Source organism: Vicia villosa, unplaced genomic scaffold (assembly GCF_029867415.1).
Source record: "Vicia villosa cultivar HV-30 ecotype Madison, WI unplaced genomic scaffold, Vvil1.0 ctg.000133F_1_1, whole genome shotgun sequence".
Taxonomy (NCBI): domain Eukaryota; kingdom Viridiplantae; phylum Streptophyta; class Magnoliopsida; order Fabales; family Fabaceae; genus Vicia; species Vicia villosa.
This window is the reverse complement of record NW_026705027.1, coordinates 125,652-197,241: the sequence shown is the minus strand read 5'-3', so window position 1 is coordinate 197,241 and position 71,590 is coordinate 125,652. Positions and strand designations below refer to the sequence as shown.

The 71,590-nt window shown below is 36.7% G+C and overlaps 7 protein-coding genes across 7 annotated transcripts; 4 read left to right on the top strand and 3 right to left on the bottom strand.

Annotated features, from left to right (window-relative positions):
- The first annotated feature begins 15,890 nt into the window (after window positions 1–15,890).
- LOC131624524 (uncharacterized) lies at window positions 15,891–16,792 on the top strand. The gene is made up of 2 exons (XM_058895481.1): window positions 15,891–16,225; window positions 16,384–16,792. Exons 1-2 carry the CDS (start codon window positions 15,891–15,893, stop codon window positions 16,790–16,792), a joined length of 744 nt encoding a protein of 247 aa, XP_058751464.1.
- Window positions 16,793–22,324: 5,532 nt separating this feature from the next.
- Window positions 22,325–22,861, top strand: LOC131624523 (uncharacterized mitochondrial protein AtMg01250-like). The gene has a single exon (XM_058895479.1). It carries the CDS (start codon window positions 22,325–22,327, stop codon window positions 22,859–22,861), a length of 537 nt encoding a protein of 178 aa, XP_058751462.1.
- A 2,279-nt stretch (window positions 22,862–25,140) lies between these two features.
- LOC131624522 (probable WRKY transcription factor 31) lies at window positions 25,141–27,382 on the bottom strand. The gene is made up of 5 exons (XM_058895478.1): window positions 27,143–27,382; window positions 26,898–27,002; window positions 26,122–26,688; window positions 25,916–26,029; window positions 25,141–25,422 (listed from the first exon to the last, which is right to left on the bottom strand). The coding sequence occupies exons 1-5, from the start codon at window positions 27,380–27,382 to the stop codon at window positions 25,141–25,143; spliced, it is 1,308 nt and encodes a 435-aa protein (XP_058751461.1).
- Window positions 27,383–32,120: 4,738 nt separating this feature from the next.
- LOC131624520 (uncharacterized) lies at window positions 32,121–33,185 on the bottom strand. The gene is made up of 2 exons (XM_058895477.1): window positions 33,087–33,185; window positions 32,121–33,008 (listed from the first exon to the last, which is right to left on the bottom strand). Exons 1-2 carry the CDS (start codon window positions 33,183–33,185, stop codon window positions 32,121–32,123), a joined length of 987 nt encoding a protein of 328 aa, XP_058751460.1.
- Window positions 33,186–35,886: 2,701 nt separating this feature from the next.
- Window positions 35,887–38,434, bottom strand: LOC131624519 (probable WRKY transcription factor 31). The gene is made up of 5 exons (XM_058895476.1): window positions 38,201–38,434; window positions 37,964–38,080; window positions 37,117–37,683; window positions 36,917–37,033; window positions 35,887–36,192 (listed from the first exon to the last, which is right to left on the bottom strand). The coding sequence occupies exons 1-5, from the start codon at window positions 38,432–38,434 to the stop codon at window positions 35,887–35,889; spliced, it is 1,341 nt and encodes a 446-aa protein (XP_058751459.1).
- Window positions 38,435–55,183: 16,749 nt separating this feature from the next.
- Window positions 55,184–56,214, top strand: LOC131624518 (uncharacterized). The gene is made up of 2 exons (XM_058895475.1): window positions 55,184–55,443; window positions 55,542–56,214. Exons 1-2 carry the CDS (start codon window positions 55,184–55,186, stop codon window positions 56,212–56,214), a joined length of 933 nt encoding a protein of 310 aa, XP_058751458.1.
- A 4,437-nt stretch (window positions 56,215–60,651) lies between these two features.
- Window positions 60,652–62,661, top strand: LOC131624517 (uncharacterized). Its single transcript, XM_058895474.1, has one exon. It carries the CDS (start codon window positions 60,652–60,654, stop codon window positions 62,659–62,661), a length of 2,010 nt encoding a protein of 669 aa, XP_058751457.1.
- The last annotated feature ends 8,929 nt before the right edge of the window (window positions 62,662–71,590 follow it).

Sequence of the window (71,590 nt, the reverse complement as noted above, 5' to 3'; positions counted from 1 at the left end):
TTGAAAGGAACAACTGAATTGGGAATTTTCTATAAGAAGGGAGAAGAAAATGTGAAGCTTTTGGTATTCACGGATACTGAACATGCAAGCGATCTTGATGATAGGAGGAGCACTTCTAATTATATGCTCAAAATACGACATGGAGTTGTATCATGATCTTCAAAAAAGCAACCGGTGGTGACTTTGTCTACTACGAAGGCTGAATATATTGCAGCAGCTCTTTGTGCGTGTCAATGTATATGGCTGCAGAAAATTCTGAAAAACAATTGGAGTGGAGGAGATTGAAGGTACTGAAATCCAATGTGACAGTGATTTAGCCATTAAATTTTCTAAAAATTCTATCTTTCATTGAGAGCAAACATATAGATGTGAGGTTCTATTTTTTTGAGATTTGGTGAATGATGGAGTGATGAATTTAAGGTACTGGAGCTCACAAGATCAAATTGAAGATATAATGACAAAATTGTTGAAGCTTGAGCAATTTGAAAATTTTTGTAACTTACTTAGAATGGTGAATGCAACTGAAATAAGCTAATTGTAGATGTTTATCTTAAGGAAGATAAATGTTAGCTAAAGTTTAGCTTCATTTGATGTATCCTTTCAGTTTGTTATAATAAGACCTATTCTTTAGGGAGTTATATATTATGTTTCACCCACTATGTTTTAGTCTTAGAACATGTAGTTTCAGTTATTTCCTATATTCATGCATTGCTTACTTTTTGTTGAATTCAATAAAGGATTTTCCTCTCTCAATCAGTTCTTATCTAAGTTCGGTTCTGACAATACACATCTCTATCATGAGCCAACAAGCTCAACTAAACTCCTACACCATAAAATATTATTACATTAGCTTTCATACGTCTTATACTCTTTATCAACACTTATCAATAGCCACGACTTCTCAACAAAACTATTACAATCAATACCTTAACAATTATTCCAATTTGGCTTTCTATAGGGAGAGAAGAAGTTTTTTTTAATAAGAAACTCTTGATTAAAAGAGGAGTACTAGGGGTACTCCAATCCTTACAAGAAAACTAGGACCAGCAAAGAAAACAAGGTAGCAAACACCAGCTCAAAACTGCTACACAAGGTTATCACCAAAAACTGCAACACAAACAAAGAAAACACTTACTACAACGTCTAAGAAGTATGTTTAATAGATATTTATATTTTTATGATATATTATTTCATATTTTAACACGTCTAAAATTTTATTTTTTTATGGAAAATTATATTTGAAATTATTTGTTAATTTTTTAGTAATTGTTTTTTTTGTATCAAGAAATATATTAAAAAGGAGAACCAAGGGTTCTCCAACCCGAATACAAATTAATATAATAAAACTCCACAAAGGACAATGAATAGATATTTAGATAGTATAAGATGTGATAACATAAACATCAAGAAAGAAAAACTAAAACAAAAAGATCTAACAAAACACAAAATAATAAAAAAGTACGGCACAAAAAAGCAACATATATATAGACCTAAGAAGCTAAAAACCCCATTTCATAACCTGAACATGTTAGATCTCATGCAACTAGAACCACCATCATCAAAACACAAACTTCTAAGGGAAGATCCAAAACTACAGATCAATCTTAAAAGAAGATAAAATTCTCGATCCGCTATAGGCTAAAACAAGAGATGGGAATTTGGATTCAATTTGGGAAACTACTAGAGTTCACCACAAATATATCTAGAAATCCTTTTCAATCTAAAAAAAATACTCTTCTTTTGAACTCCTTTCACAGTTATTGAAGGATCGGAAAAATATCTTCATTTCCAATGATCCAAAAATACCAAACAACATACCAAATCTTAGCAAACTCAACCTTAATGCTCACCCTACCAACTAAAGAGATAAAAAAACTCAAGAAGAAGCTTAAGATCACAAGGGAGAACCATCAATCATCTCAACCACTTAAAAATCTTATATGACACGTATGAAGTTATCTCACAAGTGACAAAAAATGAGAAAGAAAATCAACCAACCTCCACACATATGCAAAGAGATCCCATGTGGATTAAAATTCACCCTCTTCTTACACAAGTTTTCTTTAGAATGGAGTTTATCTTATAAAATCTGGCAAGAAAATACCATCACCCTAGAATAGGCCCAACTATCCAAAATGAGGGGAAAGTTTAAGTACTCGGCTAAATGAAAGGCATAAAAAGAATTATCAAGATCTATTTGAACTTAATAATTAAAGGTAAAATAAAAGGTCATCTCGTGCATAATTCCAATATAATTTATCACAATCACTACATCTATTTTCCTCTTTGGCAACATCTGTAAAGTGTTCTTAGAATTGAGATAAACATTGTCTAAAAGTGTTTATTCTCTGAATTATGTGATTGGCATTTATGTTTGGATATGTAGTAGCAGCAATATGTAATAGGATGTATAGAACTTGCAAATATAAATAGGTACAAAACAAATACAACAGCAAGATGTTCTATGGAATGTTCAGACATGTTCTGTGACAACATGTCTTATAAGATGTCATATGTAGAAACTCATGAAATTGCGCCTGCTGAACTGGAATATGAAGACTTAGTATGTACTAAACAGATGCAGAATATTCTATGGAATATTATGCAATCCTATGTGGCACAGGTTTAAAGGTCAAGAGAATCAAGTCAAAATATTGAAGATTATGCAATATTTAATTATGGAAATAATTTAGGAAACTTATGATTAAAGACCTTTCTTTTAGCAAAAGCTTTTTGCAAATTTGTTACAACAAATAAGACTATGATTGAAGGCCCAAGTCCAGTTGGGAATAGGTTATAAATAGCAAGCTTTGTCACCTAGTTTAGTGAGCTATCCAGTTTTAGAAAGATGTAGTCTTTAGGGTTAGCCATGTAAGTGAACCACCCGGATTGTGGGATGGTCATTGATTTGTGCCTCGAAGTTTGTAGGCAAGATGTATATTTTGCTCACTCAGAAGTTGTGAAGCAATGAGTGCTGTTTTGTTCTTGGAGAAAGCTTGTAAGCAACTTCATTATAGGTATTTAGAGTTGTGGTTGAGTTGTGATTTCAACCTATGTGCTAAGTTTGTGGGTACAAATCCTTGGGTAGGAAGACTGTACAATATCATTGAGGTGATAGGGAGTGAAATGGAGATATTCCATATCTAGGATGAACCTAGGTAGAGATTGACTTGGGTAGGGTTTAAGTGAGAAATTGTGAATGGAGAAGTTCAACTTCAAATTAAGACTATTGATAGTGAATCTCATTCTTGGCTTGGTATCCCCTAGAGTAGGTATTGTTGTATGCCGAACTGGGTAAACAATTCTGTGTGTTATTTATTTCCTGCACTAGTTTATTAATCTTGTATAAGATGTTGTAACTGTCGCGGGGAAAAATCGTATCTTTTTCGGGATGAGACACCTGATGCCTTCTTTGGGCTCGAGTGTTCAAAAAAATGATTTTTCTTTGTTTCGACCAAACTTTTTATTGTTTCCAAAGTAGGAAAAGGAAAAAAGCTGCAATAACCTTAAAAGTGGGGGAGAGATTCCGGGTAAGAGGGTTGGTTATACGAAGGGAAGGTATTAGCACCCAACGTATTTATAGTACTCTATAGGCTTCTTTGTTATGTTTTTCATTCTATGTTATTGAGAGGTTCTGTTGTGAGATAGGTGGGACCTAAGGTGTTTGTTTGATTATGCTCGCAAAGATCATCGCGATCCTCTGCATACATATCCCTTAGAGGGAATCAGAGCATCTGTAGCTCGGGGTCTACGGGTGCTAAGGTTTGAGTGGTTTGAGGGAGAAGTTTTGCTCGCCAAGGATATGACCTTGTGCCTACGTATTCTCAAAGGGATGTTGAGAAAGTCAGAGCAATCGTAGTTCCCACTTATGCTAGTGGAAGCAAAGGATAAGAGACAAATGTCATCTCAATGTCCGATGTATCTAATCTATATCATCACATACATCTGTTTGATTTTGTTTGAAAAATCTTTTCATTATAAGCCCTGGGCCATGCCACTTATGGTTAGAATGATAAAGATGTTTTTTAGCCAGCCTTGTGGCAAAAACTTTCAATGAAGTCAGCCTTGTGACAAAAAGTTTTGATTAATCAGCCAGCCTTGTGGCAAAAGTTTCAATGAAGTCAGCCTTGTGACAAAAACTTTGATTAATCAGCCAGTATGGTGGAAAAAAGGTTTGATTGATTAGCCAGCCTTGTGGCAAAAAGAGTTATTTGATTAATTGATTGTTTGTGATGATATAGAAGAGATACTCCTATCATAGAGATGATAAATTTCTAATCTCCTAGGGTATTTGATTTGGATATTGGGGATGCTTATAAGAAGCCCGTGGGTCCTTGTACGAAGCCCAAGAGGAGGCTGTCCGAGGGTCCTTGCATTGTAAGCCCAAGAGGAGGCTATGGGAGGGACAATCGAGGGTCCTTGCATTGTAAGCCCAAGAGGAGGCTATGGGAGGGACAAGTCGTTTGTACAAAGCCCAAGAGGAGGCATGGTATAGTTGGTTTGAGCTCTTAGAGCGATTTCACCAGGAAACCATACTCTATGTCCTAACCTAAACTAGGGAGATTCTTTGCACGAAGCCCAATAGGAGGCTATGGGGAACCTAGTGTTGTACTAAGTTGAACAAGTATATATAACATGAACAAACACATGAACAAGTATGAACAAACATGGACAAACATGAACAAGTATGAACAATTACATATATATATGTCAAAGTGTGTGTATATAATGGAGTTTATGAAGGAAATATACCTGTAAGCATGATCCATTTGTATACACGGGGCTCAGGACTTATACTCGGGGGGAGGCCCACTTGAGTTTATTCAAAGCTATGTAAACAAGTATTTACAAAAGGGCTCGGGACTTATACCTACATGGAGGCCCATGGTATTTTTGGGAAGATTTAAAGAAAACCTTCATTTTTGATTAGTTATTCAAAGTTAAAAATCAAACTGACCGAGGTATGTACAAAAAGGTGAACAATGAAATACCTAATTTCATGTACGGGAATGAGGCTTGTACCTATGTCGAGGCGCGAATTGACTTTTGAAGAAAAACCCTAATTTTGATCTTGTTATTCGAGGGTTTAAATCAATTTGGTCGAAGTATAAAAGATAGGCGTATATACAATGAAAAACCTAAATTTATACAAAGGAATGGGGCTTATACCATAATGGATGCCCATGGTTTTGAAAATGACTTGATCAATCAAAAGATTTAATCAAGAGTTTTTTTGAAAAGAAAACCAAAAAGAAATGGTTTATCGTTTTGAAAAACTTTGTTCGTTTGTTTTAAAATAGTTTGAATTTTGACAAAAGTCAACTTAATTAAGAAAAAAACAAATTTCATGCTTAATTAAGACCTAATAGATTAGGGTTTGATCACAAAATATTTACAAGTGATTAGGTTTTTGAAAATTAAGTGAAAAAAAAACAATTTTTAAAGTATTAAAACATTTAAAAACAAGTCACTTTAAACTTAATAAAAACACATTAAATAAATATTTTTTTTGTGATTTTTTTGGATATTCATAAAATATATATATTAAATAAAGAGTGTGCAAAAAATGAAGTGGAAATGATGAATTTTGATTGGTTAAATTAATGGATGAAGTTGTAAAGAAAATGATGAAAATAAGTGTCAAAAAATTGGGTTTTGGTCCTGCCAGGGTTTGAACCCACGCCCTGAGGTTCACTACTCAAAACAACAACCAACTGAGCTGCGCGCGCAGCTTGTTAGTGACACACGTTCCATTCAATATATTGAAAAATAAACATTTGAAATTTATGAACAAAAAATGGCGCCAAGAACACATCCCTATTCTGATTTTGAATTTTTCTGAAACTGAACCAATTTGATCAAGTGAATAGCCTATCTTGCTCGATTTTTCACAAGGAACATGATGGTATCCTCATAATTCATTTATTTCCTCTCTAAGATCATCAATTTTCTAGAAATCGTGAAGAACCCTAATTCTATGATTCAATCTGGAATCGTGTATGTGCAAGTTATGATGCAATTGATTGAGGGTTAATGATGCATATGTATGCAGAAACATGATGGTAAACCAGTTTTTCATTTATGATGCATGAATGATAGAATTTGAAGTTCAAAGCACATACCTCAAAAACTTGCAAAACTGGAAATTGAAATCGTACCTGGAGGTGTTACAGATGTTGCTTCTCGATATGGACAACTTCAATGGACCTTATGGAAGGTGTTTGAATGCCTGGAATGAACTGGAAACCTCTTGATCAATCTATGGTACCCGATCTACAGTATGGCTCAAGTGAGGATCAAGCTTGATGATTTTGATGTTTCTGATCATGGATGATGGTTGGAACAGTTTATATGAAGTATATGGATGATGTTTAGAAGGTTAGTTTGGACAGAATTGGCTTGGTATGGATTTTGGCATGATAAGGCTCTCTTTATGCATACATGGAAGTGAGGTAGTGATTTTGGAATTTAGGTGTTTTTGAGGTGTATGAGGGGATCAAGCACATCCCATATGATGTTTATGAGTTGTTGGAAACATTACTTTGGCCAGAACTTCAAGGGTTTAGAGGTTGAGATTTCTACCTCTTTGAAACTTAAGAAACTTGCAATTCAAGAAAGAAGGAGAAAACATATCTTTTATAAGGTTTTGGTGTGTTTTTGAATGGAGTTTAGACCTCTATTTATAGGCCAAGAGTTCTGAACTCAGACCTTTGCAAGTTGATCAAGGAGTGATGATTTGGCTTAAGAGATAAAATGGAATCTTTTACATTTAATGCAAAATGGTTAAAGTCACTTAACCATGGTTATTCTTCCATGCTTCTTATCCTCTTCCATTCTGATCTTCAAATAAGAAAATATCTTTCAATTATTGCTTTGATGTGTCATTACTTGCATTAGAGGCCATATAGCATTGAAACTTAGTGAAAAATGGTGAGAATTCAAGCATAATGGTCACTAATGTCAAAATTCAAAACCATAGCTATGCTCCATATTTTTTCATGCTCTTGGACATTTTGGAAAGCTCATGTTACACACTTCAAAACCCTAGTTGAAAGTTTCTTCAAGACCTTTAAGGAAATGGGTGAAAAAGATCCATGAACTTTGAAGAAAGTGAGATTTTAAGTGAAATTTTCAAAAGATACCAACTTTGAAGCTCCATATCTCTTAAATGGTTGATCTTTTGGAAAATCATTATTTGTGACAAAGTTGTTCATTGGATCAAAATCTATAACTTTCATGTTGGAAGTTTTTTTCAGTTTGTAGGTGAAATTTTGAGTTATTCCATTCCAAAGTTTGGAAAAAATCATTGAAAAACACTTAGAAATTTTTCTAAGTATGAAAGTCAAACTTTTGACTTTTTGATTCTTGATTGATTTTCGTGATTTTTCTTGATCAAATGACTTCATATATCATATATTGATGATTCAAAACTTCAAAAGTCATGGTTGACCAAAATTTCCCAAAAGTCAATGGTGATCTTGTACAGTTGACTTTTTCAGACGAATCGCGTTTCTGGAGATTTCAAACGAACCAGGCCATCCTCACCAATTGAGTGGTATGAATGGATCACATTGAGTTAATGGAGGACCTTGAGCCATGTTTTAAGTTGTGGCACCATGTTCTGATTAAAAAGTCAGTTGTTCAAGTGAATTAGGTCAAAAACCCTAATTGTCGACCCGATGAAATTGATGACTGTGGATCTTAAATTGAAATGTAATTTCCATTGGATATTGTCATAGGGATAATTTGAAGATGATTGAAACCTTTGAGTGATCCCCTGGAGCCTTTTAGGGTTTCCCAAATGTGATTCCTGATTTCAGTCCCTGATAGTTCAAAACCCTAATCTAATGATTTGAAATTTCACGGTTGATCAATCTTAGTGTAGGAGATGTCCAGAGCCAATGGATTAGGTCAAAATGATGTACTTGGGGTCTTGAAGTCATGTCCCAAGTCATTAGGTCAAATCCTGAGCAAAAATTAGGAGTATGCTATCTTCAGTCAAAACCCTAATCTAGTTGATTCAGAGCCTTTGAGCTTGTTGAAATGGATTTTTTGAGGACCAAATGTTGATTGTTGATGAAGATAGTTCCTTTGAGATGAAGGGAGAAAAAAACCCTAATTGATTGTTACTTGTATTGATGAGTGATTTCTTGTTTAATCCCTGCTGAGCACAAGTAGCAAACACAAGCTATGCAATTTGTTAGAGATGCAAATGATGCATATGCAATGATATGAGGTGGTATCTTAGGTCAAAAATTGGGGTATGACAGTAACATCTAGTACGACATCGGGGAATACTTCCATAGCTTGTGCTTTTACAAGACCACCCTAGATCAAAATCTGTTTGTGATAATTGAGTTATTATTATGCATAAATGGTTCCAATATTCTTATGATCATATAGCATACTAGTGTTGAACCCAAATTGAATATCACCCTATCCTACCATTGCAACTTTAACAACAGACCAGATGTCTCGACATCTTATACGACATCCAAGTTCTGTCTTACCAGAATTTCAATTGGTATAAGAACTGGTCCTCAGTGACAAGAACTGGTTTTTGTGCTGAGGGACTTCTCTCCTATGTTTTTCCTCATATACACCATAATGTGTGTATTTCACAGAGGAAGTTGATGTAGATGTCCAACTGGATGTTATGGAATCGTTATTCTCTTTGTCATATTGTGGCTAAAAAGGGGGGAGAGACCGCTACTTTCAAAAGGAACAAAGGAATATTTGAAGGCAGAGTGGATTGAAGATATTGTGAAGACTTAAAGGATAGAGTAGATTGAAGGATCTCCGAAGTCTGCCAAAGATGTGAAAGACCTATTCTTCTTAAGTTTTTAGTTTATGTTTTGTTGCAAATTATAACTATATGTGTAGTTTTAGCCAAAATAAGCCAAAGGGAGAGATTGTTGATTCTCTGAATTATGTGATTGGAATTTATGTTTGGCTAAAATGTAGTAGCATCAATATGTAATAGGATGTATAGAACTTGCAAATATAAATAGGTACAAAACAGGTACAACAACAAGATATTCTATGGAATGTTAATACATGTTTGTGACAACATGTCTTATGAGATATCATATGCAGAAACTCATGACATCGCGCCTGCTGAGCTGGAATATGAAGATTCACTATGTACTTAACAGATGCAGAATATTCTATGGAATATTATGCAATCCTATGTGGTACAGGTTTAAAGGTAGAGAATCAAGTCAGAATATTGAAGATTATGCAGTTTTTAATTATGGAGATAATTTAGGAAACTTATGATTAAAGACCTTTCTTTTAGCATAAGTTTTCTGCTGATTTGTAACAGCAAATAAGGCTGTGATTGAAGGCCCAAGTCCAGTTGGGAATAGGTTATAAATAGGAAGCTTTGTAACCTATTTTAGTGAGCTAGCCGATTTTAGAAAGATGTAGTCTTTAGGGTTAGCCATGTAAGTGAACCACCCGGATTGTGGGATGGTCATTGATTTGTGCCTCGAAGTCTGTAGGCAAGATGTTTATTTTGCTCACTCAGAAGTTGTGAAGCAATGAGTGCTGTTTTGTTCTTGGAGAAAGCTTGAAAGGAACTCTATTATAGGTATTTAGAATTGTGGTTGATTTATGATTTCAACCTAAGTGCTAAGTTTGTGGGTATAGATCCTTGAGGTGATAGGGAGTGGAATGGAGATATTCCATATATAGGACGAACCTAGGTAGAGATTGAATTGGGTAGGGTTTAAGTGAGAAGTTGTGAATGGAGAAGTTCAACTACAAATTAAGACTACTGATAGTGAATCTCATTCCTGGTTTGGTAGCCCCCAGAGTATGTATTGTTGTATGTCGAACTGGGTAAACAATTATATGTGTTATTTATTTTCTGGACTACTTTATTAATCTTGTATAAGATGTCGTAACATCTAGTACGACATCAGGGAATACTTCCGTAACTTGTGCTTTTACAGAACCACCCCAGATCAAAATATGTTTGTGATAACTGAGCTATCATTATGTATAAATGGTTACAGTATTCTTATGATCTTTTAGCATACTAGTGTTGAACCAAAATTGAAGATCACGCTATCCTACCATTGCAGCTTTTACAATTGACTAGATGTGTCGACATCTTATACGACATCCAGGTTCTATCATACTAGAATTTCAAAAAGAATAGGAGACATTTTTCGGCGGTCCTCTATGTGCGCGTTTCCAATTAATTCAAGGATTTTTTTCGCGTTTTAGGCACAATCTAAAATGTCCCCTAAATTATAGGAAAAGGGGACATTTTTAAAGATATGTTATGCGGCGTTTTTAAGATGTTGCTAAAAATCACAATGATTGAAATTTTTTCCTAAAAATGATAGAGTGAGACGATTATTATCATATTTGGTGTCCTTCGTTTTTGTCTTCTTTGACTATGGAGTGGAATGTGGTACAGACAAAAGGTTTCAGGAACTTGCGTCCAAGCTGGGACATTTTTCCTCGCAATTGGAGAGGTTTGAAGGAGGAAGTCCTAACGGTGTTCTGCTCGGATTTCCCAGACAGAATTCATGTTGAAGATCTCTTTGGACTTTTCGGGTGTGTAGGGAAGTGTGTGGAGGTTCTTATTTCACCAAGGAAAAACAAATGGGGGAAACGCTTTGGTTTTGCAAGATTCAGGGAACATGAAGATGCTAGAATGCTAGCTGTGAGATTAGATTCACGCTAATCTTCCTAGGTTCAAGAGAAAGGTGGGTTTCAAGCGGAAGGTGGTTGTAGGCAAGACTGCTGTAAACAAGGGAGTGCACCAAGGTTTTGTTCAGAATTCTATGGAGGTTCCGTGGGGGGGGGGGGGTAGGGAGAGTTTTTTTTAGAAGGGCACTGCTTCTTACGCAGGGGTGGTGAAGAATCAAACGATGGTGGGAGATAAACCTTTCACATGTTTAGTGTTTTCCTCAGTTCCTAAGGATAAGGCTAGAATGGAAAAGGCTTATGTGGGCATCGTTTCTAATCCAGGTTCATCCTACAAAATCCAAGAGTATTTCTTCTCTGAAGGATATTTTGCAATCAAGGCTACGCCGCTTGGTGCTAACTTATGTTTATTGGAAGAGTCTAGAGAGGGTGAGATTGAAGACATGATATGTGATGCTAAAACATGGTGGAGACAGTAGTTCAAAGCCATTAGACCATGGAAGAAAGAAGATGTCGATATGGAGCGAGTTACCTGGTTCCGAATCTTTGGTGTACCGTGTCATGCTTGGAACACCAGGTTCTTCGAAGACCTTGTGAATTCTTTTGGTGTCTATATCTGCTCAGATAAAGATGTGTTGAAAAGGAAAAGATTCGACATGGCAAGGATTATGGTTCGTGTTATATGGAACGCTGATTTACGCGAAGACAAGGAGGTGAAGATTGATGGTATTCTTTACAATCTGAGATTGAGGGAGGAATTTTTCAGTAGCGTGGGCATGAACTCTTGCAACGTTGATACTGTTACGTCTGAATCCGAGGATTCAGTTTCCGACGGTAGACCCATGGAAGCTTTCGCGGAGGAAGAGTTGGAAGATGGAGAATTGCCGGTTGGTGTTGTTTGGCCGGAATCGGGTTTAGGGAACAAAGGGGATGGGGATAATCCTTTGGATATTAACCTAGAAACACAAAAAGGAGATAGTGGATATTCTAAAGCAGAGGAGGCGGAAACCAGTGCCTTTTCGTACTTTAACCAGGCCATAGTCGCTGCAAAATATGGGAAAGGTCAGAATACTTTTGCGGAGATGAGAAAGGAGGAAATTTTGGAGAAAGAAAATGTGGAAGGCGTTGTGTCTTCTTTCGAGGACTGTACTTGTGTACCGCTCACGCCAACCCCTAGGGTGACGTGCTCTGAGGAACTATTGATTTCTTCAGTGGGTCTCTTAAAAGTTGGAAAGAGTAGGAACTTTAAAAAAAGTCAAATTTAAAAAATTAATCCAGCATAATGGGCCTTATTCTTTGGGAAAGAGCAGGCCCAATCTTACGAGCAGAAGAATAAGAAAAAAAGAAGTGCTCTAAAGGGTGTTCAAGTCATTTCGGACTCCATCTCCACTTCATCTTTTTCTGCAGCGGCTGGAAACTCCCATAAGCACCGTGAACGAACGTTTGTTCTCTATGGAAAGCAACCAGAAGAGTCTGATATCGTGAGGAGCAACAGGAGGATTCGTGAGCATTTAAACTCTAATGTTGGAAAGAAGCTGTGGCAGATTATTAGCAATTTAGGGGTGAATGTGGTGGATCTAAAGAAGGATTATGTTATTAGAATTGATAATATGGAAAAGGAAGTAAAAGAAAGACAACAGAGGATGTTGGGGAAAACAATAGAGTTGTAATGATCATCAGATCCCTTAATATTAGAGGTGGTGGCAGCATTGTCAAGAAGAGGAGGATCAGTTAGTTGATTAAAAGAGGTAATGATGATTTATTCTTTTTGCAAGAAACGAAATTAAGAGACATTTCTGTTCATTTAGCTAGCATTTTCTGGTCTATTTCTTCTGTGGATTTTTCTTTCTCGCCTTCCATTGGAGCCTCGGGAGGTTTACTGATTCTTTGGAATTCTAGCAGCATTCAGGTGGTTTGTAGTTTCAGTGGTAGGGGTTATTTAGGTGTAAAACTGTTGTGGAAGGAGGAAATTTTTTATGTTGTTAATGTTTACTCTCCATGTTCTATTGCGGAGAAAAGAATTTTATGGGAGAATTTACATGTGCTGAAATCGAATCATTCTGATGGGGAATGGGTTTTTAGTGGTGATTTTAATGCGGTTAAAGAGCGACGAGAAAGAAAGGGTTGTTCGATGCATAATAGTAGTACCGAATGGAGTGGTTTTGCGGATTTTATTGATAATAGTAATTTGGTGGATGTTCCTTCGAAGGGGAAAAAGTATACCTTGTATGGGGGGGTGATCGGTCACCATTTCTACCTAATTTCTATCATGGATTTGGTCTAAATTTGTTGATTCGGTAACACTTTGATCAATGTTTTATTGTTTTTGTTTAAGTATTTCATGTTTGATTGTTTTTATGTTTACATTGCATTAAGTTTTAATTTAAGTTATTTAGATGCTTTTTATGCCGTTTGGTTAGTTGTGTACGAATTTCAGGTTAGAACAAGTCATCTTAAGTGTCAAAGCAACTATGAAGGAAGGAGAGGCAAGAGAAAGATGAAAATTCAAGGTTCTGGGGTCTAACACGGCCGCCCGTGCTTCCACGCACGGCCCGTGTCAGGAGAATGACACTCTCCATACAAAATCCAGGGACCACGCACGGCCGCCCGTGCTTCCACGCACGGCCCGTGACAGGATGGCTGGGAGCAAAAATAAAAATAAAGAGCAGCACGGGCGCCCGTGCGTCCAAGCACGGCGAGTGCTGCTGTGAGCGTGAAAACTTCCAATTTTAGGGCTTTTTCACTAAATCTCCACCTTGAGGGTACTTTAGACATTTCATTTGCCTGAGATTTGTACCTAGACTATTTAGTTGAGTTTGAGAGAATTATTTTGGGACTTTTGCATCATACGATAGAAACTCACAAAAGAGAGAAGATAGCTTCATCAAGGGTTTCGGAGACGGAGAGATTCAACGGTGGACACCATTGAAGATCAAAGTTCCCAATTATCTTTGTAATGTCTAAATTCTTTACTTTGTCTTTCTTGAATATTATGAGAGGCTAAACCCCCCAATGCTAGGGGGGTGGTCCTGATTTGGTTTTTGTAATAACGATGAATTTGTGATTTCGTCAATACATTGGTTTATGAATTTCAGTTAAATTATGCAATGTTCTTCATGTTTTCTTTATCGGTCAAATAAGGATTAATCTATGGCTAACAAATACAGGACTGTAGTTGTTAGGGTTTGTGCATAATTTGATTATAGTAGATATCACCTAGGACTAGGGATACCCTATAATTACCACATAATCTTGATTATATAAAAGCTTGGTTTCAATTTAGGTTCCTAAGGACTTAGGATTTAGGTTGGAAGACCAAAGGTTTTCTCACTAAGGACTTAGGAGGAAACACCCTAAGGATGTGGTAACTGAATGTTATGAACTTGTTGAAGAGATCTTTATTCTGAGTGTTGCATGCCAAATCAACCACTCACCCTAGCATCTCATATATTTGATAACAAAAATCAATTTATTTTTCTCATTATTTTTCTTTGCAAGGATTAAATTCCCCCAAAACCAAAACATTAGTTTTTGTTCAATTGAATCATATTTTACGAATCTGTATTTCCTACGCAGTCCTTGAGATCGACATTCGGGGAATTTCCCCTATTATTACTACAGAGGCAAAAATAGTACACTTGCTATTTTTCCGATCAGGGGGATGGGAAAGTTAGGAGTAGATTGGATCATTTCTTGGTGGCGGATAAAGTTATTGACAAATGGGGGGTTGTTGGGCAACTTGTGGGTGATCGCGACATCTCCGATCGTTGTCCTATTTGGTTGTTTAATGATAATTCGAATTGGGGTCCTAAACCGTTCAAGGTCAACAACGAATGGTTCTCTCATAAGGATTTTTATTCGTTTGTGGAGAAAGAATGGCAAGTAATTTCGGTGGTGGGAAGGAGTGATTTTGTGTTGAAAGAGAAATTGAGATTACTTAAGGAGAGATCAAGATGGTGGAATGTGAATATTTTTGGTAAATTTGATTTGGCGGTTGAGGAAGGGGTGTGCGGCATTAATGATGGTGTTGAGTTGGTGGAGGACGATGATGATTGGGAAGCGGAATTAGATATGGCTAGAATTAAAAAGGCTTCGAGTGATTTTTGGTTGAATCTCAAAATTAAAGAGAATATGTTGATCCAAAAATCTAGAATGAAATGGTTGAATGATGGTGATTCAAACTCTAAGTTCTTTCATAGAGTTTTGAAAGCTAGAAGGAATAGAAATCGTATTGGCTCTTTGTTGACGGATAAAGGGGAGGTGGACTCGGTGGAGGAAGTTAAGGGGGAGGTTTTCTATCATTTTCAAAAGAAATTTTCGGGGGGAGAGAATGGGAGGCCGGGTTTGGGAGGATTGGTTTTTTCTTCTTTGTCTCTTGAAGAGCGTTCTTCCCTTGAAAGTCCTTTTTCGGAGACCGAGATTAAAGAGGCAATTTGGAATTGCGAGGGATCGAAAAGTCCGGGTCCGGTTATTCTTTCATGTTCATTAAGAAGTGTTGGGAGATTATTAAGGTGGATTTTATTAATTGTTTCATGTGTTTTCATCATGATGCTTTGTTGTCAAAGGCTATTACCTCCTCTTTTTTTACTTTGGTTCCTAAGTCTCCAAATTCGTTGGGATTGGATGACTTTAGACCTATTTGTTTGGTGGGTTGCATCTATAAAGCTATTTCTAAGTTATTGGCTTCTAGACTTAAAAGTGTGTTGCATTCGGTGATCTCCGATTGCCAAACCGCTTTTGTTCCGGGTAGACAATTATTGGATGGGGTTTTGGTGGCGAATGAGGTGGTGAATTTGGCGAAAAAGGAAAGGAATAGTTGTCTCCTTTTTAAGGTAAATTTTGAAAAAGCCTACAATAATGTTTCTTGGGACTTCCTTAGATATATGATGAGAAAGATGGGTTTTGGAGGAAACAGGTTGAGATGGATGGAGACTTTAATTTTCTCTAGTAAAATGTCGATTTTGGTTAACGGTAGCCCTACAAAGGAGTTTGCGGTGGAGAAAGGATTAAGGCAAGGGGATCCCTTATCTCCTTTTCTTTTTCTCATTGTGGCGGAGGCTTTAAAAGGGTTGGTGAGTAAAGTGGTGGAAAATGGGGATTATGTTGGTTTCACGGTAAAGAGAGAGTGTTGCGTAGATGTTCTCCAATTCGTGGACGATACCCTTTTGATAGGAGAGGGTTGTTGAAGGCAAGTTTGGATTTTCAAGGCTATCTTAAGAGCTTTCGAAATGGTGTCGGGTCTTGGGATAAACCATCACAAGAGCAAGATTATTGGTATTAATGTTAGTGATAAATTTTTGGATATAGCTTCTAACTTTTTATCTTGTAGGAGGGAGGAAAATCATTTCACCTTTCTTGGCATTCCTATTGGGAAGAATCCTCGTTGTATGTCTTCTTGGAATAATGTCTTGAACAAAATTAAGCCTCGCCTTTTAAATTGGAAGGTGCGTTCTTTAAGCTTTGGTTGTAGATTGACTCTCCTTAAGCCCGTTCTTTGTAGCCTTTCTATTTTCATGCTTTCTTTTTACAAGGCTCCTTTGAAAGTTGTGAAGGAAATTACGAGGTTGCAAAGTAATTTTCTTTTGGGGGGGGGGGGGGGTCGATAGATAGAAGAAAAATTCATTGGGTTAGTTGGAGGAATGTGTGTCTTCCTAAGGAGAAGGATGGGCTATGTTTGAGAAGGATTTGCGATTTTAATTTTGCTCTCCTTAACAAATGGAGGTGGAGGATTCTTGGAGGGTCTGAAGCCCTTTGGTATAAAGTGTTGAAAGCGAGGTATGGTGACATTAATCTTCATGTTATTACTAATGGTGGGAATAGCAAAGGGGCTTCAAATTCCTTGTGGTGGAAAGATATTATGTCCTTCGAGAAAATTTACAACGTAGATATTTTTGCTAATAATTGTTCTTTTAAAATCGGTAATGGTTTTACTTCTTCGTTTTGGCATACAAATTCGAAGGAGGATAAGTGTATTAAGGAGTTATTCCTGGTTGTCTATAATCTCTCCAATCTTAAGCATGTAGCGGTCGCGGGGATGGATGGTTGGGTGAATGGTTTGTGGGAGTGGGGGATTTCGGTAATGCAGAGGCTAATAGATTGGAGGATGTTTCGGTTGCGGTTCAGCATCTAAGATCCTTCATAGGATCGGTCCGCCCGGTCTCGGCGGGTAAAGACGCGGTGGGGTGGGCGGCGGAAGCGAATATGAGGTTTTCCGTGAAAAGTTGTTACTATTTTTCTAATGATTTTCATGTTCCTTTTGGTCCCGAATTGGAGTTTTTTAATTCTTTTGGTTGTCTTTGGAAGTTGGAGGTGCCCCAAAATATTTAAGCTTTTGGTTGGAGGTGCTTTCTCAACCGTTTGCCAACAAAGGATCTTCTTCTTCGTAGAGGTATTTCTTTTGATAACTCTTTTGCTTGTGTTTATTGTGGGTTGGAGAGAGAATCTTTGAACCATCTTTTGCTTATCTGCTTTGATTTGGAAGGAGATAGCTATTTGGTAAGGCTTTGTTGATTTCTTTTATGAAGGTTGTATTATGGGTAGCTTCATGAAGGGGTATGGTTTTTGTAAATCTAAGAAGGTGAACCCCGGTAAAGAAGGAACTATTTGGTTGTCTATATGTTGGTCTATTTGGAAGCTTAGAAATGGGATTATTTTCCGGAATGATTCTTGGAGTATTTCTGATACCGTTTGGAGAATTAAGGCTCTCATTTGGAGGTGGTCTTACATAGGGAAAATTACCCGCACCAATTATAACTTTTATGAATTTAGCAATGATCCTTTGCTTTTTCTTAAGTTGTATTTGGTGGTTAATTTTCTTTCAGGTTATAATCTTCTTCGGACCTTTTGTAATCATTTGTAGAACTTTTGGTTCTTTAATATATTTCTTGATTAAAAAAAAATTCATATCTGACAACAACTATCAATTGTCCCTTAAATTTGATATCACTTTTTAAATATTGCCATATTTGCCTACAACCTGAAATTGTTCTCTAAACTGAATTCTTTTTTAATAAAATCATAGCAGATGTACAAGGTATTTAGTCTCATTTATATGGTAATAGTTCGCAAATTCACCACTTTATCATCTAACCACGTCATATCAGAAAAAAATAGGAAAATAAATTATTTGCAATGTCATCAAATAGAAGTTTATAGAGGTCAAATCCGTAAAACAAAAATCAAATCTCTAATAGAAAAATTGATTATAGAATAAATTTTTTAATTATGTTTGTTCTACGAGTTTAGCAAAAACCCGTTGTTTTACTAAAGTTAAGTTCTATTTGGTGTGTAATTTTCTTTGTTGGATTTTGTTTGCCTCTTTGTATCTGAGTTCCTAGAACTTTCGTTCTATTCTAATGAAACTTGCTTAAAAAAGAAGATCAGGCTTTTTAATAATCCATGCTTTTTAATAATTTGAACATATCCCTTAAGAGTTCTCTTAACAGCTTTTTGATGCTTAGTTGCACACTCAATAAACATAGAACAAGAATAGCAAGTTAACTATTAAAATGAGAGAAGTTTATTAACTTGTAATGCTTTATATGATTATTTTTGCCTTGTGAAAACTTTGAGTTAGTCATATTTTCTTCAACATCTACACCACATTGGACTCCATTTAGATATGGAGCATGGCTACATTTATATGTACAAGAAAGGCTTTGGATCTCAACCTATTTATAAATGGAAAGAAAATAAATTATAAAGATCATAAATTCCACATTAAAATTTGCAAAATTAATAATCCACAGACCTTGATACCACGTACCTCTGCATGTGTTTTCCTAAATATATAACTTGTTTTCTTTCTCAAAGATGTTATATTTTTTGAAATATAAATAAAATCTCACAACATAATTTCTAGTGGCTTCTTAAATGGTGACTAAAATAATAACTTCTATGGGATAGAAGCTTGAAATGCATCAATGCTTCTAATATGCTCAGGTCCATTTAAGTCCCTTACAATCCAATGTTCAATGATCCTTAAACCATTCTTTAAGACTTGTATTTTCTTTTCTAAATCACAAATGAAATCAAATGCTAATGAACTCATATATGTCACAGGCTTTTACACCTGACCTGTCATCGCATGTTCACCTTCGCTTAGGATAACATCACAGTGGAAATTATCAATAAAAATGCAATATAAACTCATATATGTCTCAAATCAATTACTTCAATAAACTGAACGACAAATAAGATAAAGCCTCTACAAAATAAAAAAGCATTAAATATCAAGAGTATAATACTGTAAATAACATCAACAAACGAAAGGCTTTGCTTCAAGACTTCAACAGAGATCTTGGATAGATGGAAGAAAGCCTATATTTGTGAGGTGTTATATCCAGGAGAATCTTACAACATTCAAACGCATATGGAGATGGAAGGTTTTTTCTCCATAAAAGTTCATCCTTTGGGCGCTAACCTGTGTGTGTTGGAGGAGATGGAGGAAGGAATAATCAAGGAACTTTTAGAAGAAGGTATATGGTGGTGGAAGCAATGGTTCAAAAACATTAGACCATGGAAAACAAATGACGTTGATTCGGAGAGAGTTATGTGGGTGAGGCTGCATAGAGTGCCATGTCATGCTTGGTGCAGTGAGTTCTTTGAGAAAATTGCTAACCTTTTGGGAAACTTCATTTGTGTTGATGATAACACTAGTGCTGCTATAAATCTGGACATTGCAAGGATAATGGTGAGGGTTCCTTTTAACATTGTGTTAAAGGAACAGATGGTTGTTACAATAGATGGAGAAGTCTTTCATTTGGTGCTCCGCGAAGACACTTATGGATGAGTTAGGATTCTAGAGAAGAAACTTGAAGCATCTAACGGTGATTCAAATTCCTCTTCCGAATACGATTTGGAAACCATTGGGGCAACCTCAGAGATCGAAGTTAATGATTTTCAAGAAGAGAAGGAGCAACATGAAGGGTTCGAAGTTCAGGTGGCCGGTAAGGAGAAGGGTACGGAAGGGGTGAAATGGTCCGGCGAAGCTAAGGTTTCTTCTCACGGCTAGCCCTTTGCTAGATCAGCCGTCGTTCAGTCTGAGCAGAGAAGTTGATGGGGTTCCTAGGGAAAATAATTTTCTTGATCTAGAGTCAGCCACTTTAGAGATAGGCTCATCTTTTGATAAAGCCATACCTGCTATTCTTGAGTTAAAAAAGAAGGAAATGGACAATCAGATCCTTTTTCATGAAAGTTCGTCTGCTAATTCCTTTTCAAGGGTGCAATATTCGAGGTGTGGAGGAACTTTTGAGCAGGGTAGTGGGGTCATGAAATCTGCAAGCTTTTTTGATAATTATTCAAAACAGAGAGAAACGTGTGGGGATAAAAATTTGGATGACGTGGAAAGAACGTGGGTGGGCAATAATGTTTTGAGAAAAAAACCTATATTCAAATCCTTAAATGGGCTGGGAAGGTCCAGTGGAAGTGGAGCGTGCAAGCCCAATAAGAAAAAGAAATATTCAGCCGTAAAGTCCAAAGCAATTCTGAAGCCTGTTTCTCTTGCGAAGGATGCTGCTAACCAGGTTTTATCTCTCAAACCCCCTCTCTGCGGAAGTACCAATTTGATTATTCCTAGCGACTGTATCGAATCTCCGGTTTTTGATTCTCAGCCTGTTGAATCAGATATAGTCAAATGCAATACTAGAACTCTCTCTAATTTTGGAAGTTGTGGGAACGATAGGTTGAATTTGGAAGTTGACAAGTTAGGGGTCGTTCAATTTCACAGTGGGAATACTGGTAAGAACAACTCTGTGGTTGTATTGTCAAGGGGAAGTAATTGTAATGAAGGTAGGAAGAGGACACTAAATTGTTTCAAATGATAGTGGGAAGTTTTAACATAAGGGGGGGAGGTAGTCTCAATAAAAGAAAGAAAATCAGAAGTTTAATAACAAGAGGGAGGGCTGATTTTTTTCTCTTACAGGAAACAAAATTGAAAGAGGTTAGTGAGGCGCTGGTTAAAAGTTTGTGGGGAGACGAAGATATGGCTTTTTCTTTTTCAGCATCGGAAGGTTCACTGGTGGTTTACTGTCAATATGGAAAACTCAAACTGTTTCAGTCGAGGCAAGTTTTTCGGGGCCGGGTTACCTAGGTACAAAAGTTATGTGGAAAGGAGAATACTTTATGTGGTTAATATCTATTCCGATTGTGTTATGTCTCAGAAACGAATGTTATGGAACCGGTTGCTCGAGCTAAAAAATAAATTCCAAGACGGAGAATGGATAATAGCGGGAGATTTTAATGCGGTTAAAAAGAGGAGTTAGAGATGTGGTAGCTCTTCTAGATATGCCAATGCCAAATGGAGAGAGTTTTCAAATTTCATTGAAGATACGGGTCTTGTTGATGTGCCTTGCAAGGGTAAGAGATTCTCTTGGTTTAGTGGAGATGAAAAGTCGAAGAGTAGAATCGATAGATTTCTTATTTCCAACAATATTATATCATCTTGGGGGTGGTTGGTCAATGGATTGGAATGAGAGATATTTCCGATCATTGTCCGGTGTGGTTGATGGTGGAAAAGGAGGATTGGGGTCCAAAACCTTTCAAGTTCAATAATGAATGGTTTAATGACAAGAATTTCTTTGATTTTGTTAAGAAGGAGTGGGAGGGAATTAAAGTTCAAGGGAGGGGAGATTTTGTGTTGAAGGAAAAATTTCGTTTGATTAAAGAAAGATTGAAGTGGTGGGAAAAAAATATTTTTGGAAAAATTGACTAGGAGATAGAGGAGAGTGTGAAAGATTTAAACAAATGGGATGATAGGGAGGTGTGGGATGAAGAGATTCATTTGAACAAAGTGAAGGCATCAAAGAACATATGGTTCAATCTTAAACTCAAGGAGAACATGTTGATTCAAAAAAGTAGGTTGAGGTGGTTGAATGATGGGGATGATAATAATAGGTACTTCCATAACACGGTGAAGGAAAGAAGGCGCATGAACCACATTTTCTTGGTAGACTCTAATGAAGGGGTTGTTGCTTCGGTTAATGAGGTGAAGGATAGGGTGAAGAATCATTTCGAATGCAAGTATAAGGAGGAGTGTTTTGAAAGACCTCTTTTGGAAGGTGTTGCAATTAGATATTTGAATGAGGACCATTCTTGTTCTTTAGAGGCTCCTTTTACTATAGAAGAAATAAGGGAGGCGGTTTGGAGTTGTGATGGCAATAAGAGCATGGGACCGGATGGTATATCGCTTCTTTTTGTCAAGAAATGTTGGTCTTTTTTAAAAGACGATGTTTTTGCTTGTTTCAAGAGTTTCTTTTCCGGAGCGGCGTTGTCTAAGTGTATAACTTCATCTTTCATTGCCCTTATTCCTAAGAGTGACAATCCTTTAGTTTTAGATGATTATCATCCTATTTGCCTTGTCGGATGTATTCATAAAATTGTTTCTAAAGTCTTGGCTAGTAGGATCAAGAAGGTTCTTCCTCACATCATTTCTAGCTCTCAAAATGCTTTTGTTCCGGGGAGACAAATGATGGACGGTGTGGTCATTGCAAACGAGTTAGTTGACTTTGTTAGTAAGGAAAGAAAATAATGTCTTCTTTTCAAGGTCGATTTTGAAAAAGCATACGACAAAGTAAGTTGGAACTTTCTTAGGTACATGTTGAGAAAGATGGGGTTCGGGGACTTATGGATAAAGTGGATGGAAGCGCTTGTCTTCACTAGCAAGATGTCGGTGTTAGTGAATGGTAGCCCAATGAAAGAATTCATGGTGGAAAAGGGTCTTCGTCAAGGAGATCCTATATCTCCTTTCCTTTTTGTTATAGTGGCGGAAGGATTGAAGGCTTTGGTCGGAAGAGCGGTTGTTAATGGGGATTTTGTTGGGTTTAATGTCAATGGAAAGTGTTTCATTGACATTCTCCAATTCGCCGATGATACGCTTCTAATTGGAGACGGAAGTTGGAAGCATCTTTGGGCTATTAAGGCGGTGTTGCGGAGCTTTGAATTAGTCTCGGGTCTTAGGATTAACTACCACAAGAGCAAATTGATTGGTGTCAACATTAATTCGCACTTCATGGGAGTTGCTACTAATTTTCTTAATTGTAGGGAGGAAGCGAAAGAGTTCAAGTTTCTCGGTATTCTTATTGGTGCAAATCCAAGAAGGATCTCTACTTGGAATCCTCTTTTGAACAAGGTTAGGAGGAAATTGAATTCGTGGAAAGGTCGGTGGCTTAGTTTTGGTGGGAGGATTACTCTTATAAAATAAATCTTAAGTAGTATGGCGATTTTCACTCTCTCTTTTTACAAGGCTCCTAAGAAAGTGATAGCGGAGATTAATAGAATTCAAAGCAAATTCTTATGGGGAGGGGTAGATGAAAAAAGGAAAGTGCATTGGGTTAATTGGAACGACTTGTGTCTACCGATGAAGAAAGGCGGTCTCGGATTTAGAAGGTTGGATCTTTTTAATAAAGCACTTCTTTTGAAATGGCATTGGAGGATTTTTGGAGCATCTAAGGACTTATGGTATAGAATGCTCAAAGCGCGTTATGAAGATGTGAATATTAGATTGAATGATGATGAAAATCCGAGTGTTAAGACGGGAAGAAAGACTTCGGTGTGGTGGGCGGATTTAATCACGTTGGGGAAAGATCTTCCGGAGAATTTTTTTACTAACCATTTTCTTTTTCAGGTGGGAGACGGGTACTCTATTTCATTTTGGAAACCCCATTGGTTGGAGGGCGGCTCTTTAAAAGATCTATTTGCGAATCTTTTTAATTATTCTGTGTTGCAAGATGTTTCTATTGGCGCCATGGGTGGGTGGAATAATGAGGAATGGCTTTGGGGAGACTTAGGCATCCATATTGGGCATGCTCACAATCAGCACATGGGGCTAAATGAAGACTTCGAACATGCTGCAGTTTCTTTTCCTAATGCTCAGCATAATGTAGACACATTTTTCACTGATGCAGCTGCAAGTTCTGCATCGGCCCAGCTCAGAAATGCAGCTTCTGTTACTACGGCCAGCACTGCTTTTGTTCTGACGGAGTTAAACGGAAGGACTGCTCACGGCCAGCAGCTCTAGAGTCTTCTTTCCGCTCTCTCCGCGGCTGAGCTGACAGCTTCTAAATCGGATGTCGCTGTTTGGAAGCTGGCAGAAGACGGCATTTTCACGGTATCATCCTGTTACCTTTCTCTTTGCAAAGATTCGATTCCTTATGGCCCGGTGAATAGATATGATTCTGCTTTTAAGGAAATTTGGAAGGTTGATGTAACATTGAAAGTGAGGTTTTTTGGTTGGAGATGCTTCCTCAATAAAGTTCCAACAAAAGACTCACTTTGGCGCAAAGGTATTCTTTCTAATACTTCGAATCTTGATTGTGTGTTCTGTGATAATTGCAACGAATCTAATCTTCACTCTTTCCTCTTCTGTCGGAATGCCGGGATTGTTTGGAGAGAAATTGCCGAGTGGATTGGGATACCGTTTAAGTTAGGAGTAGATTTAAAAGATAGCTTTTTGACTTGGAGTTCCTTATGTCGTGCGAAGAGAGTCAAAAGTAGTAAAACAGGTACGGTTTGGTTAGCTACATTGTGGAATCTTTGGTTACGAAGGAACGGCATAGTCTTTAACGACGGTACTTGGAATTCGAGGGATGTCGTTTGGAGTTGTAAAGCGCTCGTTTGGAGATGGTCGTTCATAGGGAAAATTACTCATTCCAATTATAACTTTTATGAGTTTAGCAATAACCCATTGTTTTACTTATGCTAGGTTCCAATCGGTTTGTAATTTTGTTATTCGGCCCTTTTGTGGGATGTAATCTCGAATCTTTTTTATTAATATATCTCTTGCTTTCAAAAAAAAAAAACAAACGAAAATATAAACGAAATCGGCTCTGAGAGAAACCGGAACGAGAACGTGAACGGTTTTAAAACAAGAAGAAGAGTAATTTTGGCTTTAAGAGAAATTGATTTCGATTCCTGACTTCAAAACATGAATAGATGGATTTCACCTGAGAGAAATTGATTTCGATTCGTGACTTTGAAACATTAATAAGAACGATTTCAACTTTAAGAGAAATCAAATCCAATTCAAAGAAAAATCAAATTTTAGTTTCTCATGGTGGAAAACAAATTTTGAATTTAGAGAAACCAATTTTGATTAAGGAAATATATATATATAATTCACATGTAAGAGAAAAGAGAGAAATAATAAACAGATAAAACTTATATGTCACAAATCTGCAGCAAGCATGTAAATAATCAAGGAAAAAATAGAGTACGATGAAAAAAAAATATATCTTGTTTTCTAATTGATACTATAAAAATGAGTAGTTAAATTTATTTTATTAAGATTAAATGAATCTAATTGTTCTCTCATTATTCATCGATGTTAATGATTTTTCCTTGTGTTTGTGTTTATTATAACTTGATCTTTAATTTCAAGACTGATTGAAAAACACTCTTTAATCTCAATCTAGGATAAGTTATATATTGAATGTTATTTTGTTGAATAGGATAAATTATTTGTTGAGGCAAAGGAACTTGTAACTATTTTTGAGGCATTTGGAGTTGTAGAGGATTTGGAGTTTGTGTAAAGTCAAGTGTTATAGACCGAAATGGTGCAGAAGTTGAGATAGTTGCGAGACTTGTAGAACCAGGAATAGTTGCATTTGTTGTTTCATCTTTGCTTGAAGTTGATTCTAAAAGAAGCATTCTTACAGCGGCAGCAGTTGTTTGTGCCATTCCCATGGCTTCTGGTGGTAAAGTATGGTTATGATAGCCTTCATATGTTGTGATTACCACTTTTTTGTCTTTAGCACACATTTGTACCTGTAAATGTTATTTACAATGCATAAAAAACTTTTGTATACACATGCTTAAAAGTTTATCCACCAATAAGTTTTTTATACTGACATCTCAACTCACGATCTTACGAGATATGAGTCATCTTTATACGAAAATTTTAATAACTTTGGTTGCTAGTTTATAAAGATTTTAATAATCAACCTAACTAGCTACTACATTCGAGCATGGAAGCAATATCCTTGAAAGATGAAACACATCCAGTTAATATTACTATTAGTCATATTCAACCTAGTGAAATGCATGTCATGTCAATAATTGATGTTATTAATTGTGTAAGTAGTCTTAAATTACAGCTAATTGAGCACATATATATGAAGTTAATGACTAAATACAAAATTTTAATAAATACTATCTCACAATTTAGGCAACAATTAGAAATTTTAATGTCTATGCGACTGCTATGGAATTGAGGTTCTCATGCATTAATTATGTTTGAATCATAAAGGAGAAAGCCTACCTGTTTTCTAACTGGGCAACCCCTAACCATGCTGCACCTATAATAAGCACGAGGACTCGGCTCTCCTTTCACTATTTTTTGTCCATACTTCCTCCACTTGCATCCATCAGAAACCTAATAAATAACAACAAGTTCTCGTTACAAAATTGTATAGATTAAAAATTATTGCAACTTGCAATTTAAAACTACATTTTTGACATATTTACCATGATTCCATCTGATCTGGTTCTAATAGAAACTCTTGCTCTCGTCATGATTGCAGCAACATCAATTGAATCATCATTAACAAAGTTTGGAGCATAGTTTAGAGGACTCGGCCTTTGAAATCTCTCAGCATGACCAGCAAGTTTATCCCCTCTTGTAGTCCCTTTACCATAGTCATTATTTTCTTCATCACTAATATTTCCATTCTTAGTTAGGACTAACTCCTTGGATGCAGCTCTAATGTTTTTCTCCTGTTGGGATTTCAATCGATCAGAACTTTTTGTTCTTGAAGAGGGTTCAGGATCCATCTCAGTATCAGCATTAATAGCCAATCTAGACTCCAAAAAATCTCTTGAAACCGATGCTCCAGCGTTCTCAAATTTCCTTTTCTTTTCAAGTTTTCCATCAGATCCTTCTTGTCGTTCAACTTGTTCGGCCTTCTTGTCCTGCTTCACTTTCTCAAAACGTATTTGCAAGCTATTATAATCTGTTTGAAGCTGATCAAGCATGAAACTCAATCGACGATTCTCCATTTTCATTCGAGCAAGTTTGCCTCGAAGAACAGCCATCTAAAAAACAGTTCATAGATTTCAAACATCATCACATAAAACATTCAATTGTGTCTCTTAAACCATAATTGCACCCGCAATGTAACCACATCAAAACTACTATTGAAACGTCATCGAAGACATTTTACGCAATATAATGATTTCCAGGGTTACTACAACACAACCACAATTTAAACTATGTATTAATATAATCATAAACTTTAATTTACCTCATTCTTAGTGTTTTTGTCATCGTATTTAGATTTCATGTCATCATCATCTTGGTCACTAGAATCATTGGTAACAACAAGATTCTGATCAAGACCACTGCCAATCTATTAAATTAAAATAATTACAAATTAACCTGATGTTAAATTATTGAGATAATAAATCAAAAAGCTTTAAAACTTCCTAACAATTTATTACAATACACAAATAATTACAAAAATGGACTATTGAATTATGAATCACTCACGTTAAGTTTGAAATCCAGCAAAGACGGTATGTTGATATTATCAATGTCAAGGACAGAGGGAGCAGCAGTAGAGGCAGATGGAGAGACAACAACCTTATTATCATTATTATTGTTGTAAATCTTAAAGAAATCAATCTCGGTTAATATTTGATGATTATTTTGGAAAGCAGTCACAGTGTGTGAAAGTGAAGAACCCATGTTGTTGTTTGTAGGACTTTGTTTCAACTTAGGATTATTCATATCTTCAGTGAAAGTGAAAGAGTTGAGAGGGGGAGAGAGGGGTTTCAAAGAAATGAATTCATTTGGCTATAAAACGGGGGAGTTTTAGGCTTGAGAGTGAGAAAATATCATTGAGCAAAGTCATAACCGTTATCTAGAATAGGAAACCACTGGTAAATAATAATAAAGTAAGGATCATGCTAACATGTGCCCTAAGGGTACTATAAATAAAAAAAAGTTAAATGTAATTAAATGCAATAAAGTCATATTTAAAGTTTCGATACATTTATTTTCTAATGGTGACTAGTCAAAGATTAGTCAAGTGTTGACTCGTGAAATAAAGAATAATGTTTTTAATAAGGTAATTTAAAATACAAATAGATTAATTCTTTCTATGGACATTTTCTTTGGTCAACTAAATTTTTTTTATTAAATGAATTAATTTAATATTTTTTGTATATTTAAATTTTCTATGAATACTTTATTTATTAGAAACTCAATTTCATGAGTATTGATGTTTTATTGGGCATTGGCCCACTATTCATACAATACATTTTTCCAACTCGAGAATTTAAGATGCCACCATATAAGTTATATCTGGCATATTTTAAATTCAATGAAAAGATCATTATAATCTTATTCAAAAATTCCACAATTTTTATAAATTTACATTTTCAAACCATAAATTTGAAATTTTTTGAGCGATATTGACGTTCCACAATCTTTAAAAATAGCAAGTAAAATACCGGATATATTTGACGTTCATACTTGAAATTCTATGAAAAAGTTTAGTAGGATATTGGAATTTTTGAAATTTCCGAGAGATTTTCATAGGGATTTCAGAAATTTAGATTAATCTTATCGGAAATTATGAAGTTTTCGGTAGTTCAATTTATTTTAACTCTCACTCATCTTACCGAAAATTCTCTTGCAAATCAACTAATCCACATTCAATAAAAAGTATTCTTAACTCGCAATCAATCAATGTCTCTTCACATGGGAAAATTTCTTACGTTAGGGTTTGTTCTTGTTGGATTTTATGGCTAGGAATATATTCTATCTCAAAATTTAAGTCTTATGTTGTTGTCTTGTTTTCTAGTTTCATTTTCATAAGCAAAATAAACAAGTCTAAAGATTCTAAGATGCCATTAATTAGTTAAATAAATGTCTTGAAGAATAGAATAACTTAGAGGAATTAGGGAATTGTTGAAACGAATGTTTTTAAGATGATATTTTTTACTGAATTACCCTTCCCCTAAAATAGCTTAATGTTAACTGATTAAGTTAGTTTTCTATTTTCTGTTTTAGGAAAGCGGTTACTTGGTGGTTAGTTAGTTACAACAACCTCATATAAAAGGGCATCTCAGTGTAATAACAAGCTATGCAATCATAATGTGATAATAGAATTTTATCCTTCTCATTCTTCACTTTTCTGCTTCTTCTTCTTCCTTGACTTTTCAAGGTTTTTTCATGGAGTTTTTCTGCCATTTTCATGGTGTTGCAGTAGTTTCATGAACTCTGTACTGTTTCTCAACATGGTATCACACGCCTTGATCGATCTACCTTGTTGCATTATCTTTTGATTTCGTTTATTCTCTCCTTCACTTTCCTTCAATTCTCCATCATGCCGCCTCGAATTGATTCTCAAGCAGATGTTACCAGCCCTTACTATGTCCATCCAAGCGATGGTCCCTTATCCATCAAGGTTACCCCAGTTCTTGAAGGCTCAAATTATCATTCATGGTCCAGAGCGATGCCTAGAGCCTTGGGTGGAAAGATGAAGCTCGAGTTTGTTGATGGCACCCTACCATTTCTTGAAGATGATTCTGATCTTTCATATCACGCATGGAACAGATGCAATATGTTAATTAATTCTTGGATTGTCAATTCTGTATCTAAATCTATTGCTCAATCGATTATTTTCCTTGAGAATTCCGTTGAAGCTTGGAATAACCTTAAAGAACACTTTTCACAAGGGGATCTTGTTCGAATTTCTAAATTACAGCAAGAGATATACAATTCGAAACAGGAATCCAAATTAGTTACAAAATTTTACTCTACATTGAAAGTTCTCTGGGAAGAACTTGAAATCTATATGCCTATGCCTAATTGCAGTTGTCGCGTTAGATGCTCATGTGAAGCTATGAGACAAGCTCGCAAGAATCATACACTTCTTCATGCTGTTCACTTTTTAACTGGTTTAAACAAAAAAAAAATTGCTGTTAGATCCCAATTTTACTCCTGGATCCTCTTCCGAGCATGAATAGAATCTTTTCTATGGTTCTTCAACACGAGAGACAAGGGAATTCCGTTTCCACAGATAAATCTCCTGCTTTAATCAATGTCTAGGCTACAAGAAACCTCATGCTAGGAATAATAGTTCTCACTCTTCCGCTACTTCAAAATCCAAAGTTTGTACACATTGTGGTAAGACTGGCCACATAATCGATGTTTGCTACAGAAAACATGGGTTTCCACCTCACTCTGGCAAAACTTCCAAGACAAACAATGTTGCTGCAGCTGAAACTAAAGATAGCAGCTCCAATAATAATTCCTTTAATGCCAATAATGCTCCTTCACCTGTCATCACTCAGGACCAATATGAGGCTCTAATGAACCCTACTTCAAACCTCATCATACAATCAAGGTAATGTTCCTGTTGTGTCTATCCAAGTTAGCTCTGTTGGAATTAAGGTTGTTTTTGTATGTAGGAAAAGTGTTTAGAAATATTGGAGGCTTGAATATAAACTTGATAGGTAGGAGAATTCTTTATGGAAGAGAAGACTTTGTATTTTGATTGATACAAATGTGTATGATTACATCTCTATTTATACTACTCTAAGGAGAACTCTAGACACACTAATTCTAGAGAGTTCTCTCAACTCTAGAGATTCAAAGAGTATTCTAGAGAATTTTACAACTATAAGAAATATCTAGACATTCCAAACACTACAAGAATTCTCTAGAAACACTATCCAAAATTATCTAAGCCCAAAATAGCTAAGCCTAAAATACCAAATAATAAAGAGGCCCAAATCAAGTTTAATATTTCAACATCCCCCCTTAAACTTGATTTGTGACTCCAAACATTCTCCTTAGCTTCATGCTTGCTCAACTCGCTGCCACATTCCAACGGGGTGTCAACTGAATTGGCGTCATCCATATTGAACTTCTTAAGGACTTATTTGACATATCCTTCTTGGGTGATGAAAATTCCTTTGTCTTCTTGCTCCGGAATTTTAAATGAGTCTTCGTCCATGGCGTCTCTCCATTTTATGTTTTTCTCCGCTTCTTGATAGCTTAGAGCCTCACATTCACCAAAAAGACAAAAGAGGTTATTGTCGTTTAGGTTTTCGGTTACCTTGTAAATCTCTTCAATGCTCCTTAGTCGCGGTGTCCTCTCACTTGAGCTTGTTTCTTCCAACCTTGGTGTCGGTGAGGTCGGTGGTGTAAGATGTTCCTCTATCATTGGTTGTTCAATTTCTTCTTCTTCAAAGTAAGGAATAAAATCATACCTTTCTTCTTGAACACTTCAATCCCAACAATCTTCTTCATCGAACTCCACGTCGCGGCTTATGAAGATCTTTCCACTATTTGGATTATAAAGCTTGTATCCTTTGGAACTTGAGTCGTAACCTACGAACACATATTTCTCACTTTTATCATCGAGCTTTGTTCTTCTTTCGTCTGGAACATGGGTATAGGCAATACTTCCAAACACTTTGAGGGGAGAGATCCCTGGCTTCCTTCCACTCCATGCTTCTTGTGGTTTCTTCTCATGCACACTTCTTGTTGGGGAGCGATTTGTCAAGTATACCGCACATGCCACTGCTTCGGCCCAAAACTCCTTCGACATCTTCTTGCTCTTGAGCATGCTTCGCACCATGTTAAGTATGGTTCGGTTCTTTCTCTCTGCTACTCCATTTTGTTGTGGCGATCTAGGCACAGTCAGTGGACGACGGATTCCATGGTATTCACAATATTTGTTGAACTCATTTGAAGTGAACTCTCCTCCTCGATCAGATCTCATGGCCTTAATGGGAAGGCCACTTTCTTTCTCCACAAGGGCTTTGAACTTCTTAAAATTTTCAAACACTTCTAACTTCTCCTTCAAGAAGTAAACCCATGTTTTTCTTGAATAATCATCAATAAAGAGGAGAAAGTACTTACTCTTACCAAAAGAGTTGGGTTTAATTGGTCCACAAACATCTGTGTGTATGAGCTCTAGCGGCTTTGTGGCTCTTGATGTTGATTCCTTTGGAAAGCTTTTTCGGAATTGCTTCCCAATTAGACATCCTTTGTAGAGTTGGTCTGGATGGTTGATGCTAGGCAATCCTCTCACCATCTCATTCTTTGCCAAACGTTCTAGACCATCGAAGTTGAGATGCCCAAATTGTAGATGCCATAGCCATGAAGAATCGGTATAGCAAGCCTTGAGACACTTTGCCACATCATTTTGAATGTTCAAAAGGAACATTCTATTCTTTGACATAGGCACCTTAGCAATCAAGTTATGTCTACAATTTCTTAAGAAAAGACTATGTTCTTTCAAGTGGATGTCATAGTCTTTCTCTAATAATTGTCCCAAGCTTAAAATATTATTCTTCATGTTAGGCACATAGTAGACATTGGATATGAATTGATGACTACCATTGTTCAAGCGTATGAGAATTTTACCTTTGCCTTTGATCGGTATCTTCGAGTTATCTCCAAATGAGACATCGCCAGTTGTCGCTTCATTGATCTCTACAAACATGCTTCAATCGCCGCACATGTGGTTGCTTGCACCAGTTTCGAGGTACCACTTGTTTCTTTTCTCTTCAACTTGGTTTTGACATGCGAGTAGCAAAGTTTCTTCTTCTCCAACTTTTTCTTCTACAAAGTTAGCTTTCTCTTCAACCTTCTTTGAGAATCTACACTCGGATGCATAGTGACCAACCTTGTTGCAGTTGAAGCACTTGATTTGTGATTTTTCGTACCTCAACCATGAATTTCCTCTTCCACGACCTCTTGTCGCTTGTGGATTCCAACTTCTTTCTCCATTGTTGAAGTTGTTAGAGTAGTTGTTGTAACCTCCTCTTCCTTCTCCTCCACGTCTTCGTCCACGTCCACGATCTTGGCCACGACCTCGTCCTCTTTGGCTCTTGTAGTTTATATAGTTTGCTTCCTTTATGTTGAGTTGTAGTAGTTGCTCTATAGCCTCCTTTTGTTTAGTTTTTCTCTTTTGTTTTTCTTCATATGCTTGTAAGGAACCCATGATTTGCTCAATGGTCATGGTCTTTAAATCCTTGTTTTCTTCAATGTTGGTAACAATGAAGTCAAAACTTGGATTTAAAGTGCGAAGTATTTTCTCCATGACTTTCACATCATCAACATCTTCACTATTTCTTTTAAGTTGATTGACTACGGCTAATACTCGAGAAAAATAATCAGAAATTGACTTGGACTCCTCCATAAACAAACCTTCAAAGTCACCTCTAAGAGTTTGAAGACGAATCTTTTTTACCTGCTCAACTCCTTTGTTGCAAGTTTGAAGCTTGTCCCATGCTTCTTTGGCCGTCGTTGCGTTGGATATCTTCTCAAAAGTATCTTCATCCACCGATTGATAAATGAGGAAGAGAGCTTTCTTGTCTCTCTTTCTTGACTCCTTCAATGTATCTTTTGCACCTTGGCTTAGTTAGGCTTCATCTTGCTCCTTGAAGCCTTTCTCAACGACATCCCACACATCTTGAGATCCTAGTAGCGCCTTCATCTTGATACTCCAATTATCATAGTTGTTCTTTGTGAGCATCGGCATTTGAAAAGGGAAACCTCCATTCGCCATCTTTTGAGGACCTTGAAGCTCTGGTACCACTTTGTTGGAATTAAGGTTATTTTTGTGTGTAGGACAAGTGTTTAGAAATATTGAAGGCTTGAATATAAACTTGATAGGTAGGAGAATTCTTTATGGAAGAGAAGACTTTGTATTTTTCTTGATACAAATGTGTAGGATTACATCTCTATTTATACCACTCTAAGGAGAACTCTAGACACACTAATTCTAGAGAGTTCTCAACTCTAGAGATTCAAAGAGTATTCTAGAGAATTTTACAACTATAAGAAATATCTAGACATTCCAAACACTACAAGAATTCTCTAGAAACACTATCCAAAATTATCTAAGCCCAAAATAGCTAAGCCCAAAATACCAAATAATAAAGAGGCCCAGATCAAGTTTAATATTTCAACAAGCTCATCCACAGGTCACATGTCCTTGCACCATGAAGGTAAATCTCATACTTTTGCTTACAAATGTTGTTCTATGAATTCCTGGATTATTGATTCAGGAGCTAATGACCATATTTTCTCATCTCTATCATGGTTCCAGACATGTAAGACCATTCCACCATTCAGTGTTAAACTTCCAAATAGTCAAACTGCTCTAGCTCAACACATTGGCTCAGTCAAGTTTTTCCCAGATTTTGTCATTCATTTTTTTTTGTAAGCAAGATGTATTAATAACAGAACAAATGTCTGGCAAGTTACAAAAAGAGGCCGAATAAACGACAACAAAAAATTACACACCAAATAGTATCTAAGCTAGGTAAAGCAAAGGGTTTTTGCTAAACTCGTAGAAGTTACAATTGGGATGAGTAATATTCCCTATAAATGACCACCTCCAAAGAAGCGCTTTACACCCCCAAACGACGTCTCTAACAATCCAAGCTCCATCCTTAAAAATAATTTCATTCCTACACAACCAAAGACTCCAAATAATTGCCAACCATATACCTCCCGCCTTTCCCTTTTTAATATTCAGCTTTCTACAAGAGATATACCAAGAAGAAAAACTTTCCTTAAAATCATTAGCCTTACAATTGTTCGTTCCCAACCAAATAATGTCCTTTACATTGCTGAATTTTCTGTAAATCTTATTTCAGTTTCACAATTATGCAAACAATCTCAGTATAAAGTCAGTTTCACTCATGAAAATTGTTTTATTCGGGAGGCCACCACTCTGCAGATGATTGGTTTGGGTGATAGCTTTGAAGGCTATGTCTCTTGCAACCAGAACAAACAACAATAGAATTGAGACCTCCAACAGAAATACCAAAACCACAAACCAATTTTAAAACAACGCTAAAATTCTTTTTTCTATAGGTTAAGACAGAGGATAAATGCATTCAATTAGAGAAAATACTATAGAGTTCTCTATTAATCTACCTAGAGAAATCCACCAACTTAGAATGAGTCCAACTATTTCAAATGAGAGTTAAGTTCTCATCCATATGAGAGGAGGAATAAGAATTGTCAAAATCCATATGAATTTAATAAGTAGAGCAAACAAAAAAGGGTATTCTCTTACATAACTCCAACACTACTTATCACTATCTTGAGAAATATTAAAGCCTTGAAGGACAAAGAAAATATTTGAAACCCCAAAACACTCATCTACAAAGAAAGATATCCTCTACCTCAAACTCTGACTAAAATTCTCATCTTTCCACTGACTTATCTCTCCTACAGTCCCTTCAGGTTAATCATATATTGTAAAAATCTAGACAACCTAAACTTAAGGGAAATGGTCACTGCTCATGGATCTGCTCAAAGCTAATACTAAAGATATATTAAACGATACAACTATAACTCAGTAGATAAACTAATCTTTATAAAATTTTAAGTCTAATTGAGTAGATCAATTCTATAAAATTTTATAAATTTTTAAATCATTTGTTACTTCATCTAATAATTTTAGTTGAATGTTTATTTTTTAAAAATACAAGTAAATGTCAACTATTCCATTATATAGTTATGATTGCCAAATTTATATAAAAATTCCGTTATCTTGTTCTAACGCTATTTAGCGTCTCTTTGTAAGGGTTGCACCCCTAGTGCGAGCTTTATATTGAATTGCTTATTAAAAAAAAAAAATTTATATAGTTAATCTACTCATAATAAGAACTTTTAATTTCACAGTTAAATTCTGATATATATATATATATATATATATATATATATATATATATATATATATATATATATATATATATATATATATATATATATATATATATATATATATACACTCTAATTTAAACTGAAAAATGTATGTACATTATTATTTTTATTTTAAGTTTAATTGAAATATAATGCATTTGTTATAGTGAAAAAAATTAAAAATAATAATTTACTTGTTTTTCTTAAGAATAATGGGAGAAATAATAAACAAGTAAAATCTAAGCTAATAAGAAGTGAATTTTCAAAGGACCTAAATAGTTCACTTGTTTTTTTAAAAGAATTGGAGTAAAATCACATATCAACCAAAGGCTAAACCACTTATGCTTATAAGAATTTTCAATCATATGTCAACCAAAGGCTAAACCACTTATGCTTATAAGAATTTTCAATCAAATGTCAACCAAAGGCTAAACCACTTATGCTTATAAGAATTTTCAATCACTTGTCTTTAATTCTAATTTAGGATAAGTTATTTAGGGAATGCTATTTCTTACAATAGGATAAGTTAATTATTGAGATAAAGGAGCTTATAACTGATTTTGAAGCATTTGGTGTTGTAGAGGATTTGGAGTTTGAGTAAAATCAAGTGTGATAGTCGGAAATGGAACAGAAGTTGAAATAGTTGTAGGACTTGTAGAACAAGGAACAATTGCCCTCTGGAGGAAACTCGCATTCACTTTTCCATCGTTTCTTGAGGTTGATTCTAAAAGAAGCATTCTTGCAGCTGCTGCAGCTGTTTGTGCCATTTCCATAGCTGCTGGAGGTAAAGTATGGTTATGATATCCTTCATATGTTGTGATTACCACTGTTTTGTCTTCAGCACACTTTTGTACCTGCAAATTTAACTCTATATCAAGTATTTTTTTTTTTTTTTGTGTAAGCAAGATATATTAATAACGGAGATATAAGGGTTCTCCAACCCAATTACACAATACGCGGGATAACCCGAACAAAAAAAAGAAAATTACAACCAAATATACATGCAAAACAAACTTCTATATACTCATACTTAAAGATTATCCACCAACAAGTTTCTTACATTAACATCTGAACTCACGGCCTCACAAGAAAAAAGATTAACTTTCATCAGAAGATGAAACCCCTGTCAATTTAATATTTTCTTAATAGACAATGATATTAATGAAAGTATAAAGGATATTCCACCCCAAAAACAGACGGAAAGTCCCTCCATCCTAAAATATAGAGGAGGTAGGATATTCCAAATATCCTAGTAGAATGCTAACCACTTCCAAGCATTAAAAGTAGGATGCTATCAATTTAATACTAGTATTATTCTAATTCAACCTAGCGGAATGCATGTCATCTTAATAGTTGATGTTATTAATTATGCATGTAGACTTAATTGAGCACATACACAAAGGTAATAACTAAAGACAAGATTTTAATAAAAATATCTAGCAATTTAGGCAACCATTGAGATTTTACTTTAATATGCAACTACCGTGTAATTGAGGTTGCGAAGCATTAATCATATTTTTCTCTAATTCTCTTTTATACATATGCGTAATTTGATAACCTTAAAAAGAAAAAGTTCACCTGTTTTCTCACTGGACAACCACTACCCATGGAGCACCTATAATAAGAACGTGGACTCGGGTTTCCTTTTGCCATTTTTTTCTGTCCATACTTTCTCCATCGGCATCCATCAGAAATCTAATAAAAAACAATAATTTCTCGTTACAAAATTGTATAGTTTAAAAGTATCGTAACTTGCGATTCAAAACTATGTTATACACTTTTGACAAATTTACCTCTGATTTGGCTCTAACAGAAACTCTTGCTCTCATCAAGATAGCCGCAACATCAATTCGATCAATATTAACAAAGTCTGAAGCAAAGTTTTGAGGATTCAGCCTTTGAAATCTCTCAGAATGACCAATGGAACTATTCTCTCTTTCAATCCCTCTATCAAGCTCCTTATTTTCTTCATCACTAATATTCCCATTCTTATTTAGGACTAAATCCTCCGAAGAAACTTCAATGTTGGTGTTCGGCAGGGATCCCAATCGATCTTTACTTCTTATTCTTAAAGAAGAGAGTTCAGCATCTATCTCAGTATCAGTATTAATATCCACACCAAGCTCCAAGAAATTTCTTGGAACCAATACTCCACCATTCACAGTTCTTCTTTTCTTTTTAAATTTTCCAACAAACCCTTCAACTTCCTCATTCTTCTTGTCATGCATCACTTTCTCAAAATGCATCCGCAGCATATCATAGTCGGTTTGAAGTTGATCAAGCATCAAACTTAATCGACTATTTTCCATTTTCATTCGAGCAAGCTTGCCTCGAAAAATAGCCATCTGAAAAAATAATTCATAGAATTCAAACATCATCACGCAAAAACACTAAACTATGACTCAAAAACCACAATTGCACCCTCAAAATATAACCGTTTTAAAAATCTATGCAACCGTATCAAAACCACAATTATGGTTGCTTCCACAACATTTTACCGCAATATAATTATTCACAGGATAACCATAACAACAATTTAAATCATGACACATGAAATAAAATCTTCAATCATTGTGGACAATTTCAATAAATTAAACCAGGTATCAACTTAATAGTAAAGTATACCGTATTCTTAGTGTCTGCTGCGTCATTGAATTTAGATGATAGGTCATTATCATCATCTTGATCACTAGCATCATTGGTAGCAAGAATATTGAGACCGAGCCTGAGACCGGTGCCGGTCTGTTAAAATAACCAATTACAAGTAAACTATCACTTCAATTAATTAACAAATAGACTGTAAAATACAATAAAAAGAAATTAAATGATGCACTATTGAATTACAAATAATTAATCACTCACGTTGAGTTTTAAATCAAGAAAAGATGGCATGTTGGTACGATGAATGTCAAGGAAAGAGACAGCGGTGGGACAGCTAAATGGAGTGACAACAACCTTATTATTATTATTATTATTACGATCATTGTTGTAATTCTTAAAGAAATCAACCTCGGTTATTGTTTGATAATTTTTTTGGAAGGAACTATGGTTGACTTGGAAAGGGGTGCTACTCTGTGAAAGTGAAGAAGAATCCATGTTTTTGTATGATTGTGTTTCAACTTTGGATTATTTACGTGTTCGCTGAAAGAGTTGAGAACAACAGGGTTATGGTGGAGTCAAGTGTTAACATTATTATACTATTAAAAAAATTATGTGTATATGGTAACTCAATATACAAATAACTTGATTCATCGTATGTTTATTTACATGAATTTTGGTCAAAGAAATAGTCAACATGTAATTTTTAGTAAATAAGTTATTTTTAGTAATTTTATTAAATAGTCAACATGCATTGTTTAAAAATTATTGTTTATTTACATTTGGGATAATTAACATTTACGCCCCTACCATATAGGCGAAGTTCGAATTACCCCTATTAAATTTTTTTTTGGATTACCCCCTGTATTTTTAGGGTACCCCCTAAGCGTGTAAAAAACAGTGAAAACCCAAGAGGGTAAATCAAAAAAATAAGTTTACAAGAGGGTCCTAGGGGGGTAAATCATAGAACTTTTCATATTTCAAGGGGGTAATCCAAAAAAAAATTTAATAGGGGGGTAATCCGAACCTCGCCTATATGGCAGGGGGGTAAATGTCAATTATCCCTTTACATTTTTATGAACAATCTTTAACAAGGAGGATCTACTTACAAGTGTAAGGGGCTCCATCCCCCACAAAGTAAAAATATGTATATGCTATATACTCCTATGTATATGCTATATACTCCTATTGACGAGGTGGTTATTCCTCCGAGGAGGGATAAGAGAGGACGTCGGTTCGGGTTTGTCCGCTTCATTAATGTGGAGGATGAAAAATTGATGGTCATTAAGCTGGACAGTATGTTGTTGGAGGGAAGAAAGCTTTTTGTGAACCTGCCTAGGTTTCAAAGACAATCGAAAGAGATAGGCACCGTGGAGGGGAATAAGAACAAGGGGATCAAGGAGGCTTTGTTCGGAGTTAAGGGTCAGTGTTCTACGGCTTGGGTGGATAAAATATCCTTTGCGGATGTGGTTTACAATCGTAACAAGCGTGTTATTCAACCGGCGGAAGACGCTGGTGTCAGCTGCATCGCTTTTTCGACGAATAAAGATGAGCGCCATAGGTAAGGCAAGGCGTTCACTGCTGTTTTCAAAGACTCAGGGACAGCGTTTAATATCAAACAACTTTTCATGGAAGAAGGCATTTTCATAATCAGAATCATGGTGCTGGGGCCTAACCTTTGTATCCTAGAAGACTTGGTTTGCGGCGATGCTGAGGTATTTATTGAAGAGCAGAGATTGTGGTGGGAGAACTGGTTCAGCCACATTAGGCCTTGGGTACCTGAAGATTGTGGTGGGAGAACTGGTTCAGCCACGTGATCGATGGTTCTGTGAAGGCTCTGATTGATGGTGTGTCTTTTATCATTCATCTAGGAGAAGATCCATCTCTCCTGAAAACCCTTCATCTTTCTGTAAACCTTTGGATGATGAGGTTTCAGAGTCTTACAACTCTCCTAAAGGTGTTCTTTCTATTGCGGAGATCTCTGACGAGGTTAAGGGGTTTTCTGACAAAGACAATCCGCCTGGGACAGAAGAGCGCGTGAAGGAGTATGATCCTATTGAGCTTTCGGCGAAAGCGGTTTCCCAGGAGGCTAGCACTGCTACCAGCCCTAAGTTTTAACGTTTTAAGGAGTATTTGCAACAGAGGGGAAGGAAAAAGCCAGTTGACTTTTCCTTGATTAAGGTTATGCATGGGAATGCATTTAATGCAACTATCTCTCATGCGATCAAAGCTGACGAATTTGGAAAAAGGGTTGTAGAAGAGAGTGTTGTAATCCCCAACACTTGTCTACTTGCTGGGACCAAAAGCAATGCATTGTCAGTTATCAACTCAAAGGAGGTTACTGTTGTTTCGAGTGGGACTGGGGGAGTTAGCATTTCTAATCCAACGTGTAAAGTGAAAGGACATTGTGAATTAAGTCCACCTTTGGTTTGCTCTAGTGGGTCGCTGGGTGGAGACAGGGGGATCCAGGCCCAATTTCTTTTGATAAGGCCTGCAAAAGCATCAACAAGTTAAAAAAATCCTCTGTGGCAAAACGAAAAAATAAAAAAATAGTGAAGGATTCGGGGCATCGTATGGATATTTCTTCCTCTTTTTATGCTTGTATCGCGCTAAGGAATGGAGGGAAGACAAACTTCAACACTGACGAGCAGGTGGAAGGAGGGACAGATTGCGACCCAGTCTCGAACGGTGAGTCCTTCCCTTGTAACTCTTTAGCAGACTCTGACATTAGGAGATGTAATCATAGAATTCAAAGTGATTACTGTTCTGATGTGAGTAAGAAGTTATGGAATTCCATCTCTACTTTAGGGGTTACTAGTATTGTGGGGGATAGTGTGAGTACTAAATTGATATAATTGTTGTAAGCTAAAGATAAAAAGGCAGCGGAGGGAAGGAAGATGATTTTAGAAACTTTTCCATGAATTTGTTATCTTATAACATTAGGGGAGGGGGAATTCCTTCTATAAGGAAGAGAGTTAGTTTTTTGAACTAGTCTTTTATTATTGATGTGTGCTTTTTACAAGAAACAAAATTATCTAGTTTTAATGATAATTTTGCGGCGGCTTTTTGGGGGAATAAAGGAGTTGATTGGACGGCGAGTAACTCTAGCGGAGCGGTGATGCGTCCGCAAGTGTACGGATATATCGAAGTAATATAAAAGATTGTCGAACCACAGAGACCAATGTCAACCTACTGTAATCTATTGTTAATTTGTAAAGCTAAGGCTAATGAATGTTTGATAAAGGGGAACCTAAGAACTAAAACTGAAATAACACTAAGATTAAGATAAATATTGGAAAAGAGAGACCGGAATGTGATTCCGCGTGCTTCAGGAACTCTGTAATTCATTGGCTGATTAAAAATGTAAAAAACATATTTAGTAGAAAATGTTAGCTTCAGGACTAAACCTCACACTCTCGTAGTTTTGAATAAAATCACGCTCCTTAACCGTAGGATCTTGCTCTCGCTCGCCCACTTAAATCAAAGAACGCGTTTTGAAAGTTAAACAAGTCCTAATTAATCCTAAAGCTCCCTCGCTGTGTTTAAGATTAATGCCTAGTTTTTACTATCTGGTTCGACCCCCACGCTCTCACAGTGCCGGTTCGAACCTTAATAGTTCTCTCACTCTCGTGACGAAATCGTGGTAGGCAACCTCTCACTCTCGTGACAAGGTTTCCTAAATTAAGAATAAAAACTAAAGATAAAACAAAATTTAATAATAATAATTTAAGCCAATAAAATAATTATCGAATTCTGTCGGAGACGACGATCCTCACATACTGGACTCAAAATAATTTAGCCGAACATAGAATTAAGCGTAAACAAATTAAACATTCGGATTGAAATTAAGAAGAACATGAAAATTAAATTAACAAAGATAAATGAGAATAAATAAGAAGACATAAAATGAAACCTGTAAATGATGAAATAAAAGAAACTGGAATTAACTCTTGAAATTATTTTCGCGTAATGAAAGGAAACAGAAACTAAATTTAATGGTGTGGTAGTTCCTCGATGTGAGAAACTACCACTTTTACATGGTAGAAAATCTGCCTAAAAACTAAACAAAGAAAAGTTTTGTCGAAAAGAAAAAATATATCCCTACTGATGGAATGCTCCGTATTTATATTGATTCTTCCGCCTCTGGGTTGAGAAAATAATGGAGGAAATTTAGGTGGATCCGTCTCAAACTTGGTTCTGGAGAGAAATGAGGGAGGCTGAAAATAGGAGGAAGTTAGGACAAAACGAGCGCGTCTGAGTGTGTGACTAACGTCACACACTAAAACAACAAAGGGTGCCGACTGGCAGGAAGGGGGTGTGCCGACCGGCAGGGGCTGGAGAGTGCCCCTCGTCGCGGGCCAATTGGGCCTTTGGGCTTGGTACATATGCTTCTTTCTTCACCCCCTTATTTTCTTCTATACTTCCTATCTTTTTTACTTCATTTCTTCTCATTTTTACTCCTTTTCTCAAGCGAGCCTTGTAAACATTAAATTCCTGAAACACAGTAAAATATCAGCATAATACCAACATAAAGCAACTTAATTAAAATAAAATAGGGAAATAGTCTATGTAAATCAAGCCAAATATGTGAAACATTTTCGTGTTATCAAATACCACCAAACTTAAACCATTGCTTGTCCTCAAGCAATTGACCAACACGGTAAAAGAAAATGATTAAGCATTCTTTATTTTAAGAACAAAGGTACGACACGACTCCTAATAATATGTGGATGCTAGGCTAATGTTAGATCGATAGGTATTGGATGTTCAAAACCAAGGACACCGAATCGACACAATGTTCAAAGACTCCCTCCTTATACAAACCAATTTGAATCATGCCATTATAACTCAACCTATATCTCTCGTTTTTCTTTCACTCATTTCATTCAAGCGCTATCACATTAAGCCCGTTATTTGTACACGCACATAGTAGGGAAATCGGTTAGCGACTATGATCCTTTAGCACGGGGTTCTAGTTTTTAAGTGGTGCAGCCCCATTTTTCCTAACTGCGGTTGTGGGGGATTGGACCGTAGTCCGTCCTACCAAGTCCAGTACCAATAACCTATGGGCCAACCAACAGTTTGTGCTTATTATTAAATCCTTATTGACTTAACAACCGTTAGGGTAAATGACCGGGTGAGGGTCACCTAACTTAGAAGGTTATTTTTCAATTAAATCATTTATTTATTAAAACAGGATCATTAACTTATATTCATCGAATCCCTACGTAGTTTGTGCTTAAGATGGTGCCGACTGCTAATATAAACTACTTAAGAGCTACTTTAAAAACTTGAGCCTAAGGTCTCGGCATAATGGGTACTCAAATTGATATTACATAATTAGGGGGTTTAGGGTGTCAGGACGGTATCGATGTTGTTGAAACATCTCCATGTCTTTCTAACAAAGCCTATAGTTTGACAACTTCTATACTTTCAGAGTGTGTATGCGATGCGTCAAAAAAGAAAATATTTGTTGGTGGTTACAATTTTAAAATTTCGGGGAAATTCAATAGCAACTAAAATTCACGTATAAAGACTCGACAACATAACTAGAAATCAATAAAGCGATAAATGAAAGCGGTAAAGTTCATCCCCCACACTTAAACCAAACATTGTCCTCGATGTTTTGATAAAAGGTGGAAAAGGAAAAATAGAACCTGTGTGAATGCTAGATCCTCTACGTGCCAAATCCTCTCTGATTTTTCTTTTGTTGTTAATATCGGTGACACCACCAGCAGTGACATTCGCAGGAATGTCCGTGGGCACCTTGCTCATTTCCAAGATTTTCATCTAGAGATTCTTCGCCTAGAGGTAGCAGAGATGTGACAAACGATCCAAATCTTTATTTTCTGCAAATTCACACAATCAAAGGGAAACAATAAATTTAAATCTCGCGGGTTGCCTCCCACGCATCGCTTTATTTAACGTCTATAGCTCGACGCTTTAAGAGTGCAAGCACTCGTGATGGTTCTCTCGAGAATAACTCCTCAGTTGAAATTTTAGTAATCATCGTTTTCCATGGCCACTTATCGAGTCATCTCACATATCCCTCACCTTTTCTTTTCTTTCTTCTGTGGGGTGGTTCATTCTTTTGAACTTGTGGTGGTGGTTCTGGATCAAGCCTAAGTATCAGATTTTCAAGTTTGAGCATGGAGATTTTAACCATCACCTCAAATGCTAACCTTCCCCTCTTAACAGTAATGACATCCCCGGTTTCATGGTACTCGAACTTTCTCTTTTTATGCAAGACTTCAGACAAGGATGCATTTGTGTGGGTATTTTCCAATACCTTCACATAGTTTATCGTAGCTTCCATATAACTTTGCAGAAAAGGAATCAGTGGGGTATAGGGAGGAGGAATTACAATAAGTGCTTCCTTCTCAATCTCTTCTACATCCTCCCTTTTGGATGGTGTTGGTGGATATTCCTTAGTCATAACTCTTTTCTCACCGGAACTCTCCTCAATCTCAATATTACTTTATTCAAACTCTTCATTACTCTCCTCAAACTCAATATAACTCTCCTTAGGATTTTCACTTTGTTGTTCACTACTGGTTGTTACAATATCCACATGCTTCTCAAGGAAGGGTCCTAGATGTTTTTGTTCAAGCATGGAGACTTGACTCGCCACGACCTTGTTGTGAGTCACTAGAGACTCAACCACAATTGTCAGTTGCCTAAGGGATTCATTAATGTGGAGACTTTGTTTTCTAAGATCTTCATTTTGGACAGTTTGGGTCTCTACAAAGTGCTCCATCATCGATTCTAACCTAGAGTGAGTTAGCGCCTCATCGGAATCCTCCAATGATGCTTCGAAGTTGAAATTGTGGGATTCTTGCAGTTCTTCAAAATGTGTTAGCATCGCATTTTGTGTTTCCACAAAGCACTCCGTCATCGTAGATTCTAGCCTAGCAAGAGTTTGTGTTTCACTAAAATTCTCCATTAATATTTCAAGGTCGGATTTATGGGATTCAGGTGACTCTTCAAAATATTGGTTGTGGTGATCGTAGAGGAAATTCGGTGGAGGATAAGTTAGTGTTGAATTGAAATCCTCGATGAATGTTTCGAAATTGGAATTGTGGGATTCTTCAGACTCCTAGAAATGTTGGGATTGGTGGTTAAAGAGGTAGCCTGGGCGAGAATAAGGTAGTGACGCGTTGAAATTCTCCAATAATATTTTGAGGTCGGATTTATGGGGTTCTTGTGATTCCTCGAGATATTGGGAATGGGAATCATAAGGGAAATTTGGGTGAGTTTCCTCGAGATATTGGGAATGGGAGTTGTAGAAAAAATTTGGGTGATACATCTAACTACGATTATAAAATAAATATTTTTTTATTTTTTTAATGCCTTAGTCTATATGGTGTTACAACGGAGTTACGAAATTGACTAAATTGGTCGCCGGCAACGGCGCCAAAAACTTGATGCGTCCTCAAGTGGACGGATATATCGAAGTAATATAAAAGATTGTCGAACCACAGAGACTAATGTCAACCTACTGTAATCTATTGTTACTTTGTAAAGCTAAGGCTAATGAATTTTTGATAAAGGGGAACCTAAGAACTAAAACTGAAATAAAACTAAGATTAAGATAAATATAGGAAAAGAGAGACCGGAATGTGATTCCGCGTACTTCAGGAACTCTGTAATTCGTTGGCTAATTAAAAATGTCAAAAACATATTTAGTAGAAAATGTTAGCTTAAAGACTGAACCTCACACTCTCGTGGTTTTGAATAAAGTCAAGCTCCTTAACCGTAGGATCTTGCTCTCGCTCGCCCACGTAAATCAAAGAACGCGTTTTGAAAACTAACCAAGTCCTAATTAATCCTAAAGCGCTCTCGCTGTGTTTAAGATTAATGCCTAGTTTTTACTATCTGGTTCGACCCCCACGCTCTCGCAGTGCCGGTTCGAACCTTAATAGATCTCTCACTCTCGTGACGAAATTGTGGTAGGCAACCTCTCACTCTCGTGACAAGGTTTCCTAAATTAAGAATAAAAGCTAAAGCCAAAACAGAATTTAATAATAATAATTTAAGCCAATAAAATAATTATCGAGTTCTGTCGGAGACGACGGTCCTCACATACTTGACTCAAAATAATTTAGCCGAACATAGAATTAAGCGTAAACAAATTAAACATGCGGATTGAAATTAGAAGAACATGACAATTAAATTAACAAAGATAAATGAGAATAAATAAGAAGACATAAAATGAAACCTGTAAATGATGAAATAAAAGAAACTGGAATTAACTCTTGAAATTATTTTCGCATAATGAAAGGAAACAGAAACTAAATTTAATGGTGTGGTAGTTCCTCGATGTGAGAAACTACCACTTTTACATGGTAGAAAATCTGCCTAAAAACTAAACAAAGAAAAGTTCTGCCGAAAAGAAAAGATATATCCCTACTGATGGAATGCTCCGTATTTATATTGATTCTTCCGCCTCTGGGTTAAGAAAATAATGGAGGAAATTTAGGTGGATCCGTCTCAGACTTGGTTCTGGAGAGAAATGAGGAAGGCTGGAAAATAGGAGGAAGTTAGGACGTAACGAGCGCGTCTGAGTGTGTGACTAACGTCACAAACTAAAACAGCAAAGGGTGTCGACCGGCAGGAGGGGGGTGTGCCGACCGGTAGGGGCTGGAGAATGCCGACCGGCAGGGGCTGGAGAGTGCCCCTCGTCGCGGGCCAATTGGGCCTTTGGGCTTTGTACATATGCTTCTTTCTTCACCCCCTTATTTTCTTCTATACTTCCTATCTGTTTTACTTCATTTCTTCTTATTTTTACTCCTTTTCTCAAGCGAGCCTTGTAAACATTACATTCCTGAAACACATTAAAATACCAGCATAATACCAACATAAAGCAACTTAATTAAAATAAAATAGGGAAATAGTCTATGTAAATCAAGCCAAATATGTGATACATTTTTGGGTTATCAAGCGGTTGGAGGTATGGCAATTTTGTGGAGGAAGGATTTGTTTATTATTAATCACAATTTCATTAGGAAGGGGTACGTAGGTATCGACATAAAATGGAAAGAGGTGTGTTATAACCTTTTAAATGTTTATGCCCCTTGTTGTGTAGTGGAAAGAAGGCAGCTATAGAGGTCCTTGGTGGAGAGTGAAGGATAGAAAAACACTTAGAAAGGGGGGGTTTGAATAAGTGTAGTCTAAAAACTTGAACGATAAAAATAAATTGCACAGTTATTTTGATCCTGGTTCGTTGTTAACTAAACTACTCCAGTCCACCCCCACAGAGTGATTTACCTCACCTGAGGATTTAATCCACTAATCGCACGGATTACAATGGTTTTCCACTTAGTCCGCAACTAAGTCTTCTAGAGTATTCTGATCACAACTTGATCACTCCAGGAACAACTGCTTAGATACCCTCTAAGACTTCCTAGAGTTTCCTGATCAACACGATCACTCTAGTTACAACTGCTTAGATAACCTCTAAGACTTCCTAGAGTATTCTGATCAACACGGTCACTCTAGTTCCTTACAACTTAATGTAATCAATTCTAAGAGTATTACAAATGCTTCTGAAAAGCTATAATTACAACTGTGATATTTCTCTTAACGTTTAAGCTTAATCTCACTAATATATTACAACAGCAATGTAGTGAGCTTTGATGAAGATGAAGTTTCTGAGCTTTGAATTGAACAGCGTTTCAGCAAGTCTTTCAGAATTAGTTCAGAGTTGTTAAACTTGCTTCTCATCAGAACTTCATATTTATAGGCGTTTGAGAAGATGACCGTTGGGTGCATTTAATGCTTTGCGTGTTCCGTACAGCATTGCATTTAATGTTTCACGCTTTTGTCAACTACCTCGAGCCTTGTTCACGCTGTGTCTACTGACGTTGCCTTTAATAGCTTCCAACGTTCCTTTTGTCAGTCAGCGTAGCCTGCCACTTGTACTTTCTTCTGATATGATGTTTGTGAATATAATATTTGAATATCATCAGAGTCAAACAGCTTGGTGCATAGCATCTTCTTGTCTCCTGACCTTGAAGTGCTTCTGAGCGTGATACCATGAGAACTTCAGTGCTTCTGCTTCTGATCTCAAGTTCATCCGATGCTTCCATAGACCCATGTTCTGATTCTGCGTTGACCATCTTCTGATGTCTTGCCAGACCATGTTCTGATGTTGCATGCTGAACCTTCTGAGACAAAGCTTCTGAGCGCTGATTTGTGCATACTCTTTATATATTTCCTGAAAGGGAAATTGCAATGTATTAGAGTACCACATTATCTCACACAAAATTCATATCCTTGTTATCATCAAAACTAAGAATATTGATCAGAATAAATCTTGTTCTAACAATCTCCCCCTTTTTGATGATGACAAAAACATATATAAATGATATGAATTTGCGATCAGAAAGAGCAGACGGCTAAAGACAAATTACACAGCTATAGCATAAGCATGTGAATATGTCTCCCCCTGAGATTAACAATCTCCCCCTGGGATGAATAATCTCCCCTGAAATAAATACTCGAAGAACTTTAATAATAAAAGACTTCCCTGATTATTTCGGTAGAGACGATCATATAAGCTTCTGTCTTTTGATAATTCATAGCTTCTGACTTCTGCTTCCATTGGACAGCTTCAGAACTTGAATTTCTTTAGATCCCTAGAACACTCACAGCTTCTAATTCCTGCTTCCATTTAGGACAGCTTCAGAACTTGAATTTCTTTGATCTTCAGAACATTCACAGCTTCTGATTCATGCTTCCATTTAGGGCAGCTTCAGAACTTGAGTTTTCTGGATCTTTAGAACATTCACAGCTTCTGATCTCTGCTTCCCTCGGATAGCTTCAGAGCTTTGAATTTCTTCTTACATCACTTCATGCTAGCTTGTATCAGAACATTGTTGAATGTACCAGAGCATCATCAGAGCATCTCTACATCCTGAAATGTTACAGAACAAAACTAAACGACAAAAGTCAGCATGAATGAGTTAGATCATAAAATGTGTATCAGAACACAAAATATGTATCAGAGCCATATAAGCCATATATAATATATCAGATCCAATAGACAATGTATCAGAGCAAATAGACAATGATTTGGATCATATTCTATTATCAGAATTTCTGATCATTCTTGCTTCTTGCTTCTGATTCTGAAGCTTCCTAGCACTCAGCTTGCTTCAAGAATCCAAGAGCTATGATTCATTTTGTTGCTTCTTATGTTGATCTTGAATCTTTGATTCCTGCAACAACACAACTTAAAAACATGGAACTTTGCAAGTTCTGTTAGTAAATGTGGAGCCTTTTTACTCGGTAACTGATAATATTAATCAGATCATTTATCATATATTTTCTCCCCCTTTTTGTCATAACATCAAAAAGCATAAAAGATTCAGATGTAAAGCATGAGACAAAAGGAAAGAAACATAAATAACTTTTCATTGATTTCAACAAGAAGGATTACAAAAGGTGTATGCAGAAAACAGATGCAACAAGGAAAGAAAACTACAAAGACTTAAAGCCTAAGACTATATCCTATGCAAAGACTGCGCAAACAACTCAAGAACCCTCTGGTCTTCAGTTTGTTCAGCCATGAATACTTGAAAACTCTTCATGCCTGTCCAGACTAGAACCTCCACTGTAGGAGAGATCCAAGAGACCAAAGAGGAAGTGAGGGACAGTTCATAGACAGGGAGCTAATGTTGCAAACGGGCTCCAGTGACTCAAGAAGGTCTTCTTCCTTTGGATAAATGTTGATAACAGCATTGAAGAAGAGATCTGTCTTGAAAGAGACTTGGAGAGTCATCCCAAGATATGCTTCACATCCTGTAACTGATTAACCCTTCCATCCGTTCTCATTGAGTTGAAAGGATTCATGATGAACGCTAGGTTGAAGATGAATGAACTAGGGTTTATGCCAAAGAAAAACTTTGTTGGACAAGAGAGAAAAAGAAAGAGAAAGAGAGAGAGAACCAAGACTTATTGAAAAGATGCAACGAAATGAAGGAATAAATAGAGGGAAAAAGAAGAGGGAAACGTTCGAGGAATATAAAAAGAAAAGAAGGACAAAAAAAATGATTAATGGCATTTAATGTAACATGACGTGAGGAGAGATAATAATGACAAAAGACAAGATTTGCACAGTTACCTAAGTAGACGTCCCCTCAACTGCACGCACGCTTGTCCAGAAATAGTGAACACGTGTTTACCATCTGGATAGCCAGTTACAGCTGTTTTTCTTTTAAAGAGATTCTGACTCAACTTAGACACTGAAACGTTAGTAATAACAAAATCACAATTTCTAATTGATTTCAATCAGAACTTCTTAAAAAAATAATCCAATTTCATTTCAGAAGATACTCATACATAAGATCTTCTCATCTTCTCATTCTGGGCATAAATCCATACTGATATTCTTCAGAATGAACTTAAACCTATCTTCAGCAAGGGGTTTTGTAAAGATATCAGCCCATTGATGGTCTGTATCCACAAAGTTTAAAGATATAACACTCTTCTGAACATAGTCCCTTATGAAATGATGTTTAATCTCAATATGTTTAGCTTTTGAATGTAAGATAGGATTCTTAGATAAACATATAGCAGAAGTATTATCATAGAAAATAGGAATGTTACTCTCATATATCTGATAATCTTCCAGCTGACTTCTCATCCAGAGCATTTGTGTGCTACAACCAGCAACAGCAACATATTCTGCTTCTGTTGTTGAGAGGGCAATAGTAGCTTGCTTCTTGCTGTACCATGAGATCAGATGACTTCCAAGAAATTGACAACTTCCAGAAGTGCTCTTTCTTTCTATTCTATCTCCAGCATAGTCAGCATCACAGAATCCTACTAAGTTGTAATCTTTAGATCTTCTGTAAACTAAGCCAACATTGGTAGTACCTTTCAGATACCTTAGAATTCTCTTAACCGCTGTTAAATGAGATTCTCTTGGATCTGATTGGAATCGAGCACACAAGCAAACACTGAATAGAATGTCAGGTCTAGAAGCAGTTAGGTATAGAAGAGATCCAATCATACCTCTATACAACTTCTGATCTACCTTCTTACTTACCTCATCCTTACCTAGGACACAAGTTGGATGCATAGGAGTTTTGGCTTCTTTGCTCTCAGAAAGATTAAACTTCTTCAGAAGTTCTTTCACATACTTCGTTTGATGAACATAGGTTCCATCGGAAGTTTGGTTGATTTGAATCCCAAGGAAATACTTGAGTTCTCCCATCATGCTCATTTCAAATTCAGCCTGCATAGACTCAGCAAACTCCTGGCCACTGGTGCAAAGGTTTCAGTATAATCAATCCCTTCTTGCTGACTATAACCCTGAGCAACCAGTCTGGCTTTGTTTCTTACCACTTCACCTTTCTCACTTAGCTTGTTTCTGAAAACCCACTTAGTACCAATGATGTTAAATCCTTTTGGTCTAGGAACCAAGTCCCATACATCATTCCTTGTAAACTGATTTAGTTCTTCTTGCATGGCAATTATCCAGTCTGGATCTTCTAGAGCTTGATCAACAGAAGTTGGCTCGATCAAAGAAACAAGACCTAATTGACATTCTGCATTGTTCTTAAGGAATGCTCTTGTTCTGATGGGATCATCTTTCTTTCCAAGGATCACATCTTCTAAATGAGCTGAGGCAAGTCTAGGTGATCTTCTGATAGTTGGTTCTTCAGAAATCCTAAGATTCTCTAAAGATGCAGCAACTTGATCTTCTGATCCATTGCTTTTGAGACTGCCAGCTTCTGCAGCTTTGCTTCTTGATTCTTCAACTTTTGATATATCAATATCAAAATCTGCAAAATTCTCAAACTGCTTTGGTTTTTCAAGACCAAGCTTATCATCAAACCTGATATTGATTGATTCTTCCACAATCAATGTTTCAGTATTGTATACTCTGTAGCCTTTAGAGCGTTCAGAATATCTAAGAAGGAAACACTTTTGCTTTAGAAACAAACTAAACAGATGGTTCCAGAACTAATAAACTTGCTCTTCTGATCTCATTCAAACTTAGCTTCTCCAGCAGATTTAAGTACCAGGACTTGGAAAACAGTCCTTCTTCCCTTCAAGTGTTGAGAACATCTTGAGTCCAGGTGACATGACATGTTGAATGTTGTCTTCTTTGTCACCAAGAGAATCTGCAATAGAAATAGTTTTTTCCTTTGGTACCCACATTTTCTTGGGTCCTTTCTTGTTAGTTCTCCTCAAGTTCTGATTGAACTTGGGTTTAGCAAAATATTTAACAGGAGGAACAGTATGATACTTCTTATTCTGAGTTCCATGATATCTCTTAGGTTGTGTCACATGCTTCTTGGTGTGTGTTATGTGAAAACTTTGTGCATGTGATGTGTGCTTAATATCATGGGAGTGGCCAAATTTAAATTGGTTATACAGAGGCTTGTATGGGATTTCACCCTCATAACCAATGCCTACTCTATTGTTTCCAGACACAGCATATATCATAGAAGCTAGCTGGCTTCTTCCAATGCTTCTAGATAGAAATTTTCTGAAGCTCAAGTCATATTCTTTCAGAATATGATTCATGCTAGGAATGGCTTTTTCTGTTTCAGAAGGAGATCCACTATTTTTGGATAGATTTAAAACTTTTTCCTTCAGTTCAGAATTTTCCAATTCCAGCTTCTTAGTTTCAAATTCAAATTGCTTCTTCAGCTTTTTGTATTTGATACTAAGATGAGCTTTGAGTTCCAGAAGTTCTGTTAAACTGGAAACTAACTCTTTTCTAGATAGTTCAGAAAATACCTCTTCAGAATCTGATTCTGATGTAGATTCTGATCCGTCATCTTCTGACTCATCCCAGGTTGCCATAAGACCTTTCTTCTTATGAAACTTCTTCTTGGGATTTTCCTTCTGAAGTTTTGGACATTCATTCTTATAGTGTCCAGGCTCATTGCATTCATAGCACATGACCTTCTTCTTGTCAAATCTTCTATCATCAGAAGATTCTCCATGTTCAAATCTCTTTGAACTTCTGAAGCCTCTGAACTTCCTTTGCTTGCTCTTCCAGAGTTGGTTTACCCTTCTGGAGATCATGGATAGTTCATCTTCTTCTTCAGATTCTGATTCTTCAGGATCTTCTTCTCTAGCCTGAAAAGCGTTAGTGCATTTTTTAACATTAGATTTTAAAGCAATAGACTTACCTTTCTTCTGAGGTTCATTAGCGTCAAGTTCAATCTCATGACTTCTCAAGGCACTGATAAGCTCTTCCAAAGAAACTTCATTCAGATTCTTCGCAATCTTGAATGCAGTCACCATTGGACCCCATCTTCTGGGTAAGCTTCTGATGATCTTCTTTACATGATCAGCCTTGGTGTAGCCTTTATCCAGAACTCTCAATCCAGCAGTCAGAGTTTGAAATCTTGAAAACATCTTCTCAATGTCTTCATCTTCCTCCATCTTGAAGGCTTCATACTTCTGGATTAGAGCAAGAGCTTTTGTCTCTTTGACTTGAGCATTTCCCTCATGGGTCATTTTCAATGACTCATATATATCATAGGCAGTTTCCCTGTTAGATATCTTCTCATACTCAGCATAAGAGATAGCATTCAGCAAAACAGTCCTACATTTATGATGATTCTTAAAAAGCTTCTTTTGATCATCATCCATTTCTTGCCTTATAAGCTTTACGCCACTAGCATTTACTGGATGTTTGTAACCATCCATCAGAAGATCCCATAGTTCACCATCTAGACCAAGAGAGTAACTTTCCAGTTTATCTTTCCAGTATTCAAAGTTTTCACCATCAAATACTGGTGGTCTAGTATAACCATTGTTACCATTTCCGTTGTATTACTCAGCAGAGCCAGATGTAGATGTGTGTTCATCACCAGCCATCTTTTACTGAAGCGTTTTTCTCTTCCTGAATCTTTTCTAAACACGGTTAAGTGCTTGCACCTTAGAACCGGCGCTCTGATGCCAATTGAAGGATAGAAAAACACTTAGAAAGGGGGGGTTTGAATAAGTGTAGTCTAAAAACTTGAACGATAAAAATAAATTGCACAGTTATTTTTATCCTGGTTCGTTGTTAACTAAACTACTCCAGTCCACCCCCACGGAGTGATTTACCTCACCTGAGGATTTAATCTACTAATCGCACGGATTACAATGGTTTTCCACTTAGTCCGCAACTAAGTCTTCTAGAGTATTCTGATCACAACTTGATCACTCCAGGAACAACTGCTTAGATACCCTCTAAGACTTCCTAGAGTTTCCTGATCAACACGATCACTCTAGTTACAACTGCTTAGATAACCTCTAAGACTTCCTAGAGTATTCTGATCAACACGATCACTCTAGTTCCTTACAACTTAAAGTAATCAATTCTAAGAGTATTACAAATGCTTCTGAAAAGCTATAATCACAACTGTGATATTTCTCTTAACGTTTAAGCTTAATCTCACTAATATATTACAACAGCAATGTAGTGAGCTTTGATGAAGATGAAGTTTCTGAGCTTTGAATTGAACAGCGTTTCAGCAAGTCTTTCAGAATTGGTTCAGAGTTGTTAAACTTGCTTCTCATCAGAACTTCATATTTATAGGCGTTTGAGAAGATGACCGTTGGGAGCATTTAATGCTTTGCGTGTTCCGTACAGCATTGCATTTAATGTTTCACGCTTTTGTCAACTACCTCGAGCCTTGTTCACGCTGTGTCTACTGACGTTGCCTTTAATAGCTTCTAACGTTCCTTTTGTCAGTCAACGTAGCCTGCCACTTGTACTTTCTTCTGATCTGATGTTTGTGAATATAATATTTGAATATCATCAGAGTCAAACAGCTTGGTGCATAGCATCTTCTTGTCTTCTGACCTTGAAGTGCTTTTGAGCGTGATACCATGAGAACTTCAGTGCTTCTGCTTCTGATCTCAAGTTCTTCTGATGCTTCCATAGACCCATGTTCTGATTCTGCGTTGACCATCTTCTGATGTCTTGCCAGACCATGTTCTGATGTTGCATGCTGAACCTTCTGAGACAAAGCTTCTGAGCGCTGATTTGTGCATACTCTTTATATATTTCCTGAAAGGGAAATTGCAATGTATTAGAGTACCACTTTATCTCACACAAAATTCATATCCTTGTTATCATCAAAACTAAGAATATTGATCAGAACAAATCTTGTTCTAACAGAGAGAAGGAGGACAAGCGTTAATGAGGAGTGGTGTGTTGTAGGAGATTTTAATGAGGTCTTGAGAAAGGAAGAAAGAATTGAGGAAAGAGGTGCGCCTAATAATAGAGGGATGGTTGACTTTCGGGTTTTTGTGGAGGATATGGGATTGGTAGATGTGTCTTGTGTCGGAGGAAAATATACTTGGTTTAAGGATAACGGGAAGGCGATGAGTAGACTTGACAGGTTTCTGTGCTCGAGGAAGATGATTGAGGAATGGGGAGTGGTGGATCAAATCATTGAAAAAAGAGACATATCGGATCACACACCCATTCGATTGCGGTTAGGTGTGGTTGATTGGGGCCCTAAACCTTTCCGGTTTAACAATGTGTGGTTCAATCATAAGGATTTAAATATTTTTATTAAGGAAGAATGGGGAAAGTGGAATGTCAACGGTAGGGGGGTTTCATTTTGTATGAGAAACTTTGAAGGTTGAAAGCGAGTCTTGGAGTGTGGAACAAGGAGGTATTCGGGTGGTTGGATCTAAAACTCAAAGAGGAGGTGGATAGTCTTAATGTCTTGGATAACTCTTTAATGGAGAACTTGGGAGATCATGTGGAAGAATTGGTTAATAGTAGGCGGGAAGTTTCGAAGGAGCTATGGCATTATTTAAACTTGAAAGAGAGTATGCTTAGATTAAAATCTAGGCAACTTTGGTTAAAAGAGGGAGACAAGAATTCTAGGCTTTTTCACAACTCTATCAAGGATAAACAAAGGAAAAATTCTATTTCTTCGCTAGAAAGAAGGAACGGAAGAGTGCAGGGAGTGGCAAACATCAAGAAGGAGGTTCATATTTATTTTCTAGAGTTTTTCAAAGAAGAGGATAATGAAAGACCTTTACCGGATCTCTTGGATATTAACCGGTTGAAAGAGGATGAAGCCTTGTGGTTGGAGAGGCCGTTTTCGGAGGAAGAAATTAGAGAAGTCGCGTGGGCGTGTGATGGCAATAAGAGTCCCGGCCGGATGGATTTACTTTGGATTTTTTCAAAGGTAATTGGTAGGTGGTTAAAGAGGACGCTGGAAGATTCATTTTGGACTTCTATTACAAATCTAGGCTTACGAAGGCTTGTATCTCTTCTTTCATTGCCCTTATCCCAAAAGTGAATAATCCTCAATCTTTGTCCGAATTTAGGCCTATATTCCTCGTTGGTTTCTTGTATAAGATTCTAGCTAAACTTTTGGCGGCTAGATTCAAGTGTGTTATAGGAAATCTTGTTTCTAGTAACCAAACTGCATTCGTATCGAGAAGGAGTATTTCAGATGGAGTTCTCGTGGTAAATGAAGTCTTGTATCTTGCCAAAAGGGTCAATCCAGTACAAATATTACTCCTAACGTTTATACCTATGTGAAGACTTGATATCTCATATCCATGACGCGTGAGATACAATCATCAGTCTACTCACATAATAGTCTCTATGCATTACTGTTGTCCTATTCGACAGTAAAGCTTGACTCCAGATACATTAAGAATAACGTCTTTATGTTTAATGATGTCTCACGATTAAGTCACACTTAATAGGTCATTAATAGACTAATTATTCTAAGGAGTTTATCATGTCATATACGAATAACATAACAAATACAATGCCATTTACCTTCTCATGTGTATACCACACATGCACATACACCACAAAATATGTTACTGGATTTTAAATAAGAGGGGGGGCGTTAGAGACCTCCAATTGGTGAATTTGACCATTTTGATCAAATAGAGATGCATGTTTATTATTGGTTTTCCAGGTCTTTAGTGTGATATTCTTCTGGATATGTATAATGTTTTAGTTGTTTCCTCTCGTAGGGAGAGGGAGGACATTAGATTTCACATAACCATATGTGTCTTTTATTGAGTCCGAAGAGGATGACCCTTTTGACTTATTTGTTATTGATACCCTTAAGAAGGTGCTTAAGTTGGTATTGAACTAAAGACTCCTTTTGAAATTATTATTGGCTATACTTCATTCTATTAAAGAATTATTTATATTGTTTATTTTTGAAATCTATTAGAAAATAGACTTCGTTTGAGATCTCAGGTGGCAAAGACCATTCACTTGACTGCTTTGATGTTGTATTGTTTCAGTTGGTTGTTTGGTTTCTCATTTTATTTGTTTTCATGGTAGTTCTTTTATCTTTTCTTATACCAAGTAATATCTTATTTTGTATTTTGGTGGTTCCCACCTCTATATTATATATTATTTTCAATTAAAAAATAAATTAAAAGAGGAAGCCTGAATCAAATCCGTGTCAGAAAGATTTATGCCGTATATATTACTCTTACAAAAGTTAACTCTAAGTCCAAACATTAATTTGAAGCCCTGTAAAATAGACTTAAAACTCCATAAGTTCTGTTGACTTCCTTCTCCAAAGAGAATCGTATCGTCCGCAAATTACAATATAGCTACTGAATTATTATCACCAAAATGAAAGCCTCTATAATATCCCAACTCAACCGCTCTCTCCAATAGACGAGTTAATCCTTCCAGCGCAATGACAAACAAGAGAGGAGAAAGCAGGTCTCCTTTCCTTAAACCCCGTTCAACCTTGAAATTGTAGTATAACTTCCGTTTACAATAACTGCCATAGAGCTCACCAAAACACCCGCCTCCATCCAGTTCAGCCATTTTCTCCCGAACCCCATGCTTTTCATCACAAACCTCAAATAATTCCAGCTTACGCAATCATAAGCTTTCTCGTAATCCACCTTCAAAACCAAGCAGCTTCTACCATCCCTCTTAGCAAGGTCCATAATTTCATTGACCACAAAAACACCATCCAGAATATTCCTATTCTTGATAAAAGTCTATTGCTTCTTTGAGATTAAGCAATCAATTACCTATTTAAGTCTCCCTGCAAGAAGTTTAGAAAGGATCTTGAGAAGACTTCCTACATGGAAAATCGGATGGTACTTTGAGAAAGACTGAGGGTTGAGAACTTTCGGTAACAGAGTTATGAAAGAAGAGGTACAGGCTTTAATTAAAATCTCCTTGGAATGAAAATCAATGATGAACTTCATGATATCCTCCTTAACTGTTTCCCGATGATTCTTAAAGAAATCCAACGTGAATGCGTCTGGCCCTGGTGTTTTACTCCCGTCGCAATCCCACACAGTTTCTTTAACCTCATATTCAGAGATAGGACGCTCAAGGCTGGCTGATATACTGTCCTCTAATCTCTTGAAATTGATTCCCCCTGGAATAGGTCTACGATCACAAGGTTCCAAGAAGAAACTAGGGAAACGCTCCCTGATATGAGTTTTGACCTCCTTAACCTCCTCCACCAATCCTGCATTTGAGTTAACAAAGCAAATAGAATTTCTACGCACTCGAAGTTTTACAAAATATGTAAAAATCTGGAATCGAGATCACATTCTTTCAACCAATTCTGACCAGACTTTATTCTGATCATACTTTCCTTCAATTCTAGTTGCTTCCACAGTTTCTCGCTGACCAACCTTCTCTCTTCCACAACCTCTGTCACATCCCCCCCAATATTAGCTATCAGAGCCTGGTCCAGATCATGTTGCTCATCAATACTCTCATAAATTTTGAGGTTAATTCAACCAAAGATGTCCCTGTTCCACACCTTCGGATTAACTTTAAGACTCTTCAGTTTTTCATAAAGACAGAAGCCACCTCTCCCGCAAAAATCCAACACACTCCACTCCTTGATCACGTAACTGAAGAAATCTTCATGCTTGTACCAATTGTTGTTGAACCGAAAAGGTTTTGGCCCCCAATCGATATCTCCAGCTTTTAGTCACACTGGGCAATGGTCAGACAAAAACCTTTTCCCCATTATTTGGCTAACTGATTTCCAAATCGAAATTAAATTATTAGAGATCAAAAACCTGACAAGCCAACTCACCGTCATTCCATTCCCACTGAACCAAGTGAACCTTCCTCCCACACGAGGGAGATCGATAATCTCTATCTCCTCAACAAAATTGCAAAATTCTGCAGAATCTTTACTTTTTGTCCTAGCATTTTTCCCAATCCTTTCCTCTTTAGATAAAACTGTGTTAAAATCACCACTAATGCACCACGCCTCCCCAACTGACATAGTTCTTTTGCAAATTAAACTTCTCCAAACAACTCTTATAAGCACATAACTATAATGGGCATGGACATTAATAAAGTTAATGCACACACCTTTATTCGTAGCCTTCACGCCAGCATAACCTGGGCCCTTGTAGCTTGTTAGAAGCTCCAAGAAGTTTTTCCTCCACCGTATAACTGAACCTCCATAAGCTCCTACAGGATCGAGATGCATCCACTCGACGTCCTTTCCCCCCTAAAACTCTTCACCCAACTTTAAATTAAAAAGAGAAAGTTTTATTTCCTTAAGGAAACACACACCAACTTTACCAGATTGTATCATGACACCAATAACCTCCTTCTATATCGCATACCACCTCCTCTTAGATTAAGGGATACTAATATCATTTCAGAATCCCTTTATCCGCCTTCCTAACAGCCAACCCTTCCTTATCTCTAGCCTCCATTTCTTCAATATTCTTTTGAATCTCCTCACCTGAAACCACGCAAACCAACCCCAACCTGAGTAACAAATCTGTCAAATATTTTCCCACCTTAGACTCCTTGTTAAATAACAGTATCTCATTGCAATTTTTCACAATGGATGACAGGGCCACCTAAGAAATTTTCACCACGAACTCCCTTATTATTCTCCTCTTTTGTGTAGTTCTTTAATTTCGGGACGAAATTAGGGTTAAGACAAGCATAGTAGGAATGAGAAACTTTAGCTAGACTCCCACTTCTTTCAGTCTCCGAATTTTCATTGACTTGTGCTTTACCACCTTGGACCTGATACAGGCTTCATCAAAAGAGTGCAATCCTTGGTTTGGGCCCAAAAGATTTGGCCCAAAAGAAACCTCTAGCCCTTCTCTCTCCCCATCCTTATCACACCTCTCTAAACACATGACATACCTAGTATTGACACCAGTACCATTCTCATTGCCTACAGCATTGGGACGTGTTTTTAGAGAAACATCCAAAATCACCTTTTGAGATGTCACCGTCAAACTTTTTATGTGCTCAGAGGCCTTTTCTGCAGTAGCCATGCAAGTAGCCTAAGTCTTTTCCAATCCTACTATTATGAGCTGGCACAATAATACTGTTGGAGGAAAAGGACAAAGTAGAAACAATCAGGGACAGATGGCAAATGACCCTAACATTGTGGAACCAAGGAGGGGCACTAGGGTGAAAATCCCTAACAGAAAATATTCTGTTTGACAGCATATATATAGCAAGGACGAGGAGTGGGAAAGGCAGGCAGCAAGTGACTCTATCTCTCTTCCTCTAGTGGCATTCCTTGTGAATGAATTCTCTTTCTTTTCTGTTGCAATAAGTTGTATTGTTCATTCCAAAAACTATTGAGTAATCATTATCAAATTCCATAGATTCTTCATTGTACTAGCCTTATTATAATGAAGTGATTCTTGTGGATATATTCTCCTGCATATTTTCTTCTAGCTGTTATATCTTTTCTGTTACATCTTACATTTAGTGCTTTCATCAACTTACCATGGCAGAAAATACACGGATGAAAGGTTTGGAAGCTTCCATCAATGGCCTCAACACCACGATGCAGCAAATGATGGAAGATGCCGACGCACGACATAACGACTACATACAACACCGACACAATGATATGGTGCGTTTCGAACATGTTGAAGCACAACTGGGTTCTTTACAACTCTCTTCCGCCTTAAATGGTAGCGGGAACTCAGACGGAACCCCACGACAATCGCCGTTTCAGATACGTAACGTGAAGCTTGATTTTCCCAGATTCGATGGTACTGAGGTTTTGAACTGGATCTTTAAGGTTGAACAGTTTTTTGATTATTACTCTACACCGGACAATCAACGCCTTACCATTGCAGCGGTGCATCTCGACAAAGATGTCGTACCTTGGTATCAAATGATTACTCGTAACAACCCCTTCCGATCTTGGGGTGCCTTCACACGTGCTCTGGAATTGGAATATGGCCCTTCTCCATACGAATCTCCACGACCCACCCTTTTCAAATTAACCCAGACCTCCACAATCAGTGAATACTACTCCACTTTCATCTCCCTTGCGAATCGCTCTCATGGCCTATCCCCTGATGCAATCTTGGATTGTTTCGTTAGTGGGCTTAAGACTGAGATCCATCGTGATGTCATAGCCCAAAACCCTACCTCTCTCTCTCACGCCCTTTCCTTAGCCAAATTATTTGCAGAAAAATACAACTCTTTTACAAAACCCTACCCACAAACCACAAAGCCCATTTACAATCCCAGCCCACATTCTCTAACCCGACCCACCAACGCCCTTTTACCCACTCCACCAACCCGACCCCAAACCCAAACACCAATTCCCAAACCTCGTCCCATTCGTAGCATCACCTCCGCTGAGATTCAACTCAGGCGTGACAAGGGTCAATGCTTCTATTGTGATGACAAGTTTACACCCAACCATCGTTGTCCAAACAAACATTACCTCCTTCTTCAAGTTGATGATTTTGATTCACCAGAGCAAGAGACAGAGCCGCCAGATGGTGATTCTTTACTTCAGATACTTGAAACAGAGCACCATCTCTCATTTAATGCCCTCAACGGAGCGCAAAGTGCAGGCACACTTCGTTTTCAAGGGCAAATTCAAGGAATACAAGTCCAGGTTCTCCTTGACAGTGGTAGTTCCGATAATTTTTTGCAACCACGCATAGCTCAGTGTTTGAAATTGCCAATTCAACAAGCTCCGCAATTTCAAATTTTGGTGGGAAATGGTAGCACACTGACGGCTTCGGGATTGATTCAGGACTTACCAGTCACGATACAGGGTCACAATCTCCACCTTCCGGTGTATTTGCTTCCTATTACTGGTGCTGATTTGGTCCTAGGAGCACCATGGCTCAAGACTCTAGGTCCTCACATTGCGGACTATGATGCGTTATTGATTAAATTCTACCTCAACAACAAATTCATCACTCTTCGAGGAGATCAATTCATGGCACCGGGTCAGTCTCAATTTCATCATATTCGTCGTCTCCATAACACACATTCTATTGATTTATCATATACTCTGCAATTCCACTCTCTAGCACCATCATCATCAGTAGCTACACTTGATAATTTACCGGAAGATTTAGCTGCCTTGCTCCGCAATTATTGGAAGGTGTTTGAGGAACCTAATCGTTTACCACCACCGAGGTTACAAGATCATTCGATCCCTCTTATTGATGGTAGTAATCCGGTTAAGGTCAAACCATATCGATATCCACATAGTCAGAAAACAGAAATTGAACGATTGGTTTCTGAGATGTTACAACAGGGTATTATTCAACCTAGTACCAGCCCGTTCTCATCCCCGGTTTTGCTGGTCAGAAAGAAAGATGGATCCTGGAGATTTTGCACTGATTATCGTGCATTAAACGCGATTACAATTAAAGATAGCTTTCCAATACCGACAGTTGATGAGTTGTTGGACGAACTATTTGGAGCTGCTTATTTTTCTAAATTAGACTTGAGAGCAGGCTACCATCAAATCTTTTAATCCGGAGGATCGTCATAAGATTGCTTTTCGCACACATCAAGGGTTGTATGAGTGGCTTGTCATGCCGTTCGGGTTATCCAATGCACCAGCTTCGTTCCAAAGTCTTATGAATTCTGTTTTTCGAGACCAATTACGCAAGTTCGTGTTAGTCTTCTTTGATGACATACTGGTGTACAGCCCCTCTTGGTCTACACACCTTGAACACCTGGAGGTTGTTTTAAGGTTGCTAGAACAACATGAGCTATTTGCCAAGCTTTCCAAATGTTGCTTTGGCCTTACTTCAGTGGATTATCTAGGCCATACCATCTCAAATTAAGGTGTTGAAATGGATAAATCTAAGATTCAAGCTGTCATGGAATGGAAAGTTCCCTCTTCTCTCAAACAGCTTCGAGGGTTCTTAGGATTATCTGGTTATTATCGACGTTTTATTCGCAATTATGCTTCCATGGCATCACCCCTCACCGAGCTTTTAAAAAAAGATGCTTTCCATTGGACTCCAGCAGCTACTGAAGCTTTCGACAAACTCAAACATGCCATCACACAAGCCCCAGTTTTATCGTTACCAGATTTTCGATTGCCTTTTACCCTTGAGACTGATGCTTCCGGGTCTGGTATCGGTGCGGTGCTCAGTCAAGCACGTCATCCCATTGCTTACTTTTCAAAAAAGTTGTGCCCTCGAATGCAAAAGCAATCTGCATATGTCCGTGAACTCTACGCTATTACAGAAGCTTTGGCGAAATTTCGCCACTATTTGATCGGTCATAAGTTTGTTATCAAGACTGATCAACGCAGCCTCAAATCCCTCACTGATCAGTCGATTCAAACTCCGGAACAACAACATTGGCTTCACAAATTTTTGGGATATGATTTCACCATCGAGTATAAACCTGGAGTGGATAATATTGCAGCTGATAGTCTCTCGCGCTCATTCTATTTAGGCCTATCAGTACACACACCTCAGCTTATTTCCATGATTCATTCAGCTGTAAACAAGGATCCGGTGTTGGCAGAGGTTAGAAATCAATGCTTGCTGGGTACATGTTCTACGCCTCACTATCAAGTCAAACATGATATGTTATTCTGGAAGAATCGATTGGTTATTCCTCAACAGCCTGACTTGATCAAAATCATCCTCACTGAGTTTCATTCTTCAACCTTGGGAGGACATGCTGGAGTTACACGAACTAAAGCTCGCATCGCGACTCAATTTTTCTGGGCCACTATGACCAAGGATATCAAGGATTTTGTCTCACAATGTTTAGTTTGTCAACAAGCCAAACACTCGACAACCTTACCTGCTGGATTACTCCAACCTCTCTGTTATACCCCAAAATTTACCCGCATCTTTTTTCAAGAAAACTCCAATCTGAAAATTTAGAGTCTCATATAATCATGGATTTTTATTTCAACAAATATCCTGACATATGAAATACTTAGTTTTTAGAATTTTTCTTATACAGTAATTTGGCTTGCAGTTGAATTTATTCTTACGCAAACGCCAAATACTGTTTATTACTTCACACATGCTATTTATTTATTTACAGATAAATAGTACTGACACAATTGGTACAGAGTTAAATCTTTTTGCAGGCGCAGAATCAGGAAACTCAGACTGTACTGGTAACAAGTAGATTATTATTATCTTTTGTTCCCCACTAATTTTTGTACTATATTCCATTATTTGCAAAAATCTTTTCAAATCTCTTTTTCAAAAATCAAATCTCTCTTTTTCCAACACTATCATACACTTTCTTTCAAATCTTACTTCCACTCAAATTTTCCTTTTGTACGGAATCACATCATTCCCCAACGTCTCTATCCTTCTTTCCATTCTATAAATACCTCCCATTTTCTTCCATAAAATCTCACATCAAATTCTAACTCATCTTTCAAATTCCCACCTCATATCTATTTTCTCTTCTTCCCTGACAAGAATGGCAAAGTGGATAGAGACACTGTTTCTTACAGTCATCACCATTGCTACGGTGATCATGACTTTCTTCTGCCTGCATAGTCCTGAAGAGTGTGGACCTGCAATAGTTGCACTCCCAATCATCTACATGTTATTGTTCATAGCATGGGTCATTAATCGTCATTCTTAAAATTTGCAGTATTTCTTATTTCTTGAATGTACCGTTTATTCGTCGTACTGTTCAATATAGTATGTAATATTTATACTGTCAGTATTAAATGTTGTATTACTTGTCATAATATTGCTTAATTACTAAGATAATATTTTGTGTGATTTCTGCCAGTCAAATATTCCTATTTCTGTGCATTAAATGATTTTCAGGGTTATTATCGGTAATTTTGCCCGCATACCGTAAATATTAGTTATTTATTATGTCTATGTTTTTTTAACAAGTCATGTAAATAAACTTTCATTTTTTCACATAAAACAAAAACAAAAACAACAAAAAAAATAAAATTAACTTTGACTGTTGATTTTTCACTCTAACTGCTACGTCAATACCTGAACAGTCAGTCGACAGCCAAACTGCTGGCAGTACAATTCTCAGTGTTTTGTACCATCAATCAAATCAATCTTTCACAATTCAAAATTCCAAGATTTTTGTGCTAGAAGTCTTCTGAATATCACGCGATTAGCAGAAACTCAGCACTGCACAAAAATCAGGTACGCTTAACTGTCTCCTACATAAACGGTCCCTGACTAGGGTTTTCTTGTTTTTACAGGAGAAACAAGTTTTTGAGAGCTCAAATGGATTTCATACACATCCATATATCTCAAAGTACCATCATACAAATTTTCAAACTTCAATTCACTCAGACGCACCGTCAGCAGCTCAAACAGTCAACAGACGACCCGTTTGACCAAAAAAGTCAACAGACAGTCAAAAATGAAATTTTTTGTCAAAGTCCATATTTTGTCAAAGGATTCATCATTTGATCATTGGATGATCATAATTCATCAAGGAAAGATCAAAAATCAACAAAACCCTAAGATTCAAAATTAGGGTTTTTGCCTGAAAAGTCAACTCAACTTTGACTGATCCTAACTCTCTCATCCTTCATCCAAAAAATTCAAACCAAAGCTTGTTTTGAAGGAAATTCAATTATCTTTCAAATGCCATTGATCCCATGGTCATTGGATTCACCATTTGAAAAATATGATTAAAGACATTACAGGTCATTTTCAAAGTCAACAAAAAGACACTTTTTTCAAAAGGACACACAAGGAGCATCAAAAATCATTTTGACATGAGACCAAAGAAATTGGTTAGAGGACTCTTTGAGGTTTCCAAAAAGTGCAAGATCTCCTTCATATGACAAAAATTGAGGGATTTACACCTTGTTGAAGTTGGCTAAATGTTGGGAAAATACATGAAACCAACATTGCTCAAAAATGTATTTTTTCCAAATGGGGCCAAGTTTTCAGCATTCAAACATCATTTCCATGATATTATGGGCCTCCCACGACCAAGACTAAGCCCACACCATTTTTATTCATTTTTTGCTTGATTTTATCTTATTTTAAGATTAAAATTAAAAGGAAAATGGATGGATAAATGGTAGCTTAACTTCCAAGCATGACTCACCCAAGGAATCTTCATCTTTCTGCAGAGAATTGAAGAGCAAGGCAGATGCATTGAAGGCAAGAAGACTTGGTCAATAATTCAAAGCTTTTTTAATATAAAAAATGCAAGAATTCCACAAAGGCAACTAGTTGCTTCTTAGCTTCAATTCTAAGCACTCAATGCTTATATATAGCCTATCATACTTCAGTAACATGGAGAGGACGAATTCAGTAGCATTCATAAGCACATAGCACTCTTGTAACAACTTGTAATTTTCAAAGAAACTTGAAATTCGAATTTTAAGTTTCAGTCCATTTCAATACAAAATAAACATTCAAACACCATCTCTGAGCTTCACTGAAACAATTCCAATCATTTCCAAGTCTTAAACCTCATTGAATCGAGCTATATAAGCCACGGTTTGTTCAAACTAAAACCAACTTATATCTCATAACTCACGCATGTTTAACAAGATGTAGATGCATAATTGTGTTTGGTTTGAAGCTCTGGTCGTTTCTGGAGCCTCAATTGGATTTTAATGGCTGTTTGTAGCATATACCATTTTAGGGTTTTCTTAGCTCAAAATTAGGGTTCTTCAATAGGGCCAAAATTAAAGCAAATTAAAGACATGGTTACATTCAGTGGAACAAGACGAGTTGAATGGTACCATCGCGCCAAATTTATTTGCTTGTTTACCCCTATTCGTTATTTTGCAGAATTAGGGCTCACTTATTATAGCGCTTTTTTTGCAAAAGCGCTGTTGAAAGTCTTGTCTGAAGGTTGAAGACGAAGACGTGTCTTCCCCCCATTGGTTCAGACGCGCGCGTGTTTTTTTTAAATTTACCTCTGATTCTGTGCTTTGCAAGTGTAACGTGTACCATGTGCCTCAAAGTCTGGACCATCTGATCTCACTTAATAACTCATCCAACGCGCCAGATCAAACAATCCTTATCATGGACCCTCAATCCAACCACACATGATCAGTATCCTTTTTATTTTCTATTTTATTTTAATTTCTTTGTTAAATTAATTAAAAATAGTTTTAAAAATCCAAAAAATACACAAAAAATATTTTTAGACTCCTAAAATAATATATTATTTTCTGAAATAAAAATATTTTATTTTTCTTCAAAATTTCAATATTTTGCATAATTAATTAGTATATATTTATATATTTGCTTTTTAATTATTCTAACCAATCAAAAAATCATAAAAAAAATTGTTCTTCATGTTAAATATTGTTTATATATTATAAACTAATTTTGTACATATTTTGAATAATTTTATCTTTAAGTTTTAATTATTTGTATAATTATTTGCATAATTATGTTTTAATTAACTTAAATCAATTTCAAATCAATTCCAAAAATTCCAAAAAAAAATAGTTTTATTTTAAAATTAATTGACAAATATTTTGTACATATTTTAAACTTAATTTCTAGGTTTAAATCTATTTTCATCTTTTTTCGTCATTTTAATTTAATTAATTATGCATTAATTATAATTAAAATAAATCATAAAAAATCCAAAAAACATGCCTTTATTTTTCTTGCAATTTAAATTCCTAGATAAATGTATAGGATGTCAAATTCATGTAAATAGGCTAATTTACATTTCCTGCACAATCGATGTAATAGCGTAGATTTACTTTCCGCACTTTACATTTCCGCATTTTAATTTCCAGCAAATATAAACTGCGTGTATGTCAAAGATAAAATTGAACCGTTAGATCACTAACTTCAAAGATAAAATATCAGAATACAAACACAATCACACTTGCACCTTTTAAGGTAATCCCTTCTCATTCTTTTCAAAATCAAAGTCAAAATTCTACTATTTTGAGTACAAAATCGAACCTTGCGTTTATATCCGGTGAAAGGATAGATTTTTAACAGAAATAGGATAAAGACCTTACAACTCAGGGTAGACCTCCTAGTTTGCTTGCTCAAATCAAAACAAACAAAATTCTCATACACTGTTGTTTTTCAAAACAAAACTTTCAAAAAAGACAATACTTTGTATACATCCAAACACGGATTATTACAAAGTTAACGTTCTTTTCAAAACATCTTTCGAAAGATAAACAAGCATTTTGTATACATCCACACACGGATCATTACAAAATTCAATTACAAAGGTATTTGAAACCACATATGAGCAATTTCAGAGCAATTGAAAAGTGATCGAAAAACAAGTGAGCTAAGCAAACTTAAGAGCCCATGGATAACCATGGATACAAAGGGTGCTAACACCTTCCCTTTGTATAACCTACCCCCTTACCCAGAATTTCTTAAAGGTCTTTTTTCTGTTTCTTTTATAAACCTTTCCTTAATTGGATAAAATAAAAGGTCGGTGGCGACTCTGTGAATTTTCAAAAATGCGAAAGCATTAAGCGATAAAAAAGAGTCAGTTCACGTACCTCTACAGAACAGAGGTATGGCCCGGGATTAAAAAACGGAGGTCCACACTCTCCCTATTCCACAACAAATTTGGGAAGACTTGTCGATGGATTTCATTACGGGACTGCCGCCATCCAATTCTTACACTGTTATTCTAGTGGTGGTAGATCGTTTATCCAAATATAGCCACTTCATTCCTCTCAAGGCTGACTATAACAGTTACAAAGTAGCAGAAGTTTTTCTTCATACAATTGTTAAACTTCATGGGTTTCCTAAGACAATTGTATCTGACCGAGATCGTGTGTTCACAAGCCAATTTTGGCAACAATTATTCAAACTAAGTGGCACAACATTGGCTATGAGCACTGCATACCACCCTCAAACCGATGGCCAATCTGAAGCTGTAAACAAATGTTTAGAACTTTATCTTCGTTGCTTCACTAGCCATTATCCTCGTGCTTGGTCCAAATTGCTGCCTTGGGCAGAATTCTCATACAATACTGCCTTCCACACAAAGTATTGGCATGACACCATTCAAGGTGGTTTATGGACGAGACCCCCCTGGCCTTATTCGCTATGAAGTTAACAATGGTGATCCACCGTTGTTACAACAGCTGTTGACGGAACGAGACGATACCTTGGCTGCTCTAAAGGCTAATTTAATGCGAGCTCAACAAATTATGAAGAAATTTGCTGATAATAAACGAAGATTTGTTGAATTTAAGGTGGGTGACATGGTGCTAGTCAAGTTGCAGCCTTACCGTCAACATTCGATAGCTCTTAGGCGCAACCAGAAACTCAGTATGCGTTACTTTGGCCCATTTCCTGTCATGGAACGCATTGGCCAAGTTGCTTACCGACTGATGCTTCCCACTACGGCGAAAATCCACCCAGTGTTCCATGTGTCAGCTTTAAAATTATGCAAAGGTGACCACCCTACACAGCTGCTACCCCTTCCTTTGACTACTACTGAACAAGGACCATTGATTTTTCCTCAAGCTATTGTTAATCGTCGCACTGTCATTCAAAATGGTCAACCAATTCAGCAGGTTCAAGTGCAGTGGGATACTTTGCTAACAGAAGTCACTTGGGAAAACTGGAATGAATTGAAGGTTCTGTATCCTAACCTTGAGGACAAGGTCCTTGTCAATGTGGGGAGTAATGTTATGAGCTGGCACAATAATATTGTTGGAGGAAAAGGACAAAGTAGAAACAATCAGGGACAGATGGCAAATGACCCTAACATTGTGGAACCAAGGAGGGGCACTAGGGTGAAAATCCCTAACAGAAAATATTCTGTTTGACAGCATATATATAGCAAGGACGAGGAGTGGGAAAGGCAGGCAGCAAGTGACTCTATCTCTCTTCCTCTAGTGGCATTCCTTGTGAATGAATTCTCTTTCTTTTCTGTTGCAATAAGTTGTATTGTTCATTCCAAAAACTATTGAGTAATCATTCTCAAATTCCATAGATTCTTCATTGTACTAGCCTTATTATAATGAAGTGATTCTTGTGGATATATTCTCCTGCATATTTTCTTCTAGCTGTTATATCTTTTCTGTTACATCTTACACCTACATCCTTGATTGTAGTGTCTACTCCCCTGACTACCGTGTCCTCCATAGTCGCTGATATTCCATCACCCTTTTGATCCCCCCGTCTCAGGAACATACTCAAAATCATTCCCAATATCTTCCTCAGATTCGTTGACTGAATCATCGGATGAAGAGTTAATATTTATCTTCGAACTGATGCTTACTACTTTGTAAAGGGATATCCAATGATCACTGAAATTCCTCCATCAACAAAAGATTCAAGACATCCTTATCTATTTGCACCTTGATTTATTCCCTAATCAGCGGAAAGTTCTTTGATCGAATCATAATCCTTGTGACGTTCGTTCTTGATTTGTTGGCAGTAATATAATCCTCACGTATAAACACCCCCATTGATTTAACAACAAAATCAAAGAAGCTTTTACTCCAAGCTAGACTAAGAACATTAAAGATCTTAATAGAAATCTTGGCATATTGAAGAAGACTCTCCCTTTAAAACCTCCCTCTTTGTAACCTTCACGTACGATGCACCCGTGCTAAACCTCAAATCGTTCACCTTCGGTTTTACTTTACCAGTACAATCATTACTAAAACCATTTATTGTTTTACCACCACCAGCTCTAGAATTGAAACTCTTTAGAGGGATGGAGCTCCTACCGAACCTAGGAAGATTCACAAAATTTGTCTTCCTTTCTAAAAACACATTATCTAACTTTGTTTTCTGCAACTTCTAGTCACCAACATTGAAGAATCTAACCAATCGATATTTCTTACCCTACCTGGTTTGTTTGTTAGGAATATAAACCTCGTCAATATCACCAATCGTTGATCTCATGAAAGAGGTCTCTAGGTTCCCATTGATTTGCGAACTCAGTAACGAAGATTGCGGTTGAATTTGAAGGAACCCCTTCACCACCTCTTACTTTACCATTCGTCTCCCAGCTACCTACATTTGAAACCCACTTCTTCCCTCTACCTCGCCTCACCATCTTCAATCCACCGCTCACGTTAATTTAGAGAGAAGACGGAGTCTCTCTCTAAACATCTAATATTATTTAGTGTTTTCTCTATAAAAAAACGACAATCATGAAAATTCATATCTTACATGAAAACGATACAACCTAAAGTAAATATCATGTAACCCAAATGACACAGAATTACTTACATATTATCTCTCTACAATTTTTTTCACTGACATATGAATTCATAGTCTTACGAAACATGAGTCAACTTTATATGAAAAAAGATTAATTTTCGTTGGAGGTTCGTAAATATTTTAATTAGTCAACTTAGCTAGCTACTATTTTAAATCATGGAATCATAGGTTTGAAAGATGAGTACATGTTATTGATTGCGTGTGTAGACTTATTTTCCAACTAAAAACAAGATTTTTAAAAATATCTTAACAATTTAGGCAACAATTAGAGATTTTAATTTT

Coding starts and splice junctions, on each gene's coding strand:
- LOC131624520 (XM_058895477.1), bottom strand. CDS start 33,185: ATGGCGAATGGAGGTTTCCCTTTTCAAATGCCGATGCTCACAAAGAAC. Junction 33,009..33,086: donor CGCTACTAGGATCTCAAGAT/GTGTGGGATGTC, acceptor GATACATTGAAG/GAGTCAAGAAAGAGAGACAA.
- LOC131624518 (XM_058895475.1), top strand. CDS start 55,184: ATGGTTGACTTTCGGGTTTTTGTGGAGGATATGGGATTGGTAGATGTG. Junction 55,444..55,541: donor TTCCGGTTTAACAATGTGTG/GTTCAATCATAA, acceptor GAAACTTTGAAG/GTTGAAAGCGAGTCTTGGAG.
- LOC131624519 (XM_058895476.1), bottom strand. CDS start 38,434: ATGGATTCTTCTTCACTTTCACAGAGTAGCACCCCTTTCCAAGTCAAC. Junction 37,684..37,963: donor CAGCAGACACTAAGAATACG/GTATACTTTACT, acceptor TTATTTTTTCAG/ATGGCTATTTTTCGAGGCAA. Junction 36,193..36,916: donor GTTGTCCAGTGAGAAAACAG/GTGAACTTTTTC, acceptor TTAAATTTGCAG/GTACAAAAGTGTGCTGAAGA.
- LOC131624522 (XM_058895478.1), bottom strand. CDS start 27,382: ATGAATAATCCTAAGTTGAAACAAAGTCCTACAAACAACAACATGGGT. Junction 27,003..27,142: donor TGCTGGATTTCAAACTTAAC/GTGAGTGATTCA, acceptor TTAATTTAATAG/ATTGGCAGTGGTCTTGATCA. Junction 26,689..26,897: donor ACAAAAACACTAAGAATGAG/GTAAATTAAAGT, acceptor ACTGTTTTTTAG/ATGGCTGTTCTTCGAGGCAA.
- LOC131624523 (XM_058895479.1), top strand. CDS start 22,325: ATGTCGGTGTTAGTGAATGGTAGCCCAATGAAAGAATTCATGGTGGAA.
- LOC131624524 (XM_058895481.1), top strand. CDS start 15,891: ATGGTGTCGGGTCTTGGGATAAACCATCACAAGAGCAAGATTATTGGT. Junction 16,226..16,383: donor GTTGTGAAGGAAATTACGAG/GTTGCAAAGTAA, acceptor TAACAAATGGAG/GTGGAGGATTCTTGGAGGGT.
- LOC131624517 (XM_058895474.1), top strand. CDS start 60,652: ATGGCAGAAAATACACGGATGAAAGGTTTGGAAGCTTCCATCAATGGC.